We start from the raw sequence: 72,089 nt of genomic DNA, 5'->3' as shown, positions 1-72,089 counted from the left end.
TAATCCTTTATTAGATATGTAATTTGTAAATATCTTTTCCCATTCAGTAGATTGCTTTTTAGTTTTTGGAATCAACAATCCTGAAGTTTGTATGCAGGCACAAAAGACTCCAAATAACAAAACAATCTTGGAAAAGCAGAACAGGAGGCATCACAATTCCAGACTTTAAGCTACAGTACAGAGCTGTACTGATCAAGATAGTGTGGTACTGGCACAAAAATAGACACATAGATCAGTGGAACAGAACAGAATACCCAGAAATAAAACTACAATTATACGGCAAATTAATCTTCAACAAAGAAGGAAAGAATATCCAATAGGAAAAAGACAGTCTCTTCAACAAATGGTGTTGGGAAAACTGGATAGCAACATGCAGAAGAATGAAACTGGACCACTTTCTTACACCAAACCTTAATAAGTCCAAATTAGATGAAAAACCTAAATGTGATACCTGAAACCATAAAAATCCTAGAAGAGAGCACAAGCAATAATGTCTCTGACATCAGCCATAGCAACATTTTTCTATATATGTCTTCTGAGGCTAGGAAAATAAAAGCAAAATTATTGGGACTGTATCAGAATAAAGACTGCACAGTAAAGGAAACAACAAAACTGAAATCTCTGTCCCTTTTAAATTTTGTTGTAAAGGGCAGCACCGGTGGCGCAGCGGTTTAGTGCTGCCTGCAGCCCAGGGTGTGATCCTGGAGACCTGGCATTGAGTCCCATATCAGACTCCTTGCATGAAGCCTGCTTCTCCCTCTGCCTGTGTCTCTGCCTCTGTGTGTGTGTGTGTGTGTGTGTGTCTCATTAATAAATAAATAAAATCTTTTAAAATAAATAAAAAATAAATAAATAAATAAATAAATAAATAAATAAATAAATAAATAAATTTTGTTGTAGATTAGCCTAAGCATAAAACTTCTGGGAAGAAATAAAGTCTTAAGAAAACTATTCAGCTACTGAGGAGGATATTTGATGGGATGAGCACTGGCTGTTATGTTAGCAAATTGAATTTAAATGGGAAACCTTTAATGTAAAAAAAATAAATAAAAATAAATAAAAATTCAGACTTTGGAAAGTGGAAAAAAAAGCTAGGAAAGATAAACACAAAGTTAGCTCTGAGAGTAGAGGTAAGAATTTATTAAGGATGGAGATGTAGGTAGGTTTTAAAACTATCTGTAATATTTTATTAAATTGAATAACATATACAACAGTGAAGCAGCATCTTGTTGGACTTGAGACCCTTATTCTCATGCATTGGATCCTACTTCCTCCAACTTTATCAAGAAATACATCATAAGATATTCTCTTTTTTCTCTTATGTAATCATTTCTCTTATAAATGTCCTTGTTCCATATAGTATGGGATTGTGAAATACAGAAACTAAGTCTTCTACATATTTTAACATTCATAGCACCTATTTTTTTTTAATTTTTATTTATTTATGATAGTCACAGAGAGAGAGAGAGAGAGAGAGAGAGAGAGAGAGGCAGAGGGAGAAGCAGGCTCCATGCACCGGGAGCCCAACGTGGGACTCGATCCCTGGTCTCCAGGATCGCGCCCTGGGCCAAAGGCAGGCGCTAAACCACTGCGCCACCCAGGGATCCCCCATAGCACCTATTTTTAAAATTTTCTGTATTTTATGATTTGACATCTTAAAAAGCTTCCTAGCCAAAGAGAGATAAACCCCTACAAGGGCTATTTCCTAGAGCACAGCTTTCAAATACAAACCAACCCATCCAAATCTACACTCCAATCACCTGGTTATCTAACTCTACACATCAATTTCTAAGTCATCTTTGAACCAAGTACCACCAGCCACAGATCCCTATAGCCCAAAGTTCCCAGGAATTATTTAATCTGAAGCTCTTTACTCAACTTGCCTTGTTTTTTCCCACAGAAACCCCAATAAAAGCTCTGCCCTGGACTTCCTCCTGTTTCTTGTCTTCTGCCACCTGACCCAAGCTTGGCACCTTTTCTGGCCAGGTGGCCCTGAGTGGCATGCACTGACTCTTTTTCTAGGGCCTGTGACTATGATAAACCTCCTCCTTCTAAGCCTAGTTCTCATGTCTTCTATGGCTGCACCAACTATACCTTACCATCCTTAGAACAGATACCATATAAACATTTCCCTCATCTTGCATTTTCTAACAAGTAAATCAAAATTCTTGAAACTTACATGTGTCAATCATAGCTTCTGTAATGTTTCAGTATTTTGCATATTGCGCATGTTATATACAAATGTTTCTTTACCTTGGAATCAAATAAATATTTTTCAAAATAAGTTCAATATTTTAGCCATTTTTTATTATTGATGCTTAAGCTTTTTACACATTTGGACAGATTGTTTAAACCTTCAAAACACAAGGTTATTTGTTACAAATAGCCAGTTTCTGTACATGGTTCAAAGTATCTAAATAAAGAAGTTGGATTTCTCTATGGAAGTTCCTGGGTTTTGTCAAACTTGTTTTGGAAATCAATAAATAGATTGTAAAATCAGCTCAGGAATATTTTCAGTTTGACTAAGAAACAACTTGTTAACCTAGTAGGTCTAAAATCAATGTCATTTCCTAAGAACAAAGGCAATAAAGGTAGAAGGAAGGGGAAAAAAGACTTTTTTCTTAAACCTTTAATTTAAATCAAGTTTTACTAAAATAATGTTGAGGAGGGGTGCCTGGGTGGCTCAGTGGTTGAGCGTCTGCCTTTGACTCAGGGCGTGATCCTGGGGTCCTGTGATCAAGTCCCACATCGGGCCCCCTGCATGGAGCCTGCTTCTCTCTCTGCCTGTCTCTCTCTCTCTCTCATAAATAAATAAAATATTTTTAAAATAAAATAAAATAATGTTGGAATGAATGATGACCTAGTTTATTTAATGAAAATTTGAAGGAATTGTCTAATATAGTTCCTGATCTGATTTGATTGTGTCTGGGAAGCTCTTATCATCCCACATGAAAAATCACATCCAAGTTACCAGAATATCACTGATGACTTATTTGGCAGCAAGCAGTTGTTGTGGCCTCAGACATAAACCAATGAAAGGGCCAACTCATTGAGTCTGCACCAACCTGATATGTGCCTTCTGAACCACTTTGACAATTCGGGTCATTACAGTACATTTTCCATGGGTGGAAAAGTGTTATAGAAAACAATATGACAATATTTGACAATATCAGTGCTATGGGCTTGAATATTGATTCCATATTCTACATTATTACCTAATTACATATGGAAGAGGTCCACACTAAAGTTTTCAAGAGTCAATTACTTGAGTTGTTAGGGAAACATTACTTTCATTTTGATCTATGTGCTATTGAAGCATATTTTATCAAACAAGCACAAAAGCTCAAAGCTGTATCAAGTACTATGTCTCAAAAAAGGGTCAAAAATATGGAGCAAACTAAAGAGCTTACCTGACTTCAACTATGAATAATTTAAAAACAAAAAAATCCAAAAATTTCAGTATGGATAGGCATTGTTTTAAAAGAAAAACAGAATGATGAATTTTGTGAAAGCAGAAAGGAGAAGAATCTACCCCTCTACTTTTCCCCATTCCCAGCCCTTGTTTTTTTTTTTTTTGTTTTGTTTTTGTTTTTTTGGGGTTTTTTTTTTTATCACAAAGTAGTTATACTGAGTCCCAACCACAAACGACCCCTGGCTTTCACCTGCAAAGAGAATTCTATGCCAGGACTCATGGGACAGGAGGAGTGTTAGCCTAAATGCAGCTCAGGTTTATGCATATAAGCCAAATAATTGGTGAGTTTGGCCAATATTCAAGTTCATTTCAAAGTACTAAATCAAAGTACTAAATCATTTCAGAATGCTTATAGTAGTGAATTATAAATCAGTCACCTTCCTTCACCTGTAATCAATCTAATCTAGGTGACAGAAGCAAAGTAGTGCCAGAACCTGGTCTGAATGGCAAAAATAAGCCAAAGAATTAGCACAGTAAATTTCATTGTTAACAGGTCTTCTGAGGAAAGAGGAAGGACTGAAAAGGAAAGGAAGTAATCTAACAAAGGAGACACCTGGAAGAGAAAGGAAAATCATTTCAGTGGAGAATTGGAGAGAAAGAGCAGGAATAGAAAACAGAGGGAAAATATCTTAACACACCCCAAAGTTAGGCTAAATTGTAAGAGACAGTTGGTAGAATGGCCTGAACTTGAAAATAATTTAATGGAAGGAGAGAAAACAGAAAAGACAAGAAGCAAATTGGAGCAAATGTGTGTTTCCCCAAGGATATACTAGAAGCGGAAGCTTCCAGGAAGAGATCTATGAGGAAGGTGGGAGAGGCTGGCTGTGGCAAGAACCAGAAAGGATGTCTGAAAGCTTAAGAGATTAATTCCTTGGTTTCTAAACATTGAAAACAATGATGTTATTAGTTGGAGAAAAAAACTTTTTTGTTAAATAGATAAATTGCTTTTTAATCAACCAGAGATAACATTGATATATATCAAGTGAGAATAAATGCCAGTTATACTTTCCCAATCAAGACCATTTTGATAAACAAAATTACAATTTCTAGCACATCAACTCCTAGAACTTGAGAATATTCAATTAAATCTGATTTTTTTTTTGTAAACAAAAGGCAGATATGAGGAAATTCTTTCTTTTTTTACTTTTTTTAAAATTTAAGTTCAATTTGCCAACATAAAGTATAACACCCAGATGTGATGAAATTCTAATAAGCAAATGCATTATACTTTCTTTTTTCAAAACATAAATTGAGATGTCCTGATTAATAGTGACACCAGCCTCCACTTAGTGTCTGCAAAGGAAGATTCTTTCAGTTTAGAAGGTTTACTAATGCTGCTACATGATGCTAAATAGATTTTGGTCTAAAAGTCAGCGAGAGGTAGCTGGAGGTGGTGATCTTAATGAATGAAAGGGATACAAAAACAGGATTCTAGCAATTCAAGTTTTCCAAATAGATGAATAACAATGCTAAGTGAAAGCAAATTACATGCAAGCATATGATATGCTAAATGTTACTATCTTTAAAATGACATTGTTAAACATTTCACTTTTAGGAGAAAACAAAAATCAGTTCCTTTCCCCTATTCTCCATGTAGAAGTCCCAGTTACTATTAATTAAGGCTAGAATATTTCATCTTTTTATCTGACAGTTTCTTCTACTATGCTATAAAAAAGAACTTAACTCAGGGAACTATACAGCCTTCTCCACAGATTCTAAATAATCATGACTCCATAGATTATCTTCCAGGCTCTGGAAGCTGAAGAACAGAAAGCTTTTCCTAGAATATGGGGGGAGGGGAAATTCCTAAGCAGACTGAAGGCAGTTTTTCCACAGCTCTCATGTGATTTTTAAGGGCCAGCCGGTCTGGAAAATGTTGAATTTGTTTGTAGGAAAGGTAAACACCGCCAGCATCAACAAGTTCCTTCCTTAGGGGGCTGTAGAGAAAATTGGTCTATAGATTAAGACAGTTCAGACAATTTATGGTGGAGTAGAAGTGAACCCCTTTGGCACCCGGGTTTTACCTCTGAACTGTATTAGAAAGCTGATAAATCTCTGTTGGAGGAATTATAAACTGTGTACTCAAGAGGTAAAGGAAATTAAAATTGATATCTTCTATAAATATCTTAGAGAAAGTGATTTTTTTAAAGTTAATAAGTAGGCCAAGAGGTTCAGTGAATTGAATTAAATGGCTCAGCCACATTGGCTAGATTGCTTGTTCTGTGTGACTTAACTGACTGGACCTATATAAAATGGTTTCATGGGTGATTGGTTGCAAGTCAACAAAAATGTTTTGATTAAAACAGAATGGCTAAACATTTTCTGCACGTCCTATAACTGGGCCTACCAAATAAAAATGGAGGACACTGGCTATATTTGAATTTCAGATAAACAACGAATACTTTTTTGTATAAGCATGTCCTAAATATTGCATGCAACATACTTCTATCAAACAGTTATTCGTTGTTTATCTAAATTTCAAATATAACTGTACATTCTCTATTCTTATTTGTTAAACCTGGCAAATTCACTTGTAATACATATAAAATAGAGTATGTGTTTTTTTTATACTCTCACCCCCAAAAGCACACTGAATTTTATTTGAGTCAGTATAGCCAATACCTATGTATAGAACCCCAAAGATTAAGTTCTATTTATGAGAGGAAAATCCAGGCAGTTTTCTAAAAAGTTTGTTATGAGTTACTTTAGGGAATTGAATTGCCTGACTTTTCTTCTAGGTTGCATTTTATAACTATCTGGGGAGTTTTAAAAATCTCTGTGTCCAAGCTGCAGCTCAAACCAATTAAACCAGAATGTCTGGGTGGGGCCCAGGCATCTGTACCTCTTTAAGCTCCTCAGTGATACCGATATGCTGCTATCATTAGAATCACTGCTCTAGACAGTTCCAACCTACCGATCCACCAACCTGTGATCACAGAAACAAAAGATAAAGAGGTGACTAACACTTCTATTTGAGATGTCATTTAGGTGAGCAGAAAATTTGGTTGCTACTGCTCCTTCCAGCTTTGGAATTTATAAGAATATACACTGCTAATGATGATGGGGTGAGAAATAGAAAGATGAGGACCTTTTTTTTTTTTTTTTAAGTCTGAACTAGATCTTCAAATATAGCAGGCTTATGAACTTTGGCTGCGTTTTGTGAACACAGCTGTTAAAGTTGAACAGCCACAAATCTATGCTCCTATCAAGGGATTAAAATTTTATAGAGACATATATATTTATATTTACAGTCCAGGGATAGAAGTCACAATGTACAAGTACATTTCAAGTACATAGTTCTCCATTGTTTTATCATATTTTTTCCAAAAAAAATTAATTAACAATACCAGTCAGAGACCTCTGAAAAATTACAGAAAGACCCAACTTAATTCAATACTTTTTATTCAAATTATGGGTTTCTTTCAATTCCAGTGTGCTCTTAAAATTACTGAATGTTGCAAAGATCACTAAGGTTACTTTTTCCCAGCAAATGTAACTGACAGCTGAGGCAAATGCATTGCCTGAAGATTAATATAGAAAAATTCTTTCTGTATTTGTCCTGGAAGTTGATAAGCCTGCTGCAGTGCTGCATGCTTTCAAGCATTCCTTGTCAGAAAGCCCAAAGAATTGTTATGTTATTAAAACCTCAACCCTAGCACTTACAAGGAGAATTCCAAAGCAAGCTTCTCTATCTTATCATACCCCACTGGCTCCATGCTGCATTTTGATACAGAGTATATTTACTTTCAACACTGACAACATTCTCTTTGCTCTGTTCATGTACCCTAAACTTCCTAGATTTAAAAATTCCATGTATACTTTTCAGTAGGTTGTATTTGTAATTTCAACCCTAAGAAGGATAAAAGAGTTAACTAAATCTTTCATTAGTAATGAAGGACTGATAGTCTCTATATATATGCTGATAAAAACTTTCATTCATCTGGCACAAAAAGAGATAAGGTATAGAAGCCGTAAAATTATTTCATGTCTTATGTCATCCCCAGTCCCTTATGAATACTAAACACTGTCTGTGCTTAAATATAAATGTTTTCTTTTGATGGAATTGTGCCTTAAATTAAGGGGCACATCCTGGATAAGTGGCAAGAGAAGCCATCTGCCACCAGATTCATCCCAAAATGTATATAATCACTATGGTTCTATTCTCCATACTCTTGTCTTCTTCCTTTGTAAGCTCTGAACCAAGTCTTTAAACATCTCCTATGTATGTATTACTTTAAAATATGTATTTCCATCTCTAAATTCTCTTTAAACTTACAATCTGGGGGGTGGGGCAAGATGGTGGAGGAGTAGGGTCCCCAAGTCACCTGTCCCCACCAATGTACCTAGATAATTTTCAAATCATCCTGAAAACCTATGAATTCGACCTGAGATTTAAAAAGAGAACAGCTGGAAAGCTACAGAGAGAAGAGTTTCTGCTTCTAACAAGGACAACTCGTTTTTAGCCACTCTGCACTGAGCAAAATGACTAGAAAGAAGAACTCACCACAAAAGAAAGAATCAGAAACAGTACTCTCTGCCACAGAGTTACAGAATTTAGATTACAATTCGATGTCAGAAAGCCAATTCAGAAGCACAATGATAAAGCCACCGGTGGCTACAGAAAAAAGCATAAAGGATTCAAGAGACTTCATGACTGCGGAATTTAGATCTAATCAGGCCAAAACTAAAAATCAATTAAATGAGATGCAATCCAAACTGGAGGTCCTAACGACGAGGGTTAATGAGGTAGAAGGAGTCAGTGACATAGAAGACAAGTAGATGGCAAGGAAGGAAGCTGAGGAAAAAAGAGTAAAACAATTAAGACCATGAGGAAAGGCTAAGGGAAATAAATTGACAGCCTCAGAAGGAAAAATCTATGTTTAATTGGGGTTTCAGAGGGCGCCAAGAGGGACAGAGGACCAGAAAGTGTATTTGAACAAATCATAGCTGAGAACATCCCTAATATGGGGAGGGACACAGGCATTCAGATCCAGGAGAAAGCCTGCCCCACCCCCAAAAAAATCAATAAAAACCACTCAACACCTCAACAATAGTGAAACTTGTAAATTCCAAAGATAAAGAGAAAATCCTTAAAGCAGCAAGAGACAAGAGATCCCTAGCTTTTATGGGGAGAAATATTAGATTAACAGCAGACCTCTCCACAGAGACCTGGCAGGCCAGAAAGGGCTGGCAGGATATATTCAGGGTCCTAAATGAGAAGAACATGCAGCCAAGAATACTTTACCCAGCAAGGCTCTCATTCAGAATAGAAGGAGAGATAAAGAGCTTCCAAGATAGGCAGTAACTGAAAGAATATGTGACCACCAAACCAGCTCTGCAAGAAATATTAAGGGGGACCCTGTAAAAGAAAGAGGATGCCCAAAGAAATAATCCACAAAAACAGGGACTGAACGGGTATTATGATGACACTTAATTCATATCTTTCCATAGTAACTCTGAATGAATGGGCTTAATGATCACATCAAAAGGCACAGGGTTTCAGACTGGATAAAAAAGCAAGACCCATCTATTTGCTGTCTACAAGAGACTCATTTGAGACATAAGGACACCTACAGCCTGAAAATTAAAGGGTGGAGAACCATTTACCATTCAAATGGCCCTCAAAAGAAAGCAGGGGTAGCTATCATATCAGACAAGTTAAAGTTTATCCCCAAAGACTGTAGTAAGAGATGAAGAGGGACACTATCCAACGAAGGATCTATCCAACAAGAGGACGTAACAATCATGAATATTTATGCCCCAAATGTGGGAGCTGCCAAGTATATCAATAAATTAATAACCAAAGTAAAGACATACTTAGATAATAATACACTAATACTGGGGGACTTCAACACGGTGCTTTCTGCAAATGACAGAGATTCTAAGCACACCATCTCCAAAGAAACAAGAGCTTTATTTTTTTTAAGATTTTATTTATTTATTCATGAGAGACACAGAGAGGGAGAGAGAGAGAGGCAGAGACACAGGCAGAGGGAGAAGCAGCTCCATGCAGGAGCCGATCCTGGGTCTCCAGTATCAGGCCCTGGGCTGAAAGCAGTACTAAACCACTGAGCAACCTGGGATGCCCCAAAACAAGAGCTTTACATGATACACCAGACCAGATGGATTTCACAGATATTTACAGAACTTTACATCCAAACGCAACTGAATACACATTCTTCTCAAGTGCACATGGAACTTTCTCCAGAATAATCCACATACTGGGTCACAAATAAGGTCTTAACCAATACCAAAAGATTGGGATTGTCTCCTGCATATTTTCAGATCATGATGCTTTGAAACTTGAACTCAGTCACAAGAAGAAATTTGGAAGAAATTCAAACACATGGAGGTTAAAGAGCATCCTGCTAAAAGATGAAAGGGTCAACCAGGAAATTAGAAAAAAATTAAAAAGACTCATGGAAACTAATGAAAATGAAGATAGAACAATTCCTAATTTTTTGGGATACAGCAAAAGCAGTCCTGAAAGGGAAATATATCACAAAACAATCATCCCTCAAAAAAATTGGAAAAGACTCAAATACACAAGCTAACCTTGCCCCTAAAGAACTGGAGAAAGAATAGCAAATAAACTTACAATCTTATTTCTCCAATTATGCATATAATATATCTCAATCCCTAGGCTAGAAATTGTGAAGAAATTTTGACACATCAACCTTCACATTATCAGTGAGTTTACTCACCCATTTTTCTTTCATAAGAGTTTCCAATTATGTCCTTTTATATACATTCCTACTTCCAACTCCTTGCATCAGGCTTCATTAGCTCATACCCAAACTATTACTGTGACCTCTCAATGGGGTTCTTTTATCTAACCCACATATATTCCTAATAATGAACTTTCAGGGGAAAAATAATTTTAAAATTTCAGATATTACCATTTTCTACTGACCCAACCACACCACACTAATGATATAGAAATCAGAGTCTGAGAGTGGAAAGGGATCTTAGCAAATACTTTGGGATCTCAGGAGGCACCCCGGAAGTTTACACACTACAATTGTAGGAATAACCAAAGACAGATTTAGCTATCAAAACAAAACACCATAAAAACCTGCATCCTTAAGTAAAGTTCAATTTTTGATCAGATTAATGCCATCCAACCCTACTGTATGGTTCTAGGGTCTAGGATAAACTAGAATAGGATAAACCCCCTTGGACCAAAAGATAATATTCAGAACCCACACAGTGATTGTTGTTGAAAAAAACATTTACCAGGCATACCAAGAACCATAATTAAGAATGACCACCAAAAATAAACTTTCTAATTAAGTTTTTAAAGTTATCAAAGATGGACTTTAAAACAGCTAAATTTAATACTTAAAAAAATAGCAAAATAGAATATTTTGCTACAGCACAAAAATCTATTTAAAAGAATAAAATAAAAATTCTAGAATCGAAAATGAGATAAACTGAAACTTAGACTTTGATAGATGGGCATAACAGCAAATGGATAGAGTGCAAGAAAGAATTACTGAACCTGTGAAGAGAAACTGAAAAAAATATAGGCTGCGTGGGCCTGAGTAGCTCAACTGGTTGTGTCTGACTCTTGTTTCTGGTTCATGTCATGATCTCAGGGTCCTGAGATCGAGCCCCACATTGGGCTCCGTGCTCAGCATGGAGTCTGCTTAAGACTCTCTCTCCCTCTCCCTCTGCCCTTCCCCACTGTGTACTCTCTCTCTCAAGTAAATAAATAAATCTTAAAAAAACATATAGGCTGAAACATAGAGACTTAACCAAAAGAGAGAATAATAAAGAGATCTCTGTGTCTGTCCATATATGAGATGGAAAAATTATAACATGTAACTGGAGGCTCAGAAGAAAGAGAGAGACTAAAGAAGAAACAGTATTTGAAAAGACAACTTTTCAACCAACTGACAAAGAAATCAACATCCAAAAAAAATCAACATACAGATCTTGGAAAAGCTATGACTCTCAAGCACAATAATCACATGTGCACACACACAAAAGTCCCCACAACTAGTCACATCATAGAAAAACTGCTGAAAATCAGAGACAAAATAGAATACTCTAAAAAATCAAAGAAAAATATGCAAGAATTTATTGCCAACAGACTAAAACTAAAAAATAATAATAATAATAAATAAAGCTTTCTTCTTCAAACAGAGAGAAAATGATCCAAGTAGAAACAGAAATACAAGAAAAAGTTTATAGCAACAGAATACATCTGAATCATAGGAATGTAGTATAATGATTGAATTTTATGAACAAATAGAAATAGACTGCTCTTCATTATGTGTGCTCCAGTACAAGTATCCTCAGGTAGTGTTTTATCCATGAGGGCAAGAAAGTTGTCTTATTCTCTATTGTATCAGAGTGACTAATACAGTGACTGCTACTAAGTAAGTACTCAAAAAACACCTGTTAATTGAATGACTAAATGAATACTATCTACAACTTTGTGACTTTAGCAATCAAGATACAGTGTTAAGGATACTATGGACTGAGATGAAAATCCATGTTTATTTTTTGACAATGAAAGTAGGAAGGAAGGGAAGGGACAAAAATTTCACAAAATACTGTGGAGTTAACACAGAGAAAGATAGGGTGAACATTCAACCCTATAGTAACCATCAGTCCTAATACATTGGAAGGAAAAAATTCTAGCTGTGGTACAGAAAATGCAACCAGATTTCCCTCTGGAAATATTTAACCATTTGTCATTTGTGGATGGATACTGTTTCATAGTTCACAGTAACAATTTTAAGAGCAACAGGGTAAGGCTAATAATGCCCACAATGAAAATCACTATCAAGAAAAAGAATGAAGGGTAGTGCATATGTTAGCAGGTTTAAATCAGTGAAACTCACTGCTGTTACCCCATGAAGTTGGAATTTAATGGCTGTTACAGTAAGTGGGTAATGTGACTCCCTGTTACTATCACCTCAGGGTGCAAACAGCATGGCACTGCTATTATCATTCAAGGGTAGTCATGAGCTCATGCTATTTTCTTCTACAAGTTTGAGAAAAGATATGTTGCTGTCACCACAGGGTAATAGTAAACAAGTGTCATGGTATTACACAAGCAGGCAGAAAAAAAGGAAACAGACTTGGATCTCTTAAAAACTAACTACAGTTTCAGAAGTTTCAAAAATAAACAGTTGGTGAGTCAGAGCTTAAATTTTCAGATCTCTCATTTAATTAGGCCTTGCATACCTGTCTTTGTGTTTGGATAAATAAAAAACAATATGTAAATTACAGGCTATGGGATTGTGCAGACAATAAGCTCCAGCAAGAATTGTTCCCTTTCTCCCACTAGTTTTAGGTAGTTAGTGCTTCTTATATTCATCAATTACATGTTATAAAAAGCAAATACCTAACTGCTGCTAATATTTATGAATTAAGTTAGGATTATTTGGGAAAAAAATGTATTAGTTTAGCATTAACTGAGCTCAAGTAGGGATAAATTCCTTTTTAAATTCTATCATCTGCTCCCTATTTTCATAAACAAATTTTGAAAGTCTACACACACCCACCCCCCACATACAATCTTGAATAAAATCTACCTAGGATCTTCTCATTAGTAAATGACATGCTTTTATAATTCTTTCTCAACCAGTGAGTTTAGTAGATTAGTCATTTTAGACTTATTTCTGTCCTTGTTTGTCACATCTACGTCACAGGGTGTTGGAAGGATTAATTAGTTAACATGCAAGATTCTTTGAAGATGAAAAGCACTCTGAAATTGCTAAGCAGTGCTAACATTCCACCATAGTACATATTTTTCCTTTTATATTTGTAAAAATTCATCCATCTCCTGTTAACCTTTTCTGCTAACATTATGTACTCAGATGGCCTTTTAAAAAATTTACTAGCCTTATCTTTTCCTTCATGAGGCTTATATTTATCTACTTATGTCCTCATTTCTTTCTTCTCAGTTATCCCTCTTAACTTTTTCTCTTACTAAGATGTCCTGATATAATTGGTGAAATCTTACTAACTAGTTATCTTTTTCCTATTTACATTTTTTGTGTGCTTATTGGAATTCGAAACTGGAATGCTTGAAGATCACTACAGAGAAAGGGAACACTCACTATTACCAAATCATAGAGGTTTAGGCCATGAGAATCATTAATTCAATTAAATATAACAGTCTAAAGGGCAAGCAAATCTGGGCAATTCACTGAGCAAGAAAGAAGCAATTGCTTTTTTTTCCCTCTAACTTCTAGATTTTTCATAATAAGGAGTTATTTAAAATGTCTGAGGTATATATTCAGAGAAATATTGAGTATTGAATTCCCTCAGGAATTCCAATTTCTGAGCCTGTATGCAGCTGATGGTGTCTGCAGCCCCCAAGCAGTGCTCTGGACACCAAGGGAAGAAGATTCCTTGAGCAGAAACAATCTGCGATTAAAAGGCATATTTCTGGTAACATTCTAAACTGAGAGATATTTATCTAGAGTTACCACAATTATTTTAACTACCGACATCTGTAAAACAGAGGTGATTATCTAGAAGAAGACTCTGGGGTTTTAATAATATCATTATTACTGTAAGTATTATTTTGTCATAAGAACACATAAGTTATACCCTCAGTAAACTTTTAAGTAGATAATACAGTAAGCTTTAACTAAGGCATATGTGCTATACATATCTCTAGGACATATTCACCTTGTATAAATGAAACTTCATGCTCTTTAACTAATACCTCCCCGCAACCTCTAATATGTCTTCATGTTGCAGCTTTGCCTCCTTTCATTTCAGGTGAAGAATTCCCTTTAGCACTTCTAATAAGGCAGAGCTAATAAACTCCCTTAGTTTTGGTTTGCCTTGGGAAGTCTTTATTACTCTTTTATTTTTAAAATATACTTTTACTGAATGTAATATCCTTGCTTGGCACGTTTTTAATTTTCTTTCAGCACTTTGAATATATCACCTCACTTTTTTCTAGGCCTGCAATATTTCAATCAAGGAAATCCACTGATATTCATGAGGGTGTCCTTGCTTGCTGCTTTCAAAATTCTCTCCTTTTTTTTGACTTTTGATAACATAATTATGATATATCTTGGTAGGCTTCTTAAGATTCAATCTAGAATCCTCTGGGGTTTATGAATTTGGATGTCAAATCCCATCACCATTTTGTGGGAAGTTTTCACTCAGTTTACTTGTTCAAAATAAACTTTCTGCCACTTTCTCATTTTTTTCTTCTTTGGGACTCACAACAATGCATATATTTCTTTTCTTCTCTTTCCTTTTTTATTGGAGTTCAATTTGCCAACATATAGCAAAACACCCAGTGCTCATCCCGCCAAGTGCCCCCCTCAGTGCCCATCACCCACTCACCCCAACCACCCCGCCCACCTCCCCTTCCACCACCCCTTGTGCATTTCCCAGACTGCTGTCTCTCATGTTTTGTCACCCTCACTGATATTTTCACTCATTTGCTCTCCTTTCCCTTTATTCCATTTCACTAATTGTTATATTCCCCAAATGAATGAGACCACATAATGTTTGTCCTTTTCCAGTTGACTTACTTCACTCAGCATAATCCCCTCCAGTTCCATCCACGTCGAAGTAAAAGGTGGGTATTTGTCGTTTCTAATGGCTGAGTAATATTCCATTGTGTACATAAACCACATCTTCTTTATCCATCATCTTTCCATGGACACGGGGGCTCCTTCCACAGTTTGGCTATTGTGGACATTGCTGCTAGAAACATCGGGGTGCAGGTGTCCCAGCGTTTCACTGCATCTGTATCTTTGGGGTAAATCCCCAGCAGTGCAATTGCTGGGTCGTAGGGCAGGTCTATTTTTAACCCTTTGAGGAACCTCCACATATTTTTCCAGAGTGGCTGCACCAGTTCACATTCCCACCAACAGTGCAGGAGGGTTCCCCTTTCTCTGCATCCTCTCCAACATTTCGTGTTTCCTGCCTTGTTAATTTTCCCCGTTCTCACTGGTGTGAGGTGGTATCTCATTGTGGTTTGGATTTGTATTTCCCTGATGGCAAGTGATGCAGAGCATTTTCTCATGTGCGTGTTGGCCATGTCTATGTCTTCCTCTGTGAAGTTTCCGTTCATGTCTTTTGCCCATTTTATGATTGGATTGTTTGTTTCCTTGCTGTTGAATTTAATAAGTTCTTTATAGATCTTGGATACTAGCCCTTTACCTGATATATCATTGCAAATATCTTCTCCCATTCTGTAGGTTGTCTTTTAGTTTTTTTTGACTGTATCGTTGCTGTGCAAAAGCTTCTTATCTTGATGAAGTCCCAATAGTTCATTTTTGCTTTTGTTTCTTTGTGGATGTATCTTGTAAAGTTTCATTTTGCAAAGTTTCTTTGCTTTTGTTTCTTCATGGATGTATCTTGCAAGAAGTTACTGTGGCCGAGTTCAAAAAGGTTGTTGCCTGTGTTCTCCTCTAGGATTTTGATGGAATCTTGTCTCACATTTTGATCTTTCATCCATTTTGAGTTTATCTTTGTGTATGGTGTAACGGAGTGGTCTAGTTTCATTCTTCTGCATGTGGATGTCTGATTTTCCCAGCACCATTTATTGAAGAGACTGTCTTTCTTCCAATGGAGTTTTGATTGGGAATGCATGCTGTATTTTGTCAAATGCTTTCTCTGCATCTATTGAGAGGATCATATGGTTCTTGGTTTTTCTCTTGCTGATATGATGAATCACACTGATTGTTTTACGAGCGTTGAACCAGCCTTGTGTCCCGGGAATAAATCCTACTTGGTCATGGTGAATAATTTTCTTAATGTATTGTTGGATCCTATTGGCTAGTACCTTGTTGAGAATTTTTGCATCCATGTTCATCAGGGATATTGGTCTATAATTCTCCTTTTTGGTGGGGTGTTTGTCTGCTTTTAGAATTAAGGTGATGTTGGCCTCTAGAACGAGTTTGGAAGTACTCCATCTCTTTCTATCTTTCCGAACAGCTTTAGTAGAATAGGTATGGTTTCTTCATTAAATGTTTGATAGAATTCCCCGGAGAAGCCATCTGGCCCTGGACTCTTGTGTCTGGGAGGTTTTTGATGACTGCTTCAATTTCCTCCCTGGTTATTGGCCTGTTCAGGTTTTCTGTTTCTTCCTGTTCCAGTTTTGGTAGTTTGTGGTATTCCAGGAATGCGTCCATTTCTTCTAGATTGCCTAATTTATTACTGTAAAGCTGCTCATAATAAGTTTTTAAGATCATTTGTATTTCTGTGGTGTTGGTAGTGATCTCTCCTTTCTCATTCATGATTTTATTAATTTGAGTCTTCTCTCTCTTCTTTTTAATAAGGCTGGCTAATGGTTTATCTATCTTATTAATGCTTTCAAAGAACCAACTCCTGGTTCTGTTGATCTGTTCCACAGTTCTTCTGGTCTCTATTTCGTTGAGTTCTGCTTGAATCTTTATTAACTGTCTTCTTCTGCTGGGCGTAGGGTCCATCTGCTGTTTTTTCTCAAGCTCCTTTATGTGTAAGGTGAGCTTTTGTATTTGAGTTCTTTCCAGTTTTTGAATGGATGCTTGTATTGCGATGTATTTCCCCCTCAGGACTGCTTTTGCTGCATCCCAAAGATTTTGAACAGTTGTATCTTCACTCTCATTAGTTTCCATGAATCTTCTTAATTCTTCCTTAATTTCCTTGTTGATCCTTTCATCTTTTAGCAGGATGGTCCTTAACCTCCACGTGTTTGAGGTCCTTCCAAACTTCTTGTTGTGAATTAGTTCTAATTTCAAGGCATTATGGTGTGAGAATATGCAGGGGATGATGCCAATCTTTTGGTATCGGTTCAGATCCGATTTGTGGCCCAGTATGTGGTCTACTCTGGAGAAAGTTCCATGTGCACTTGAGAAGAATGTGTATTCAGTTGAGTTTGGATGTAAAGTTTTGTAGATATCTGTGAAATCCATCTGGTCTAGTGTATCATTTAGAGCTCTCGTTTCTTTGGAGATGTTGTGCTTAGAAGACCTATCGAGGGTAGAAAAAGCTAGATTGAAGTCACGAAGTATAAGTGTATTATTATCTACATATTTCTTCACTTTGGTTATTAATTGGTTTAAATATTTGGCAGCTCCCACATTCGGGGCATATATATTGAGGATTGTTAAGTCCTCTTGTTGGATAGATACTTTAAGTATGAGATAGTGTCCCTTTTCATCTCACTACAGTCTTCGGGGTAAATTTTAGTTTATCTGATATAAGGATGGCTACCCCTGCTTTCTTTTGAGGACCATTTGAATGGTAAATGGTTCTCCAACCTTTTATTTTCAGGTTGTAGGTGTCCTTCTGTCTAAAATGAGTCTCTTGTAGACAGCAAATAGATGGGTCCTGCTTTTTTATCCAGTCTGAAACCCTGCACCTTAGGATTGGGTCATTAAGCCCATTAGCATTCAGAGTTACTATTGACAGATATGAGTTTAGTGTCATCATGATATCTATTCAGTACCTGTTTTTGTGGATTGTTCCATTGGATTTCTTCTTAAAGGGAAATTTTAAGAGTCCCCCTTAAAATTTCTTGCAGAGCTGGTTTGTAGGTCACATATTCTTTCAGTTCCTGCCTGTCTTGGAAGCTCTTTATCTCTCCTTCCATTTGGAATGAGAGCCTTCCTGGATAAAGTATTCTTGGTTGCATGTTCTTCTCATTTAGGACCCTGAATATATCCTGCCAGCCCTTTCTGGCCTGCCAGGTCTCTGTGGAGAGGTCTGCTGTTACCCTAATATTCCTCCCCATAAAAGTCAGGGATTTCTTGTCTCTTGTTGCTTTAAGGATCTTCCCTTTATCCTTGGAATTTGCAATTTCACTATTAAATGTCGAGGTGTTGAACGGTTTTTATTGATTTTAGGGGGGAATCTCTCTATCTCCTGGATCTGAATGCATGTTTCCCTTCCCATTTTAGGGAAGTTCTCAGCTCTGATTTGATCAAATACACATTCTGGACCTCTGTCCCTCCTGGTGCCCTCTGGAACTCCAATTAAACGTAGATTTTTCCTTCTGAGGCTGTCATTTATTTCCCTTAACCTATCCTCATGATCTTTTAATTGTTTTTCTCTTTTTTCCTCAGTTTCCTTACTTGCCATCAATTTGTCTTCTATGTCACTCACTCTTTCTTCTGCCTCGTTAACCCTCATCGTTAGGACTTCTAGTTTGGATTGCATCTCATTTAATTGATTTTTAATTTCTGCCTGATTAGATCTAAATTCTGCAGTCATGAAGTCTCTTAAGTCCTTTATGCTTTTTTCTAGAGCCACCAGTAGCTGTATAGTTTGGCTTTCTGACATTGAATTGTAATCCAGATTTTGTAACTCTGTGGGAGAGAGGACTGTTTCTGATTCTTTCTTTTGAGGTGAGTTTTTCCTTCTAGTCATTTTGCTCAGTGCAGAGTGGCCAAAAACAAGTTGTACTGGAAAAAAGGAGAAAAAGAGAGAAAAAAAGAAGAAAAGGAGATGGGGGAGAAACAGAAAACAAAAAACAAGGGGGAGTATCCTCTGATTCTATATACTGTAATACCCTCAACTTCCCCTGGAACTTTTCAGTGCTGCTTGGTCAATAACTTGCTTTTCCCCTGTCCTTCTAGTTGTCTTCTGGGGGAGGGGCCTGCTGTCCTGATTCTCAGGTGTGTGCACCTGGGGGAGCTGCCCAGCCCCTTGCCAGGTGCATGGCTCAGTGGGAGTGTTTATCCTGTGAGGCCCCTGCTCAGTCCCAGGTACAAGGTGACACCAGAAGGAACAAGAACAGTGGCGGCGGCCAGCTCTCCAGCCCTAGAGTCAGCTCCCATAGTCACTACCACAGCTCCTAGTCCGCAGGGGCCTGGATGCTCTGGGGGCGGGGGGCACCGGTCTGCACAGCTTGGGGCCACCCGGCAGCAGGAACGTCCTTGCTGTCCTGTGTCCTCCCGGCCTCTGCCTGTCCCGGGTTGGGGGTGGGGAGGAACACCGGATCTTGGGCTGTGTCCCCACAGTACCCTGGGGGACTGGGGCCTGCACCGCTAGAATCGTGCTCCCGGGCCACCCAGCCCCCTCCTCGTGGAGCCCCCGTCTGAGCCACCGCCCGAGCTACTCCCCAGCCCCGCCGGGCATGGGCTCCAGGCCTTTAGGGAGCCTGGCGGCAGTGTGGGAAGCACTCTCCCCGCAGTTGCTCTGTTAGTGCCCCTGGTAGCCTGAGAGCATCACTGCCCCTCCTGGGATCCTGCCCCAGCTCCCTGCAAGCGCCTTTCCCTCCGGGAAGATTGGTAAAGTTCCTGCTTCCCTGGGACTGGGCTCTTCTGTCCTGGGTGTACTCGCCAGCTGGCTCCTCGTGGTGGCCCCTCCCCCTTGGATGCTTTTTTATTTTTCCCGTCTTCCTACCTTGATAGAAGCGCAAACTCTTCTCACTGTAGCATTCCAGCTGTTCTCTCTAAATCTCAGACCAAATTCGTAGGTTTTCAGGATGATTTGAAAGTTATCTAGGTAAGTTGGTGGGGACAGGTGACTTGGGGATCCTACTCTTCTGCCATCCTGCCCTGTCTCCCCTATTTATTTTCTTAAAAAATTCCCACAGGACCTGCATGCTTTCTTTACTCTTATTCTTTTGTTGTTGTTGTTGTTCCTCTGAGTAGGTAATTTCAAGTGACCTATCTTCAAACTCACAATCTTTCCTCTGTTTGATTTTGTCTGTTCTTAAGGTCTGTATTGAACTTTTCATTGAAGTCATTATGCTCTTAAGCTACAGAATTTCTGTTTTGTTCTTTTTTATGGTTTTTATCTCTTTGAACTTCTTGTTTTATTCATGTTTTGTTTTCTTTGATTTAATTTTCATTCTGAGTTCCCTTGTAGCTCACTGAAAATAGCCTAAAATAAAATTTCAATATATTTTAATATACCAAATCACCACTATTTTTCCTCTATCATTATACGTAATTAAATATCAGTATGTTTAAAACTCTCAAAGCTGGATAAATGAGGTACACAAGGGGATCCCTTAGTTCCTCAGTGGTTTAGCGCCTGCCTTCAGCCCAGGGTCTGATCCTGGAGACCTGGGATCGTCCCACAGTCAGGATCCCTGCATGGAGCCTGCTTCTCTCTCTGCCTGTGTCTCTATCTCTCTCTCCCTCTCTGTCTCTCTTTTTTTTCTCTCTTAAATAAATAAATAATATCTTTAAAAAATGAGGTACACAAAATATCCCAAATAGAACTTTTCTTGTCATTTCATTCTTCAATAATATGTCAGCATTCTTATCAGAAAGTCCAATATATTAAATATATTTCCCTTTCTATTGTGGGGGATTGAACTGTTACTAAGTATTCACATTTTCTCTATAGCATAATTTTCTCTCTGTACCTATTCCCATGTCACTTACAGAGATCCCTGTGACATATATCATGGCCAACTAGAAGGTTTCATAATTCATAGATTTGCATAATTCACAAATTGCATACAATTGCATAATTCAAAAATTTGCTATATTGCTAAGGTTTTAAAATGATGGAGAACAAAAACTTCATATAACTACAAGGACAAACATGACAAGGGGAAAAAATGGCAGACGTGATCAGCAAAAACATTTTAAGGGTGGAGAATGCATTGGTAATAGGTTACTTTCTGAATGGAGCAGATAAAGTTGAAACACACGTGTTCAGAAACAAATGCCACAAAGAAGCAATCTGATTCCTACTACACACTCTAGGAAAGTGTGGAAATTGGAGGTAACATAACTTGGAATATTAGAATATACATATATCCCTAGTAAGAGATTAAAGAGCTATTTTCTGTAGAAACTGGTCCCCAAATTTTTAATTGGTTTAAAGAAATCTACTCTGTGTTGGCTGGCTAATGTATAGATTAATGATCAAATTTTCCAATTAGCTGTTTAGTCCTTACTACACCAAATATGAGCAGATACAAAGATATCATCAGACATTGGAGGAAAAGATAAATACAAAAAAAATCCAGAAGATTTGGAGACAAGAAAAAATAATAAAATCTAACATTGTATTCTCTTAGAGCTGAGAATAATAACTATAAAATAAAATAACAGATTTCTATAGAAGGAGCTTTCAATGAAAAAGTAAGATTTCATAGAAATTAAAAGTTTGATGATAGAAATTTTGAAAATAGAAAAATCAGAAGAGGGCAGCCCCAGTGGCGCAGTGGTTTAGCGCCACCTGCAGCCCGGGGTGTGATCCTGGAGACCCAAGATCGAGACCCACATAGGGCTCCCTGCATGGAGCCTCCTTCTCCCTCTTCCTGTGTCTCTGCCCCTCTCTCTGTGTGTCTCTATGAATAAATAAATAAAATCTAAAAAAACAAAAAAACAAAAAATAAATAAATAAATAAATAAATAAATAAAATCTTTAAAAAGAGAAAAAAAAGAAAAAAAGAAAAATCAGAAGATAAGGTTGAAGAAAAGACAACAAAAATGTAGAAGAAAAATACAAAGAAATGGAAAATAGGAGGTAACTTTTTAAAATAACAATCATGCCAAGACTAACATTCAACTAAGAAAATAAAACAAAGGAGGGAAATAATCAGAAAATCATGAAGAAACTATCCAGATTTAACAATGACTTTTCACCAAAATGAATGAAAAAGATATGCACCAGAACACATCACAGTGAAATTGCAATTCATTAGGGGAAAAAAAATGAAAACCTTCAAGAGAAAAATAATCAAGTCACATGAAACATTCAGGAACCAAATGGCAACACATTTCTTAGCTAAAATGCTGGAAGCTAGGAGACTATCTGACAATGTAATCATATTTTGAGAAGAAATGATTATCAATTTAAAACTTGATTCATAGGGGCACCTGGGTGGCTCAGTAGTTGAGGATCTGCCTTTGGCTCAGGGTGTGATCCTGGAGTCTCAAGATTGAATCCCACATCGGGCTCCCCGCAGGAAGCCTGCTTCTCCCTCTGCCTATGTCTCTGCCTATCTCTGTGTCTCTCATGAATAAACAAATAAAATCTTTTTTAAAAAAAGTTTATCAATGGCTTCAGTGGTATTTGCAAAATTTTACTTCTTAAATGTGGTGATACATACATGTATATTTGTTCTATTATGTTCAGTACCTGAAGATATCTGAATGCCTACAATTTTAGAGGAGTGGGAGGCACAGGCTCTCAGTGATGAAATGAATATGTCATGAGGATAAAAGGGACAGCATAGGGAATACTGTCAATGGTATTATAACAGCATTGTGTGGTGACAGATGGTAGCTACACAGATAGTAAGCATCATGTAACATATAGAGTTGTTGAATTACTTTGCTGTAATCTGAAACTAATACAACATTTTGTCATCTATATGTACACATGTATATATATATATATATATATATATATATATGAAATAAAGGAAATAAAACATAATCAATTGGGTTTTTGAAGACATTTTAATTATGAGATGAAAATATAAAGATATAAAATATAATCATAGCATCCAAGCATGGATAAATGCCTTAGCCTTGAACAATATCTATGTAGTCATAATTACAAAAACTGAATAGCGATTTAACCAAAATTTTCAATATGCTTTTATTGGAAGGCTGGAGAATAGACATGTTTTTGCAGCAAAGAGTTTTTGTAGATGACCTAATCACTTTTCCCATAGTGGAAACCTAAAAGAGAATGTCAAAACCCAGGGTTATATTTATTTAGGAATATTAATATACAAAAATAAGTTAATTAATTAATTAGTTAATAAAAGGAATATTAAGATACAAAACATTCAGAAATATAATTGCCTCTGGGAAGCAAGGCTCAGGGATTTGAAAGGGTAGATAAAAGACTGCTATTTGTTTTTTTTTTTTTTTTTTTAAGATTTTATTAAAGCAGGCTCCATGCAGGAAGCCTAACGTGGGACTCGATTCCGAGTCTCCAGGATCACGCCTGGGGCTGTAGGCGGCGCTAAACCGCTGAGCCACCGGGGCTGCCCAAAGACTGCTATTTGAATCATAAGTTCTGAAGGACTGTTTGAGTTATAAACAATATATGTATATTATTTCAATAAAAATGCATTTTAATTTTAAAAAGTTTATAAAGAATCTACTTCATACAGAACAGAGTCTGTAACCTAAAGTGAGGATACACCTAATACTGACCTATAGATGCTCATAGGCATGGTTTGAGTCCCATCCTCTCTGACATATCATCTGCAGTTGTCCAGAGAACTAATATTTTATCTATCAAATGAACTCAACTGTAAAATTCCAAACATCAAAATAAATTTTAAAAAACACTATCATCTTCACTACCTGGGAAATCAAAACCAAACAATAAACATGATATAGAAAAAAATGAAATCCATAACTGTGACTGCTCATGTTACCAGCCTTTTGTGGAAAAGCAGAAAATAGAGATGCAACAGATGATTAGGTAATGTCATCCTACATATGTATTTATTCTCTAGTGGTTTATATAGCCAGGCTTGTTTTGAATGACTCAAGAAAAGGAGTTGCTCAGCCCCACTATCCATAGAAACCTATCCTGTGTTGGCAACACAGCACCTGCAGTGATACCATCATACAGATGTGCCACATGGGCTGAGAAATAGGAACAACTCTGGGGGGGAAAAAGAGAGATGGGGAAACAAGTTTCTGAAAAAGTATCCCCTGACACTAGCATACCACGTAATTTCCCAGGATTAAAAAAAACAAAAACAACAACGACAACAAAAAAAACACTTAGAACCTGTAGAGAAAATGTTTTTCCCATCCTAAATTTTGTACCATTACACCTACATTAAAGGCAGTCATAGTACAATGAAGATTTAAGGAAATGTCAGCAAGACCCCTAAATCCAAAACAACTTATTAGACATGTAGAGAAACATGAGAAAATGATCCGTACTGCAATATCACAGAAAATATTTTTATCCTATTTATCTGCATGTAAATATAGTGAGCTGCAATGCAAAGACAATCTCCTAAATTATTTTTGTCAAATTCTTCTTTCTTCCATTCCAGAATGATCTTTCTTCCAATATTCACTTTCTTATGGTCTTTTTAGCAGCAAAGACATAGTGAATGATGAACTCTGTTTTTTTACTTTCTTTCACCAGTTTGAGAACTTCATTCAGTTTAAACTTTATTGGGTACTGTGCTAGGCTCAGATGATACAAAGAAAAAATAAGATCAAAATAGAGACTACTACTGTTACTACTAATAGCTAACATTTTAAAAATATTTATGTCTTAAGCATTAAACTTAAATTACTTCTTTTAATTCTCACAATGAAATCTTGTACTTCTTGGTTATGTGGCATCATGACTTGGTGCGTCAATTTTCTAATCTATAAAAAATGAGAATGACAATAGTTAGACAACAGTTATAAGTAATTACAAAAATATTTCAGCCAGTATATATAACAGCACATATAACCTATTATTATTATTATAGGTGATATAATCCAGATCCATGGTTTTGAATGCCATCCATATGCTCAAGAGTCCCCAATCTAGGTCACTAGTCCTTATCTCTTCACAGAACTTCAAATTTCCAAATGCCTGATTTCTTCTTCACATGGATGTCTAGTAGCCATGTCAACATTAACATAGCCAGTGACACTTTTGATTTCTTCCCCTTCCCGGAAGAAAAGCCAGCTCTTCAGCCAGTGGACCCAGGAAATGACAGTAAATGAGTTAATGTACCACACATTACACAGCCAAGAGTCAAATTCAAGTCCATCATTTAACTAGTTGTGTGACCTTGGGTAAGCTATTTGCTGTCCTGGTGTCCTAGCTTTCTCATCTATAAGGACTGGATATAACGATAGTAAGTTCCTAGAGCTGTGATGAGGCCTCAGTGAGTTAGTGTGCTTACAATGCTTAAAACCATGCCTGTGGCACACTGTAATCACTGTATGAATGTTATATACTATTATCATGATCATATGAATCATTATCATTTTCCTTATTTACCTAAATGAAATAGCTAGGAGTTACTTTTGATTTTCTTCTTTACCCCTTACACTAAATCCATCAATAAATCCTACTGGCTTTGTTCCAAAATGTATCTCAAATCAGGTGATATATGCACTACTACTATGTTCCCATACTGGTATCAGCCACCAATACTTCATGCTTGATGGTCACAATGGCCTCCCAAGCAGTCTTTCTGCTTCCACTCTTATCTGTCCCCCACTCACAGTCTATCTCCAAACCGCAGTAGTTAACCATCTCAAATGGTACAGCAGATCTAATCGCCTCCTGGTAAAAAATTCCAGCACAACACTCACCCACCTCACATTTAGGAAGGAATCCAAACTCTTCACTAAGTAGAATGTCTGAGGACTGAGAACACAGAGCAAGATCACCACGGTGTGACCTGAGATAAGCAATTATAACATTCTGTGCTTTGGTTTCCTCATATACAATATGAGGATAATGCTAGTAATTAGCTCAGCTCATAAGCTGTACGGAAGATGAAAAGAGTGCATAGATGTGCAATGCTTAGCCTAGTACTTGACACACAATGCACAGGGTATGCATGATTCACATGTATATTCACATTTCCCTCTTCCTCTTTTCCCCCTCAGCTCTTACTCTCCAGCCACTGCTGCCTTTCATCTGTTCTTTGAATGGACCAAGTTCATTCCTGCCTTCAGATTTTTAAAGAGTTCCCCTTTCCACCCATAATGTTCTTCTAGCAGATCCTCAGGTACCTGCCTTCTTGTCCACAAAAATCCCTGACTTTCTGACTAATAAATCACCAAATGTAAAGTAGACACACTGTCACATAATCTGATTATATTCTCTGGATAAACTGTTTACTATCTGACTTTCTTTATGACTTTTTTTTTTTTTAAGAGAGAGAGAGCATGAGTGGGGAAAGAGGGGCAGAGAAAGAGGAAGAGAATCCCCAGCAAGCTCCACCCCCGCACAGAGCCCAATGCAAACTTGATCTTATGACCTTGAGATCATGACCTGAGTGGAAATCAAGAGTCAGACACTTAACCAACTCAGCCACCCAGCTGCCCTTTTATACATATCATTTTACTTATTTGTTTACTAATTTTCTCCCCTGCATACACATAAACACATGAGAAAGAGAGCAGAGATGGAAAGAGAAACTCAAACTCCATGAAAGCCAAGATTATGCTTGTCTTATTTCCTGCTGTATCTTCAAAGTCTAGATTGGTCCCTGTTCTATATGGAGTACTTGATAAATATTTATATTTTTCTGACAGGACACTTTATTTAAGAACATCTCGAATACTAACATCAGCTAAGACTAATAACATTGGTCCTGATGTCTTTGAAAGTTAAAGTAGCAATAACATAGGATGTTTAATGAATATATGGATGGTAAAGGTATTACTATTTTGTGCATATCTGGGGTGAATATATCATAATAGCATAAATGCTAAGATATGCACAATTTTTCTATTTAGATGTTTTAAGCACAAGATTTCATTTAATCCATGAGTTGTATAAAGACTCTCTATAAACATAATGTCAATAGACAAATCAAATATGTAGCATATTGCATTTGCATATCATATCATATGTACATTTCTTGACAAAATCTTGGTTTGCTGAACAGTCTCCAGAGTGGCTGACAAGGGGAATTTGTTAGGATGATATTTAGTGAGGCTAGATTCAGTTGCAAATTGTTTTCTCTCCTTGCAGATGTGAATTAGCTGAGGTGTGAAGTCATCGTCATACTTTGGCACATTACTGGAGGATTTCTAAAAAAAATAAGCAAAGAATTAAACTGTGGGAGAGCTTGCAGTGCAGCTGGAAATAGCAGTCTCTGATGAGTGAGCTGAGCCAACAACCAAAATTAAATAATGCTCTGCAAAGCAATCCTGCCTCAAGCACTCCATTGCACTGCTTCTCTGACGTCCTCTTGCTAAGGTCAGCAGCCAGGACAAATTTAAGTCTGACAAATACTGCCCTTCAAAGACTGACATGGAGCCAGATTTAAAACCAGATGCCTACTTGGAAAAGAAATTAGGAGGCAGCCTGAAACATGTTACATGAGAATATTATTCATTTGATCATGTATTAACTAAAACATCAACCATTTCAGTCTCAAAACTTTGAGTAATCAGGAGTGATGCTGTGAATGTACACGGCGGTAATTAAGTAAAGTGCTGTGTTCATGCAAGACGAATGACTATGCTGCAAATATCTCAAGGAGGCATGTAGAAACCATGACTTAAGAAGCTACTACCCAAAACAGTTTTGTCTATTAATGCTTTGTACATTTTTAGATAGACGCTAATGCTTTATAAATCTAAAAATGGGCCCATACATTTCATAAAGGAATCATTTCCTTATTTTCTATGATGAGCATCTTTCTTCAAACAAGGACTCTTATGGAATTTCTCAGTTCTTGAAAACTTTATTTGGGTGGGGTGTGGGACAATCCATACAAGTATTTACTGATGATTCTTCGTGCTCCAGTCTGTTTCTAGGCATTCAGAACTATAACTAGGCAGTGGGGTATATAGACTCTACGTCACAGCTATCTTCATGGTCATAGACTTGATTGGGACCAGATACTTTTTTTCTCTGGAATTTAAATTTTATTACTTCTGGTATAGCATAACTTTGAATCAAAACATAAATGGAAATAATTGGCAAAATGAGGTGAGTGACAAAATTAAAAGTTCTCAGTAAAGTTCTGCAATCATAATGTATCAGAAATACTAAAATGTGTTTCCAAATGTAAAAATTAGTGTGAAAGCAAGCGTTGAGGACATTGTGGGACATTCTTTAAATCACTAATACTTTTTAAGTTATTGGATTTTGACTAATTTAAATCTAAGGGTTTTTTTTTAAGATTTTATTTATTTATTCATGAGAGACACACAGAGAGAGAGGGAGAGAGGCAGAGACACAAGTAGAGGAATAAGCAGGCTCCATGCAGGGAGCCTGATGTGGGATTGGATCCTGAAACTCCAGGGCCGAAGGCAGGCGCTAAACCACTGAGCCACCCAGGGATCCCTAAATATAAGTTAAAACCTAAAAACTCATTAAATATTTCTAATTATTTTCACACATTATTTGGAATGACTATAAGTTTAAAGCATATTAAAAACAAACTAATAGCATTTTTACTGTCCATAGAAATGTATAGTCTTCTTCTGAAATGAAAAATTCACAATAATTGTTTGTCATAGAACTTACTTCTGGGCTGAAAGTTAGTTAGTACTGGACAGAATGGCTAATTAAAATGACCAAAGATATTGGAGAAGGACTGGGTAAGTAACCAAGTGTGTTTCTGTTGTCCAGAAACACCTGCAAATGTTCTAAAGTGTGTTGGTCCTTGTTCTCAAATGCTGTCTTTTCCTGTTTCTGAATTAAGAATTCTCATGACCTGGTTAAACAAATACTCAGTGGAAGGATAGCCTGTATTTCATGATAAAACACAGGGGAAAATAATATGCACCTTGTCTTTCTATGACTAATACAAAAATCTAATCATTCACTCCATCCCATGGCCCACATTGGGTTTAAACAGCTAGAGCCTGTCTGCCAGGTAAAAAGACTTAATGTCCCTCTTGAGAAGAAATTAACTGCTAAAACAGACTGGAGTGAAATGGAGTTTTGTCTTCTGTCCTCAATACAGCCATTTTTCTCTTTTAATCTTGTTCTTCCATTGAGGCAGAATGAAAACTTGGATCTTTGCCTTGAGATAATTTCACTTCCAAGGCTCAAATTCTGGAACCCTGTTTAATTGCAGAGGTGAGCTACCCTTATAGCAACTCTAAAATCAGTCAAGTCCACTACTCAAGACCAGGAAAAGAATAAAGTGGTGTTCTACTTCTTAAGTCACAGATTCCTTTTGTGCGATCCCTGTGCCTTTTTCCTTATTCAGCACAACCTTGCAAGATTAGTTTATATTTCAAAACTAACATAGCACAGACAATGCAATGGTAGGAAAAACACACATTCAGGAGTTTGACTCAGGCTTCCCCAGCCAGTATGGCTATGGCTTTTTATCCTGGGATATCAGGAAGAAGAATGCTGCAGGGCAAAGAAGTCCTGTTTTAGCCTTTGGCCAATTGACCATAAAGAATTCTTCTGCCAAGAAGACTTATCTCTTAAAAATGATAATTGAGTTCTACAAAGTAGAAATGTAAGTTTACTACATAGGAATGTAAAAGGAAACCTGATATATTGGTAAGAAACAGAATCAGGAGGATAGATGATGATGATGATGATAGATGATAGATAGATGATAGATAGATATGAAGAGATTCATTATAAGAAATTGGCTCACACAATCATGGAGCTGGCAAATCCAATAACCTGAAGAGTGAGTCAAGCAAGTTGGAGAGCCAGAAGAGCCAATGGTATAGTTGCAGTCAAAGGCTGGCAGGCTTGAGAACCCAGGAAGAGTTAATGTCCCAGTTTGAAAACCATGAGGCAGGACGAATTCTCTCTTACACAGGAGATAGTCAGCTTTTTTGTTCTATTTTGGCCTTCAGCTGAGTGGATGAAGTTTACACACATTATGGAAAGCAATCTGATTTACTGTCTATTTAAATGTTTATCTTGTCCAAAACACCCTCACAGAAACACCCAGAACAGTATTTGATTGACAATCTGGACACCTCTCAGCCCAGTCAAGTTGAGACATAAAATTAACATCACAACTGAGGTGTTAGTTCATCTGATTTGCAGGGCACACACCAGCATAGTCAACTGGCTTCAAATCTATACCTTAAAAAAAAAAAAAAAAAAAAAAAAACTATACCTAGTCCACTCTTGGATCCTATTCACAATAAATATAAGAGTGTTTAGATGCTTCCTTTCTTTGTTCTTCTTCAACATGCTATCAGATCAAACCACTTCTATTCCATGGATTTAGTTATAACCTAAAAGTGTGGAGATCCAGATATGACATTGATTTACATCATGTCTTTATAAATATCTCCTTTTCTGTTCCTCCTCACCCTTTTGTGTTTTAATCAATGCTCAGGCACTCTAAATACCTAATAAACTTTCATTATACATTATCAATAAACTTACAATCTATGAAATCAGTTGTTGGTATTTCTTGATATAGCTTCTTAAAAAATGAAGTCACCTGATCTTTGACAAAGAAGTAAAGGAAATTCAATGGAGACAGTAGTCTTTTCCATGAACGGTGCTACGATTGTGGAGGAAAAAACTCAGACACAGATCTTATACCTTTCAGAAAAATTAGCTTAACATGGGAAATAGTGCTAAAAGACCATTAAAAACCAGTAAAAGTTTGAGAAAAAAATAGGATAAAATCCATATGACTTTAGGTTTGGCAATGGTTTTATTGATATAATACCAGAAGTATGACCCATAAAAGAAAAAAAATTGGTAAGTTGGTGTGTATTAAAATGAAAAACTCTTGCTCTGCAAAAGATATTTTAAGAGAATAGAAAAACAAGCCATACACTGGGAGAAAATATTTGCAAAATGTATCTGAAGCCAGGTTGTTCTCCATAGGAGTTGGAGTTTATAAATAAGCTAGGAAAGGAGGTGCTTTTGATCCATGTAGTAATAGACCAGATTTCAAAACATCAGTATGAACTCATATTTAACTTCATATAGTCATACAAATAAATATTTATAAAAATTTGTATATATGCAAGCTAATGAATATCATACTTTCCCTTCCTCTATAAGCTCAGTGGGCCTAAAAGCAATAATATGTAAGAGTAATGGGTACTTCAATCACTCAGACCTTGGTTTCTGAAACCATCGTCCAATAAAGGGAGCCAGGGATATATGGAGAAATTGCTGGTGCTAGGACTGAAACAGTGAGTATATAATATGAGCATCCTGTGGTGCTAGACGGTGAACTGTTTTTAAAAAAGGTAATAGGGTGATGTCAAAGTAGCATAGCAGTCCATCTGAAATTCCCAATTACCAAAGCTGGGACAATGTGAGCAACAAAGTAAAGTAGTATTGGAGTACAGAACTCAAAGCAAAAATATAACATCTTGAGTCCATACTGATATGAATACATCATCAAATAAATGAGGGAGAAGAAATACTTCTCATGCAGAAGAATTAAAGTAATTTATGTAGATATTCTGCTCTTGAGGAGGTAGAGAAGAGGATAACTCCTGAAGTAAGGGCTTCATACAGGGGCTTCCTTCCAGAAAGTATAGTATAAATGGGGAGTCAGGAGAAACCTGACCAACACCACCGCAGCCAGATAACCAAGAATAGCATCAGAGTGATGTTATGTTGATAGTAAGTGCTCTTGAGATGATAGGATGAAAATGACATTTAACTTCTCTGATCTTCCTCCCAAAAACCCATAACTCGAGTCTAATCATGAGAAAAACATCAGACAAACCCTATTTGAGGAACTTTCTACAAAATATCTGAACAAGATGCCTCAAGACCATCATTCATAAGGGAAATCTGAGAAAATGTCACAACCAAGAGAAGCCTAAGGAGACATAGTGACTAAATGTAATACAGCATCCTGGATGAGCTCCTGGAACAAAAAAGGACATGAGGTAAATCTGAGGGAATCAGTATAAAGTATGATTTTTAGATAATAATGTATCAATATTGATTCATTAATCATAACAAATGTACCAAACTAATGTAAGATGTTATTAATAGAAGAAGCTGGGGTATGAGAACTCTCTGTATGATCCTTGCAACTTTTCTCCAAATCTAAAACAGTTCTTTAAAAAAAGATATATGGTGCAGCCGCAGGTGGCTCAGCAGTTTAGCACCACCTTCAGCCCAGGGTGTGATCCTGGAGACCTGGGATGGAGTCCCATGTCGGGCTCCCTGCATGGAGTCCACTTCTACCTCTGCCTATGTCTGTGCCTCTCTCTCTCTCTGTGTCTCTCATGAATAAATAAATAAAATCTTTAAAAAAATAAAATAAAAATAAAAAAGATAAATATATCATCTAGTTATATTTCCTTTAAATTTCATTCCAAGAATTCTATTATTAAGACTATTATCCAAAAATCTATTTTGAAACTTATTTTATAAATATCACTATATTCAAAATAAGTTTATAACATTTGTTTTAAGGAGGCAATGATACTAATTAATTCATCTTTCTCTCAATTTCTTTTAGAAGATTAAAAAAATAATTTCCATTGAAAATCTGAAAATTCCAAGTATCTCAGGTGTTACCCTGAGATACTCCTATAAATTGAAGAGGCTGTTTCAGACCAGCCATATATGATGGATTTTTTTATGGTGTTGGCTGAATTTATTTCCCAGGTTCTAATGCTTTTTAGAGTTATGTTTCATAAATGCAAATGCCAAAAAAAACATAAAATGGAATAAAATAAAATATGAGAAGCCTAAGTAGATCTTTGAATATAGTAAGTTAATTTTTAGATCACTTCTAAAATAGGCAAGTAGATGATACCCTATCTCCCTTTTGTTTAACCTCAAGGAAAAACATTCAGATTGTCTTTCACATATTCAATAATTCCTTTGTTAGGGTCCTTTTTTTGAGTATGAATTCAATCTTTTATGCTTCTGTCTAATACCATTTCTTCCTATTATTTTTTTCAAGTAAAGAGAGAGAACAGTTATTGGCCACTCCCTGCATAGCAGTCATGCATGTGTATATAAAGATTATCATTAAATAACCATTCTATTCTCTTCAGGTTAAATGAGTACAATTCCTTTAATCTTTTCAATTCAAAGCCAATCCTTTTGTTTTCTTGTGGGTTGTTATTATCTGAACACTTTTCTAATTTGCTCATCTTATCTTTAGTCCAGCACCAAAAAATTAAACTTGACATTCCAGATAATATATTTGAAAACCCCTGTGTGATCTTTGAGGAAAAATAATCTCTGAAAAGAATAAAGGTTACCTAATTTCATCATTAAAAATGAATTTTACTGAAAACATTTCCAATTAGAATTTTATCCTTCCTTTTGTACATTTGGATACAAAAGGGAATGTAAAAGCTGATAGAATATAACTTTTTAAAAGAACATCCCTTTCATGTGAATATTAAAATGTAGGCTAATTGTTGGGACACTCATACAATGGATTGGTTGGCAAATTTATTCCACTATATAGTAGCAATAGAAGGAAATACTTGATATTTTGCCATCCCTGGCAGCTCTCATTTCAGGCAGCAAGATTCCTTGAACTGTGAAAAGGCTTTCCTGCTGCTCACAGTATCTGTAGCCACATAGCTTTTGGAACAAAATTTACTGCTTTTGTCAAACAAGCCTAAAGAGACATGACATTGTCCTCTGGGCTCTGCAGGAGATCCTCTCCCATATGGAGGCTTGGTCATTTGGGCCTATATATGAATAGGATTAACTCATCGCTATCACAAAGGAAAATATATGTAAAGCACTTAACATAGGCCTGCCATCTACTAAGGACTCAGAAAAACAGCTAGCTCTTTAAAAAGGAGTTTGCAAATTACAAACTTAAGGCCTTGTAACCACAAAAAGGTTTTGGGTTTGGTTTTTTTTGTTTTGTTTTGTTTTGTTTTGTTTTCATTTTCTAAATGAGAATTTTTTTCTGATCATTTCTCTTTTTGCTTGGTTATTTGGAATTTATCTTAAATAAACAAGACTCATGTCCTCAGAGATTTATCAGAAGTGAAGTTGACACTTGGTCTCAGCTCTAAATGGTGCCACACCCATAACCAGTTTGTAAAACCACATTCTAACTTGGTGGTTAATGTAATAAGTGCTCTGACTTTTGGCCATCCTTTTCTCTTTCATCAGAAGGTACTAGTTTCCTGCAACTCTGACCTCGGAGCTCCTTGCCAATGCCCCTGGCTTCACTCTTCTGTTCCAGTCTCCATTTCCTCCCCTCCCTGCCTCACAAGCCATGGAATAAAGCCTCCTTTCCTCACTCACAGAATCTCAGCAACCTCATCCTTACACTTACCATGGTCACACCTGGTCTATCATATGCCAAGATACTGGCATACCACCAATTCCAGCAGAGTCAGTATTGTGATTATGTGTGTGATTATTAATAACAGAGAAATAAGTATGGATATATGGGCATAACACCATGTCCCCATGAAGGTGTCAAAGACACAGATTGAGGCTATCAACCTCTTCTTGGGCTCTCTTAGGAAGCCCCTGAAGACATAACCAATATCTTTCAAGTACTCAGAGGATCCTCATAAAATATAGCATTACAGCATCTCTAAGGATGATAATTAGTAGGCTAGAGTTTTCAAGACTACCATAATGGTAGTCAAGGGTAGATAAGACATCTAACAGTGCTGGGGACTGGAAAAAATTTCCTAAGAAAAAGCAGTACCCTAAGTCTCTGTTAATCAAGATTGCTCTGTAAACAATGTGAAGTTGAAGTAATGATTTCAGATCAACAAAATACTTCTGGCTAACTTACCCAGGTAAATTGAGATACATGTGGCATTTGTCACATGAGACATCTGGACAACAAAACTTTTCATAGGGACTTATCAAAGAATTTCCTCTTTAGGGATTTTCCTTTTCAAGGATAATGATGTTTTACTTTTTTAGACTTAATCCCTCCCAATTTTTACTCATGTTTGGACATGTTCAAACAAAGATGCACAAGCCCACATCTGTTGCTAAGAAACAATTCTACTTTGACATTATTTTTTAAACATATATGCATATGTTTAAAAAAATAAATTGAGGGTTCAACTTCGGATTTCCAGTGTATTTGAATCTTCTTGATGGAAAGGATATATCACAAATTTGGCTTATTTACACGGTTCTCAATAAAACAGCCCATTGGGGGAGTTATTTGAAAAAAAAGAACAAAATAGCTATAGCACCAGGAGCCCAAATAATCTGTTTGAGGGCTGGAAGATAGCTTTAATCTCATACCTTGAGAAGCTTTGTCAGTGGGAAAAAAAAAAAAAAAAAAACCTGGCATGATATCTTGGTCATGTCGTCTATCAGGAACCATGTTCAGAACCATGGCGTGCATGGCAGGAATCCTCCCGTAGGAATGCAAGTAACTTTTGCTCAAACCAACACATTAGGGGAAATGAATAAACAAACTCAAAATGGTATATGGAGGGTGCTACCCTGAATCAGATTTACATCTTTTTACAAAGAGATTGCATTTTTTTAATTTAATTTTATTTTATTTAAAAGATTTTATTTATTTATTCATGAGAGACACACGGTGGGGGGGGGGGTGGAGAGAGAGGCAGAGACACAGGCAGAGGGAGAAGCAGGCTCCATGTAGGGAGCCCGACGTGGGACTCGATCCCAGGTCTCCAGGATCACACCCTGGGTCAAAGGTGGCGCTAAACCACTGAGCCACCTGGGCTGCCCAAGAGATTGCATTTTTAAAACTGTGCTAAGGGGGCATCTGAGCCACAAGTCTTCTGCTTCTCAGTTGCCTGTCACAGAGGGTCACCTGACTCAAGAAAGAAAACATTTCCATTTTATAAATAGAAAGGGCATTACAAATATATTTTGCCTAAAGAAAAATATTAATGAGATAAATAAACCCAAAATTTGGTAAAGTGTCAGCCAAAATATGTTCATCACTGTCAGTCTGAGTCAATCATGCAGCATTCTGAAGTTCAGAACAGCTGGAGGCCATTGCTAAATTGGGATTATAAAAGATGTCTTCATACTCAGGATCTGAAATTCCAAGAAGAAGCAGGATGACTTTTCCCTACTCTGTATAGAAGAAAGACTGAAAACTACCTGGAGGAAAGCCTCTGTGGGTGTTTTATTTTAGTTACAATCACCTCCCCCTCCTGACTCTAGCACCACTGCTCCAGAGGCCACAAATACAATGGCTACATTGTTTGGAGCCAAATTGCCTGGGTTTAAACCTTGGATCCCCTAGATGATTCTACAGCAGTTAGCAAACCATTTACATTCTCTGAACCTCAGTATCATCATCTATAAAATGCAGATAACAATAAAAACTTCAGCAATTTTGTTAAGGTCAAAATAAAGTTAAGAGTTCTTGGGTGACTGTTCAGCATGCAGATCAATAAATATTAGCTATTATTAATAAAAATGCCCATAGCATTTTCCTTGAGCCTCTTCTATAGAACATACCACTCACAACACTGGATTTCAATCCTACATGTGTATATCTTGCCATTTCAAAATATTGGGAGGATCTGTATTGAAAGACACAGATCCCCACCCCACCCCCTCTTAAAAAACCCGTTTACACTCCCCTGTGCGCGACTTCCCCAGCCCGCCACTTCCCTGCACTCTCCCTCCCCTGCTGGTCGGGGAACCTCACCCGAGAGCAGCATCCCATTAAAAGCCTGTTTCGCCCAACTTTTGCCTGGCCTCTCTATTTCATTACCGATCAGATGAAACCTGACACTTTGTACATGAAACGGTGGCAATACTATTATTTATTCCTCCAGATAAAATGGGAAAATATGCAAAACACTCAGACACACCGAAAAAGAGACACACACAGATGTACCCATATCCACACACACAGAATCACCAAGCACAAGAACAATACTTGCCAGGACCTAAAATAGAAGGTGAGTCGCTGCAGTTTACTGAAATTAAATCAGCCCAGGGTTGCACAGACCCAGCCAAGACCTATTGACAGAGGCTTTAAAGAAACCCTGCTAGATGCATTTCAAGTTATTCTCTAGCCCCAGAAAAGGAGCATTTAAAGATCTATTGGGTTTTAAAAGTATTTTCCTGATGACTTAGTGATGGGTGTTCCAGGGGTCTAAACTGTTTAACAAACCATCCAAACCAAGGTGGCTTAAAACAACAATCATCATTTACTCTCTCTCGGTTTCTGGAAGTCAGAGCTTCAAGAGTGGCTCAGCAGTTCAATTCTGGTTCAGGTGCCCTCAGGACATCTAGTCAGATAGGAGCTTGGGCTGGGAAATCACCAGGATTCTTCTGTCATCTGCCTGCTGCCAGGGCTGGACAGACCCAAACAGCTGGGGCAAGACAGATGGCTTCCTTATCTCCTTTGACTCCTGTGTTTCTCTCCGTGGGATGGTGTTTCTCTCTCCAGCATGGTGTTTCAAGGGAGCAAACTTCTCACGTGTCGGCTCAGGGCTTCCACGTCTGTGTAAGAGAACAGGACAGCAGCAGCCTAGAGGTCACCCAGTACCACTTCCACCATGTTCTAATCATTAGCAGCCAGTCACTAGGTTAGCCCTCATTAGGAGAGAGGAATTATGTTCCTTCTTTTTAAAGGTGTTCAAAGAATTTCCAGATGTATTTTAAAACCACCTCAGTGTTATGCCTAATAATCACTTGTGGATGGGTTTTACCCAACATAATAGCAAAGTACAGATTTTTCTTCCTTAAAAAAATTTTCTTCCTTAAAAAATTTTAAGCTCAAATATATGCCATACTTCTTCATTTTTTATATATACTGAAATAATTCTTAAACAAATCCTTTGCAAAGTGAAGAAAGCTATAAATAAATAGAATAAAACACAAATATCTGAATGAAATGTTCATAAAGGCATAGAAAATGTTATCAGATTTCCTGTGCCACTTTTTTTGCTATTCCACTGTATAATATCTCTCAAAAAAGATAAAGTTTGGTGCTTTAAATAAGTAATATTCACAATTTTAAACATGGGTAGAAATCATGGATGTGGAAATAAACAACCTCTTACCTTCTCTTACAAAATCATCACCCCAAAATCTCCGAGACTGGGAAATTTGACTTGGGAAATAATTCTAGTTGTAAGCTGATGGAAACTAGAGTAATTATTAACTAAACAAAAAAAATAATCTTTGCATTCTTGTTTGTGCCTCATGAAATATTTCTACCATCAATTGATATGCCACCACCTGGATTAACACTAAGATGTTTGTTTAGTATGCGACAGGTGTTAACACTAAGAATCAGAGCCTTTTAATTAGCAAAACTCATTTGTGTAGAGTAAGTTAGGCTTTTATCAATTAAAAAAGTTCTTTTTGAATAACAATGAAGATTTAGCCCAGAACTTGACTGTTGCTATAAAGGTGACATTAGGAAAAAAAAAAATCACTAAACCCAGGAAAGAGAAACATAAGCCAATGTTTATACTCCTTCCACAATTTTCCCAGAAAGAATTCTAATGGATTTCCTGAAGGGGGGTTAAATCTTAGAACTCTAAATAGGGTAGCAAAAACAGATACAAAACATGGAAACCAAGATCAGGCCAAGAGTAAAAGGAGTTTGTAAAAAGCAAAATGCATATGATGAGACTTTTAAAATTTTATTTTCAAGGTTGAACTTGCCACACGATATGGAATCAATGTACTAATGTATTATTTCAGATCATTTCTGTATTTTTCTTTAATAAACCGTGATGAAGAAATTAAAGAGAGAAATTCTCAGTTCTAAATGTGCTTGATATTTCCCAATACTTTTCATACTAAGATAACCAAAATAATTTAAGAACTAAAGAAAGATACTTTTCACAGGAACATGTGTCTTTGTCTACCAACTATAATATAGAAAGTAAGTGTCTATTCTTGTGTAGAATGTTAAGGCTGAGGTCAGAAACTCCAGATAAGAACTGTTTAGTATAAGGTTTTGCCGCTGAAATAAGGACAAGAGAGAAATTACGAAGTCGAATTGCCAAATATACTACATATATAGCATCCTTTTTATTATGGATAATAAAATTAAATTTTAAAACTGAGGTATTTTCTTTAGATGTGTTATTTTCCTAATTCCTATAGCTTAGAGTTAGATTGGCCCTATTGGCCAGCACAGATCCCCACATGAGCTCAATCTCATGACCTGTGCCCAAATCAAGAGTCAGATGCTTAAATGACTGAGCCACCCAGGTGCCCTAATTAAGTGTACTTTTAAAATACAATCAAATTTGAAATTATAGTCTTACATGTGTCTAGTTAAAAGCCTAAAGTGAGGATGACCAGCTCTCAGATTTGTTAGCTTTCATTTCTCATAGAGTACAAAAAGCACCAGAAAAAAAGTGATATATTGAGGTTCTTCATCTTGTGAACACCAGAGAAAGCTGAGACGTGGAACCAGGGCTTACCTTCTTGGGTACTCCATTTCTAAATCTGTATATTTGACTAATTAACTAACATCCCTCCAGCTCTCAACTGTTAGGATTATTTGAAGCCAATTCTATAACCTCTGTAAAAAATCCTAAAACATAAAATGAAGTGCCAAAAAGAGATAACCAAGAGACAACTATTATTTAAATTCCCCTTTGAAGACTCTATTTGGTTATAAAATACCCAGCCCGGTGCATGAAGACTACTCAGTTTCTATTGCTAAGTAGACACATTTACAAGGTCACCACTAATTTATTCATAAAACATTTATTGAGATTCAGCTAAATACAAGACATGGTAGCAGATGCTAAGAAAGAGGTATAAGCCAGTTTCTCCCTGGAGTTGCATGTACAGGAATGTGAGACAAGCATGCTTCAGGAGATAAACATTATATTGTACAGTTAAAAAATAAAACAAGTGATTGTGATATTAGGGCAATCATACACCAAGGGGAAATCTCTAACCATTTTGCTAAATGTAGCAATGGCTGAGAGGGCTGTGGCTTTAGTCTCCTATTAATCTCCTTCAGCATCCTGCAGATAAATAAACATAAAATCTATACAAGAAATGGTGTGCTTGCCATGCAAATACACTTTAAAACAAGTCCCATAGTTTCTATATCCAAACAATTAATCACACTATTGTGCTATTCCTGAATAAAAATGCTAGACCTGCACTTGATTATGGTCACTTTTTAAGGAAACCAGATTTAAGTGTTGAATAACTGCTCAGTTCACAATCTGGGGCTTGCATATACTAGCCTGAGCAAGCATGCATTAAAAACAATGAAAAGGATATTGTGGGCTCCACCTGAAAGTAAAAATGTAGAGTTGTGCCTTTAAAAAGGAAGATTTATGAAACCGGGTCATGAATTTAGAGCAGCACATTATACACAGGAACCTAGTCCAAAGTTCCCCCTTCAGTCACTAAGGTCCCTTTCCATAAAGATGCCCTGTTTCCAAACAGAAACTTTCCAGATTATAGACACTTTCCAAAGTGATCTATCCAGTCAGAAAATAATAGATAAACAGGTAAGATCTACAGCAATATGTGCAAATGGAGGAAGAACATTTTTGTAATGTTCTAATTTTTACTGTGTGTGACCCACCATAGCTTACTTAGTCTTTATCCGAAATGTTCTTTTTTTTACTTTCATTCTGTTTTTCTTCTTCATCCCCCCACGACAGACTTCAAAGAACCCAGATAGAAAGGTCCTGCTATATGACAGAGGAGGAACACAGCTGAGATGAAGAAAACAAGGGGACAATTGGTAACTGAAGAAGCTGAAGAGGACAAGCCTCCCAGACCCGAGTGAGAACTCGAGACTTCATCCTGTGGTCAGTAGATAGCCACTGAATTGTGTCCAGGAGGAGAAAGGTGGTAGGGGACTATCATCAACCAGAGCTTCTAGGCTCTCTCAGCTCAGAATAGAGGCTACACCAGGGCAAGATCTAGAATGGAGATCATCAGGCTGCCATGAGGGCCCAGCACTTTGAACAAGAGAAGACGCTGGCTTGACCTGGGCTGATAACAGAAAAGGAGCAATTCAAGAGGAGCTTTGGATGCAGAATTAACGGATTTGTGAGTAGACTGTATTTGTGGGCTTGCGAGTTTGGGGTTTAGTGTCATTTCACACTATTCCTGACAGATCTTCATGTCTTTGTTTTCTTTACATTGTCCCCTTTCTGGAAGGGAGAGAGTGTGCACCAATTCTAGCATTCAGAGGTGAAGGTGGCATTCCCATTTTTCCACTACCTAGTGCCTTGGAATACCTTTGACCTCCTAAGAACCCAAACTCAAATTGAGTACATTCTTATATATTTTTTTAAAGATTTTATTTATTTATTTATTTATTTATTTATTTATTTATTTATTTATTTATCTATTTATTACAGAGAGAGAGAGAGAGAGAGAGACAGAGAGACAGAGAGACAGAGAGAGACAGAGAAGCACGACACAGGCAGAGGGAGAAGCAGGCTCCATGCAGGGAGCCCAACGTGGGACTCGATCCCAGGTCTCCAGGATCACATCCCGGGCAGAAGGCGGCACTAAACCGCTAAGCCACGGGGGCTGCCCCATTCTTATATTTAAAAGAATATACTTTTTAAAAATTCACAGTAATAAACACTTTGTTTTTATTTGCTTCTACCATGTCTATTACTCAGTAGGATCTGAAACTGAAATTTCAAAATATCCTGAGAAATAAGATGCCTCTTATGCTCCTGACCACATGGAAGCAAAAATAATAAGACAGGCTGAGAGGCATCATGTTTACAGAACAATTCTTAAAATAAAAAATAAGAGATTAAGCATTTGAAGTTCTGAACCCCTTTTCAAACTGAGCCACATTATTTCCATTTTCAAAATCATAAACTTGTGAAGATTTCTGAGTTATTGTTGGCATTACTCAAATGTATGTTTTACAACCAACTCTTTTTGAGGGCTTTATGCCAGCTTGTTTTTCATGGTGCCTAGCCACAATTAAAATAGGTTGGATTTTGAAAAACACTCATTTTTTAGCATAACATCAGTATTAAAAAAGTGTATTATAATCATTGCTCTATGTAGATCAATCTTCTTCCATTGTTACATCCAGAAAGTATTAACTTCCATGAAGAATGTAAACAGTAGTAATAACTGTGAGCAATTTGATGATGGGTTTTTGGTGGAATAGTTCTGGAAAGATGACTAAATCTCCAGGCATAAATTCCTTGAAACTAACAAAGCACAATAGATATAAATTCTTAATGTGACAAAGAATTATCCTCAAATAACACAAAAATATGAAGTAGAAATAGCAAAATGATGAACAAATTCAAATTCCCAAGAACAAAATCTCAAGAAGTCATTTGCTACAGGCTCTTTTCATAAAAAAGATGTGGTTTTAAACAATTTATAAACATACACAAATAAACAAAAGGTATTTTAAAGCAAGATTAAGAAAATAGGCAATATGTAATGCAAGGAACTCAATGGAGAGATTATAATTGTCACTATACCAGTTGTCTCCTTTTGTGCCTGTGGAAGATGCTTTTCTCAGCCCTAGTGCATAATGTACACCAAGGAAATGTGAGGGAAGTGGCATGTGTCACTTCCTAGTAGAGGCAATGAAAATCCTACATGTGATTCTCCAGGGTCTCTCTTCCTTGCTACTTCAGCTGAAAAAGAGGTGTGTTCCTGAGAATAAGGGGTGGAGATTACCTCCACTTGATATTAGGCAAAATATTTGAATGGAACAAAATTCTTGCCAATCTACTCAGGGCTTTTTGTTTATCCCGCTAAGCCATGGATATTTGAGGGGGTTTTGTTACCACATAATCTAGAGTGTCCTGACAAATATTGTTAGTGATTATTTTGAAAAGGAAAATGGATAAAGAAGCTGTGGTTTATGTATACAATGGAATATTACTCAGCAATTAGAAACGACAAATACCCACCATTTGCTTCAACGTGGATGGAACTGGAGGGTATTATGCTGAGTGAAATAAGTCAATCGGAGAAGGACAAACAGTGTATGTTCTCATTCATTTGGGGAATATGAATAATAGTGAAAGGGAATATAAAGGAAGGGAAAAGAAATGTTGGGAAATATCAGGAAGGGAGACAGAACATAAAGACTCCTAACTCGGGGAAACGAACTAGGGGTGGTGGAAGGGGAGGAGGGCGGGTGTTGGAGGGGAATGGGTGACGGGCACTGAGGTGGACACTTAATGGGATGAGCACTGGGTGTTTTTCTGTATGTTGGTAAATTGAACACCAATAAAAATTAATTAAAAAAAAAAAAAAAGGAAAAAGAAAACTGTTCACCAAAAGGCACGGATTGATTAACAATGATATAAAGCATAAACTAAGTAATTATTCACAAAATGTTATTGAATATTAGATTATACTTTTTGTCTAGTTATATCTATTAAATGCTCTACATGCATTGTGTCTCTCAATCCAGACGTGGAAAGTAGAGTTTAAAGAGATTAAGTAATTTACATTATTTCAAAGAAATAGAGCAGGACTACAACTGAATGGATCTGGTCTTTGAGTGGTACTTTCTGACTGTGATCTCAAAGAAGAAGGTTTACACAGGGCGTCACCTGGTAAAATTACCACGACTCAGCAGGAGAAGCTTTTCCTGGTTCTGAGTAGACTGGAACTTGGCCCATGCAATCTTTAAGTAAGGAATATAACAGACAACTTATTTGATAGTAAAAATTAATAAAAAGAACATGGGCTGTAGGGTTTGACAGACTTAGGTTTAGATTCTGGAGTGATCACTCTTTCTGAATGAGATATTTAAGAAAAAATCCAGTGGCACCTGGGTGGCTCAGTTGGTTAAATGGCTGCCTTAAGTTCAGGTCATGATCTCAGGGTCCTGGGACCGAGCCCAGTGGTGAGATCTCTACTCAGTGGAGAGTCTGCTTCTCCCTCTGCCCTTCTCCCTTGCTCATTCTCTCTCTCCCTCTCTCAAATAAGTAAAATCTTTAAAGAAAAACAAAAATCCAAGTGAATGCAGTGTCAGATGGAATCCAGTGCTCCCTAGGACATACTCTCATCTTTTTCTATTTTTCTTTTATTTTTTATTTCAAAGTATAGTTGAAATATTTCAACTAATAGTACCCTGAAGTAATTTTAAACTTAAAGAGTTGAAAAATGACATTCACTGAGATTAAAATTGTTGACATTTTATCCCATTTATGTAGTCTCTCTCACACACAGAGATACTGTTTTGTTATGAAACATTTAAAAGTTGCAGACTGATGTCATCAAAATGTAACGTAAGAGATCCCAACCTCTATCCCCCAACAAATAACAATTAGACAGTTATCCATGAACAAGAACAGTTCTGAAAGAGCTCTGGAGACCACTTAAGAAATTTTAGCAACACAGTGGAACAAAAAATCTGAGGATAATTTCATACTTAATCAATGTTTGCCTCATAGGTATCTGTAATCACTGACACCAGTCACTTGAATTCCTCTCCACCCCCCACTCCGACCTACCCCAGACCTTGTTGGAGCCATGGAACCAGCAACCACTTCAGGCTCTGGTTTCACAAGGGCAAGATGCCAGCCTAGATCCCACAGCTGCCCCTCTCTGCTGTGTATAGACTCAGGGCTAGCCCTTTTGTCTATATAGTTGTGTATGCTGCTGGCCTGATCCCCATTCCCCACTTCTACTGCATTATACATACCCATGGTGAAATTGTGCAGCACCAAAAAGGAAAGCCTATAGTCAGGGCCTCCAAAGATGCTTGAGAATCCAGACCAGCCTATACCACCATGCTCACCTATAGCTGGTCCCTCCAGCTACTGACTTGTGTGTTCATAGCCTGACTCTCATCACTAGAATCCACTGCAGTGCACATGCTTATGAGAGAGATTGTGAAGCCATGGGAGAACATGTCAACAGCTGGGGCCCCTGCAGCTGCCAGTGAGCCGGCAGTTGGTCCTAGACCATGCTGTCTGCCCTTATCTCCAGCACTAGATGCATGTCTGCAACTGGCTCCTGCCACTAAATAAGCAAATACACTTGGCGCCTGCAACCAAGTGTGTTAATCACCAGCTCCAGCTCCCACCACTGCTTGCCCTCATCCCTTGTTGCTAGCCCTGAGGTGCCACTGAGTGCCTCAACAGATTTTAAAGCAACTATAGACCCCACACAGTATTTGCCAAGGACCAACAATTGTCAATGCTATGGACCCCAGTGGCCTGAGCCAAAGGGACATCATGCCCCCACAGATGTGATGATACCACACACATCCATACCTGGCACCCTTCATCACTAAACACGGACAGGGTCATAACACACTCCAGCATGCCCCAACTCATAGGTGAAAGTCTTCCCTGGCCAAAGCAAGTCCATAAAATCTGGAAGAGTTTACTGTTCCTTTGAATGTTTAGACACCTACACAAGGCTACAGGTATCATGAAGAATCAAGGAAACATGACTCGACTGAAGAAATGTACTAACCCTCCTATAACGGACCCCCAAAAGAGGAGATCCAGGAGTTTCTCAACAAATAGTTCAAAAGAATTAGAAAGTTACAAGAGAACAGAGAAAAACAACTTAACAATATCAGGAAAATAATACAAGAACAAAATGAGAAGTTCCACAAAGAGGCAGACATCATGAAAAAGAACCAAACAGAAATTTTGGTAATGATGGAACTGAAGAATTCCACAGAGTTTCAACAGCAAAGCTGGCCAACCAGAAGAAAGAATCAATGAGCTAGAGATCAATTGAAAGTATCTAATCTGAGGAACAAAAGAAAAATGAATGAAAAGGAATAAAGAAAGCATATAGGATTTACAGGATACTATTAAGACAAATAATGTATTTATCACTGAAGTCCCGGAGGAGAAGAGAAGGAGAAAGAGGCAGACTGTTTATTTAAAGAAATAATGGCTGAAAATTTCCCAAACCTGGGGAGAGATTTGGACAACTAAGTTTGTGAAGCTTATAGGTAATCCCCAAATTTCAATCCAAAAAAACCTCCTCTCAGACACATTGAAATAAAACTGCCTGTCAAAGAAACAGGATTTTAAAGACAGCAAGAAAAAAAACTTTCTCTCCAATAAGGAAACCCCCATAAAGCTCTCAGCAGACTTCTTAGCAGAAGCCTTGCAAGCCAGAGAGAATAGGATGATATATTCGAAGTGCTGAAAGAAAGAACTAGCAACCAAGAATACTTCATGCTGCAAAGTTGTCCTTCAGAAATAAAGGCAAGATAAAGACTCCCTAATAAATAAAAGCTGCGGGAATCCATACCAGTAAACACCCCTTACAAAAACTGCTGAAAGGAGTTCTTTAAGCTGTTAATCAGTGACATGAAAACATATGGAAATATACAACCCACTGGTAAAAGTAAGCATATAGTCAGATTTTGAATACACTATCACTATAATATGATGATGTATTAACTATTTAACTAGCATAAAGATTATCGGACAAAAATAATAAAAATAGTTATAACTATAATATTTTTAACGAATATGCAATACAAAAGCATAAATTATGACATTAAAAACATAAAAGAGGGTATTAAAAGGGTAGGGCTCCATACATGATTGAAGCTATCAGCTTAAATGTCAGCATATAGGATATATATATATCATATATATATATTTTAGATAAGTTTTATAGTAATACAAAGCAAAATGCTGCAAAAGATTCACAAAAGAGCATAAAGAGAAAGGAATCAAAGCATACCAATACAGAAAATCATGAATTCAGAAAGGAAGGCAGCAAAAGAGAAAGAAAGAACAAAGTCAACTATAAAACAGTTAGAAAATAATTAATAAGATGCCATTAGAAGGGTATAACCTATCAATGATTACTTTAAATGTAAATGGATTGAATTCTTCAACCAAAAGACAAAGTTACTGAACAGATCAGAAAACAATAACTAACTGCTGTCTACAAAAGACTCACTTCAGCTTTAAGGACACACATAAATTCAAAGTGAAAGTATGGAAAAATATATCCCACGCAAGTAAAAACTAAAAGAGGGCAGGGGTAGCTATATTTATATCAGACAAAGTACATTTCAGCCAAAAAGGGTAACAAGAGACAAAGAAGGCCATTATATAATTATAAGGGGGTGAATAATCATAAATACGTTATAAATTATATATGGATATGTGAAATTTATAACACTGCACCAGTGTTATAGCACTTCAGTATATTAAGCAAATACTAATAGATCTAAAGGGAAAGTAGAAATATAATAGTAGGATACTTCATACCTTGCTTTCAATAATGGGTAATCTAGACAGAAAATCACAGAAGAAATGTTGGATTTGCACCATACTTAGGCCAAATCGACCTAACAGATATATACAGAATATTTCATCCAACAGCAACAAAGTACATATACTTCTCAAGCACCCACAGAACATTCTCCATGATAAATCACAGGATAGGTCAATGATAACAAAAAAAATCTTTGAAAATTTAAGAAGATTGAAATTATACCAAGTATCTTTTCTAACCACAATGGTATGAAACTAGAAATCAATAACAGGAGGAAAACTGGAAAATTCACCATTATGTGGAAATAACCAACACATTCCTGAACAACCAAGAGTTCAAAAAAAAAAAAAAGAGTCAACAAAACAAAAAAAGTAATAGAATTATATCCAACTAAAAAGCTTCTGTCCAGTAAAAAAGTCAACAAAATGAAAAAATTTATGAAAGGGGAAAAATTGCAAATTATGTATCTGATAATGGGCTAATATCTGAAATATATAAAGAACTCATACAACTCAAAAGCAAAAGAAAAAAATTAATTAAAAAATAGGTTGAGGTACTGAATAGGCATTTTTCCAAAAAGACATGCAAATGGCCAACAGAAACATGAAAAGGTACTGGACAGGGCAGCCCGGGTGGCTCAGCAGTTTAGAGCCACTTTCAGCCCAGGACCTGATCCTGGAGACCCAGGATCAAGTCCCACATCGGGCTCCCTGCATGGAGCCTGCTTCTCCCTCTGCCTGTGTCTCTGCCTCTGTGTGTGTGTGTGTGTGTGTGTGTGTATGTGTGTTTGTGTCTCATGAATAAATACATAAAATCTTTTTCTTTTTATTTAAAAAAGGTACTGGACATCACTATTCATCAAGGAAATGCAAATCAAAATTATAGTGGGATATCACCTCACACCTAATGGCTATCATCAAAAAGACAGATAACAAATACAGGCAAAGATACAGAGACTGTGCACAGTATGGAAGGTCATCAAACAATTAAAAATGGAACAACCATAAATCCAGCAATCCTACTTTTAGTTATAATTAAAGGAAATGAAAACAGGATATTAAATAGATATTGGCACTCCCATGCTCACTGCAGCATTATTTACAATAACTAAGATATGGAAACAATCTAAGTGTTCATCAACTGATGAATTGATAAAAATGTGACTTAAATATATACAATGGAACATTATTCCACCATGAGAAAAAAGTAAAATGCCCTCAAAGTTCATCTATGGTATCACAAATTGCAGGATTTCCTAAGTGTGATCAGTCAGACAGAAAAAGCCAAATACTGCCTGATCCCACTTATATGTGGACTCTAAGACACTCAGAAAATAGAGCGGTGATTACCAAGGGTTGAATGTGTGAGAAGTAAGGATATGGTCAAAGTAATTCGTTAAAAAAATTCTGGAAATTTGTTTAATTTATTTAATCCCAATGAACCTAAGTGAGTTAGTTGCAGACCTCATGTCTAGATGTATACTTCATAAATACAAAGATCTATTGTTATGTAACTAAACTATAATTATAATATTCAGGAAATTAAACATTGATCTAATATATATTCAAATTTTGCCAGTTGCCCTAAGAATGTTCCTTAATCTGAAACACTTCATCATTCTTTATGTTTTCATGATTTTGACATGTTTTCAGAATAGAGATATCATTTTGAGACATGTTCTTCACTTCAAATTTCTCAGATATTTCCTCTGTTTAGATCCAGATTATGCATTTTTAAATAGAATGTCACATAGTGTTGTGTTCATATTCACTTGCTTATCTGTTTGTTGTCTTTCCCATTTCTGCTGCCTATATGACACGACCTATGTGGTCCCAATGCCATTATATAAAAGCCATAAAGGACTTTACTTCCAAATACATAACAATTAGTAAAAATCATGAGTAGCATAAACATAAATGTCAGATTTTTTAAATGTAAAAGTCACAGTTTTAAAGGAATGAATTTAAAATGAATGTCTTCTATTTTTAGAGGAGAAAAAAAATCATTGTCTTAACTGCACTGCATAAAATGCATTACAAAAAAAATTGCCCATATGTGAACTAGTAAGAAAATTGAATAAAATTAAGCATCTCACCCAATTATTTTGAAGTATCTCAGGTGAAACTTCATGCTTGATGTAAATTATTATTCATCGCTTATTTATTTTTCTGCTCCATTTAAGTGAATATAGAGTCCAGAAAACCTACCTCTGACCAAAGTGTAGATCCAAAATATTGGCCCTATCACCCCAACAGCGAGAGGCCAATCACTGCTCACAATACACAACTTACAGAAGGCTTCCTGATGACCCTGAGGCCCAGATGTGGAGAAATGTGTACTTCGTGTGACTGAGGATCTGCTTCCACAGCTTAGAATGCATATGAAGGTTTCTATAAGAGCATCCCAGCAGGTTGAGTAAAGTCACATATAAAATAGTCTAAAAATGCTACTGATGTTCTTGACACTCATTGTCCAAATTGTTTTTTTTAAATATTTTTCTTTATTTATTCATGAAAGACACAGAGAGACAGAGGCAGAGACGTAGGCAGAGAGAGAAGCCCTAATAATGATGCAGGGAGCCCATGCAGAGAGCCCGATGTGGGCCTCGATCCTGGGACTCCAGAATCATGCCCTGGGCTGAAGGCAGATGCTCAACCTTCACTGTCCTCATTGTCCAAATTCTTAAAGGAGATACACAAAGAAGAGTTTACAGTTGGGCAGCCTCAGAAAACTATCACTCATTTTCCCTGTCTGGCCTTTTGTGTTTTGTTTTGTTGTTGTTTTGCATTGTTTTTTGGGTTTTTCAGATAGGTAAAAGAAATAGCAAGGGGTTATGAAAATCCCTCATTAGTAGGGGAAACAGAAACATAGGAATTTGCCTAAGATTTATCTTAAGAATGAGGTAGATGCAGTATATGATAATTAACCTTCAACCATGACCATACAGTAAGATACAGATCTAACTAAAAAAGGCTTTGCATCAAATAAGAATAGTTTTCATGTTGTAGTCTACAGATATTTAAAGTATTACAGCAATGAACCATGTCCTTAAACTGCAAGAAAAGTGTACATGTTTTTGGAGAAGCTCCATAGCATTAATTAAACTTGCAAAATGCTCAAGTTGGACTAAAAACAACTTGAGTGATGTGGAGTGGTTGGTGTACTGTGATCACAGGGGTCCTGACCCACTTCCCTCATTAAAAATGACTGGTCTATTTTTGCTTCTCTGAGAGCTGATTTCTTATATCTAGAAGGCTCTTTATCTCTGACCACCCCTCCACCATGTTCCCAACCCTGGGTATTGTTTACTCTTCTCCGTGCTTTGTCTTTGTCTATATTCTGGACCCTGGAAGTTGCTCCGTCCTCCGTGATCTTGTACACTATTTTCTGCCCATCCATCCCTATGTCAGACTGGCAAAAATCCTACCTTACTGCAAGAAGATTCCTGTTCTGTAAGTCGTTGAAAACATTTATGATAGCCTTTTGCAATACGCATCATTAAGGTCAATCGAAACATTAGGAGTAACTTATATAAAGCCTTCAAGTCGATTTAAGCAAAATATAAAGGTTCTAACTTCTTATTAAATCTTCAAACACACATACATTATAAAATACAGTGAATGCACTCTGTTATTCAACTGGGCAATTTTGAAATGAATATGCCCTTGGATAGTTTCCATAATTGACCGGGTCATATATCTATATACTTTTTACATAATGGAGAAATTATCATTGTTTACATATGAAATATGGATACAAAGGTCAAGTACTGGCTTGGTGAAGGACAAAGCAATGACAATTATTTTGTTCTTCTTTAATTCCTTTGCAACGATTAATGTTTCATTAAGTTAAAATGCCAAGCTACAGAGAAGTGGAAATTCAAGGATTCAGCCGAAGAAATGATGGTATTTTCCATGGAAGATCAAAAATTATATAAAATAATTAGAACATTTTATTAAGGGGAAGGCACATGTTCTAAGAACTGGCCTAGAATCACAATTATGACTGTAGGCTTCAGTCGCACTAACATTTGACTGGTTCAGTAACTGTTTTTGCTGGGGGCACAATAAAAAAATCTTAATTTAATTTTTTCACTATTTTCAGGGTCAGATATCCCCAGCAGGCACTAAAGCATTTGCCCACTGACCTGCACTTTTCAGAGGAATGTGAAGGAGCAGTGATAACTAGAAATCTACTGAGCTTTGACTTCTGACCCTCCATACTCCCCCTGGCAATGCATTTAAGTCCCAAGCATAAAAAACTGAACCTCTACTCATGGATTGACATCATGAGAATTCTGCCAGCCTGAAGAAAAACTTAATCAATTCTGAAAGAGGAAAGACAGAGTGAAAATGTCATGTGTAAGGTAGTCGGGGTGAGAACATCTTGCATTTGTGTGCACTTGTTTATAAAGTATTTTACATAGATTATTTGATACCCCCATCCATTTTGTGAGGTACAGCCAAGTATTGTTAGCTTTTTTGACAAATTATAATCATTTTTCCTTATTTAGCATATGAAGAGGAAACATTGGGGGTTATGGTGTTACATACAGCCCTGTATAGAATGGGGTGAGCTCCCCAAACAATCCTTCAGGCACCATTTCTACATCTTCCCACCACTGCTAATGTGAGCCAGGAGTTGAGTCATGTTACTGAGATGGCCTTTTGCTAGTTCTGAGCACTCAAAAGTGCAAGATGGCCTTCCTGATTCCTGGCCTCACAATTCAGAGAAGTTGCCACATATTTAGTGCTCTACTTTCTTTTATTCAGCAGCTTCTTTCTAAAGCTTATCAACTGGGGAGGCATTTGCTTTCCAGTGAGTAATATGGATGCACCTCTCCACTGTCATTCCACGCCTGTACTCCCAGCTTGGCAGAAGAGCCAGAGGAAATGAGAACAAGAGCAATTTATATAGGCTGTTCATGTTTCCCTTTCTGGGATTTGGTTTCCTTGTATTTAAAATGAAGGACTAGGACAAAATAAATCTCTGAGATCCAAGCCAATTCAAACATGAAAGGTTTGCAGTTTGTTAAAAAATATTTTTAAGTCAATCTTTCTTATAAAACTTATCTGTAAGGCCATGGAAAGTCTTTCTCGAGGTTCCATTAATTTATACTTTCACTGCCAATGAACATTTTGATCCAAACTCATATCTAAACAATCCCACAGCTATTATCACAGCCTTGTAAAGAGCATCTGAAATGCTAGTAGAGACAACTCTTACCTATAAATGACTCAGGAATATAAACAGCATGTGCAAATGCCCCTTCCTCCCTTTGTCTCCTCACCTCTGGAACCCCTGGTGCTCCTGCCAAAAAGCCATTCTGGGCAAGCAAAAAGCTTTAGAGAAATTGGAGGTTCAGAAGTAAAGAAAGGAAAGATACTGTGAAAAAGGAAATGCAGCATGGAGCTGACCAGGGACAGGTACGCAGAATGAGCTGACCTTCACTAGCCCAAAAATATCTTTCCCCTACTGTGCCTGAAGTTTTGACTTCACTTTGGCATGCTGACTGAAATCGCATCACTGAGACATGCTTTCTGGATAATAAGCAGTTTTTTTTTAATGCAACTAACTTGAGGAGATTTCAGACTGTCAAGCCCTTCATGCATTTGTGTGAGTTCGTTGTTTTCCTCCTAACAACCCAGTTGAGATCAACAGTCCTGAGTTAATCAGAGTTTTGAACAAATGGAAAGGAAAGGCAGGTAACTTTGGCGAAAGATAATTTGAGAAAAGGTGCTAATTTTGGCTAATGTTGATGGAGAAGTTTAGAGGTCTGTAAATTAGGGCACTAGAAAGTAGAGGAGTTGCAGAAAGTTCCTACCCAAGAAAGCAGGTATTGGCCACTTTGCCAGATGCTTCATGCTTCTGAGAGTTAGATAATATTATTTCTTTTACAGACAAGGAAACTGAGGCTCACACAGATAAATGAACTTGCCCAGGTCAGGGTTAGATCAGGTTGCTGCCAGCATTTTCTGCCTCATGCTTACTCTCTTTCTTACCGTCCTCCTTTCTGTTTTCTTACCATCTTCTTCTTCACTTAAATGAAGAGGAAAACATCATTCAGCTGCAATTTCTCTGATCCAACCTGGAAAAAAGTATGTTTTGGGTTCCAAGTAGGCTATTTATAAGTGAGCTGTAATTGAGATACAATTGTTCTTATGTTGAGTAATTCATTCACTTTCGATTTTTTCCATCTACATAGTTGATGAAAATTGTTCAGATAATTCCTTACTTGTAATCTTGTCTAATTATTACACAGTACCATAGTCATTGTAAAGTACAAACTCTTCTAGTAGGGACTTTCCTGTACTAGTCATACTAGGAATGCAGTAAATGAATGAATATATAAATTGTGAATGAATAAAATCTAATCAAAATGGCCTACTCAATAATATAGTTGCATGCAGTTAATTTTCAGACTAGACACCACAGAAAACCATGGGGTACCTCTGGCTCTGGCTGCCAACAAATGACTGGTCACAAGCAACTATTGGTGGCATCGTTCATGTGGTTTAGAATGAACAGTCTGGGCATGAATACCTTTAATATCTTCTGGGATTTATACTCCCCTTTTTGGGGGGTCACTTTTTATTCTTTATTTTTAAATCCAAGAGTTTCTTTTGAGCAGAGGGTTGATAAGAATGGAATAATTCTGGGACCCAAAATAAAGGGTTAAACTTGAAATTTTCAGAGCATTGGCAATTTCAGGGTCAGAATAATGTGTAGAGGGTACATTGTATCACAAATCATGACTTCAAAAAACCATAATCACATGGAGTTTAGTAACTGAAGTATTAATGGAATAATACCATTCTGGTGCATTTTAGGAGCAAAATCTTGAATCTCCCTTTATTTCCATGACCAATCTTTGGTTCAATCTAAGGGAAAAGATTGACCAGTAGATAATGATAGATCTTTTGTAAATTGAGCTATCTGAAGCAGCACCTCAAAAAAATTACTTAATAAGGCAATATATCTGTAGTGACATCACTATTTCTAGGGCATGATATAACTGTGGGAAAATATGACAAATTTTATTTGAGCCATGATTCCTTTGTCTCAAGGAAGGAGCAGAGGTGCTCTAATGGACAACAGGAACTGGATATAAGGGAAAGGATGCAGTTAGTCAGGAGCTAGGCAATAAAACTTCTTTCGTTCAAACCCCAAACCCACCACATCCTACCTTGCAGGCTGGGCAAGTTATCTAAGCTTCCATTATTTCAAAGTAGGGACTGATATAGCACACACTGTAGGAAGGAATCCCGAGACCTAAATTAGTTAGTATGTGTAAAAGTACTTAGAAAAGTACTTGGTATAGAGTAAGCCCTCAATCAACGCTAGCTGTTTACTCCATGCCTCAGTATGTGTGAGACCTTAGTGAAGTCCCTGCTTCTGGGGATCTCACTTGCCCCATCAAGATAATACAGTGAGACAGCACTGAGCTTAGGCCATGTTCTCCAAGCAGAATTAGTGACCCTCTAGGGGAGTAAGTATTCTTCTTTGTACCCCTCAAAACCATAGCATAGAATAAAAGTGGGGGAGATCATGAAGCTCACTGCAAGTGTTTCCCTGTCAACAAAGGAGACTTCTGAACTGCTGCTTCAGTTAAATTACAAGAAATCTACTACCAAGTGGTTAGTCCGCCCTCTTAGCTTGGATAGGTGAAGTCTAGGCCAAACATTGCCCACAGAACTGGAAATTAAAGCTTTTGCTCCCAAAAAGCTCCCGAAAAGGTAACAGTTAATCAATGCCTCAGCCTACTCTACTGTGATGACTGACGTGTGGTGGTATTTTTTTAATTCATGATTTATGATTCAATGCACCTGCTACAAGTTATTCTGATCTTGAAATTTTCTATGCTCTTAAAATTCCAAATTTAACTTCCCTTCTTTGCTCCAGTAATGTCCTTCCCTGAAAACATTCCTTTACATACCCATGAATTTCACCTCCAGTCACAACTCATTGCCCTAACAGTCACTCCTGAGGCTGAGTCTGTCATAACCTCTTTAGGGTAGAACTCTCCTATCAGCATTTCAGCCCAGAAAATTCCAGGCACAATTGCCTTCTGGGGATCTAAATCAGGTTATGGTAATGTGACAGCTCATTCAATATCCTACAACTCCCCAGTCTCTTGCCATCAACTCTCATTCACAAATTCATATTTTATAGAAAAACTTTAAATGAGAGCTTAAATTAGGCGAAGATTGTAGTTTGTTCCAGATACCTGCTGGGATTTACATGCTCCATGGAGGAACCTGACTAATCTAAACAGCAATTAAACACATTCAATCTTGCTTAAAAGTTTGGGTTTCTCAGAGAAGGCAGGCTGATTGCATGCAAAGGACAGAAGTCTGGAACTTGAATGAGGCATCCATAGGTTTCAAGTTTCAAACTTACTTTGAACACCATGGCTACGCCACAGCTCTTTTGCTTTAGGGAGAAAATGTCTACGTGGAGACCATGTTCAGGTAGCTTATACTTTTGAGAATCTTGGAATATTTGACTATGGAAAGAGTATAGTACATGGCCCGACAGCTGAGTGGAAGTCAGAAGCCTAAATCAATGAGCTTTGCTGCTAAACCACTAAAATGGATATAGGTTCTTGGAGAAGTCACAACTCTAATAGCAATCATTGTTCTCATCTATGAAGTGAGGATAGGGTAGGATGACTCCTAGATCTCAATCCATGATTTTAAAACCCAAAGGCTTTTCCATGTACATTCAGCAGCCAAACCCAACTGGAAGTCCTAAAGAGCCAGAGTCTAAATGTAATTCTCCTAGTAAAACTGGCAAGTTCTATACTTGTGCACTCTCTTTGGAAGTATAATTACAAGATCTTTTCCTAACTTTAAAGTGATATAAATTGAATTTGTCCTTTCATAGGAGTAATGAGATAGATTTTCCGTTTTGAAAACGTATCTGTAGGTCATATCTTAATGTGAACTTACTAGTTGTATCAAGAACAAAGATTGCTTTTGCCCAAGACAGTAGAGCTTGTCCTAAACTTTTTTTTTCACAATTCTCACTTATGAAATTACAGTTTCACATAGCAAGACACTAACTAAGGAGCACATGTTAACTCTAAAAAATCTAATCCCAGTTCTACATCTCAAATAAGTGGTCTTATTTAGCTTCCTAAGAGTAAATAGAAAAGTAGAAGTGGTCTTTAACATACATTCCTGCTATAAAATTCTGTGATTCAGGAAAATAAACTCTCCTCATTTCAACTTAAATTCTTGTGGGAAAAAAATCTCATATGGGGAAAATGAGTATCAGACAGAAAGGTATCTATAAATACTTGTTTAATATAAAACAAGTGAAGCAGAGGTACCCATTAAATTCTACTGCACTCAAATTTATTATGAGCATGAGGAAGAATAGAACATTTCAAAAGATGAATATAAACATATGACATTGTCTTTTCTGACAACTCCTTAACTATTCACTTATAAATTCACATTAGGAGTGTATACCTCCCACAACAAACTCATGTAGCTTGTATGACATGTTTGCAGCTAAACAGAATACTTTAAAAATAATATCATGGGATCCCTGGGTGGTGCAGCGGTTTGGCGCCTGCCTTTGGCCCAGGGCGCGATCCTGGAGACCCGGGATCGAATCCCATATCAGGCTCCCGGTGCATGGAGCCTGCTTCTCCCTCCGCCTGTGTCTCTGCCTCTCTCTCTCTCTCTGTGACTATCATAAATAAAAAAAAAAATAAAAATTTAAAAAAATAATAAAATAAAAAAATAAAAAAATAAAAATAAAAATAATATCATGTTTTTTGCACTTTCACAATATGAGTCGTGTAGCTATATCCTTTGAGATTTTCAGTTGCCACAAATGTACATGCATAGCTAAAAGATTCCAGAAAGCTTATTGTTATGTTTGGGATTGTTCAAGAAAAGACAGGCATCAAAGAAGCTGTCCAAATCAGGACTGTAGCCAGAGAAATCTCAGGTATTTCAGAACTAATGTGTTTTACAATCTGGTTAAAAAGCAATCTCCCAAGTTACTAAAAGCGGTCGTGTGTTCTGGGGAGAGACATTAACAGTTGTGTGACCTTGAGGAAGTCGTTTAGTTTCCTATTTATAAAATCAGGAACCTAAACACATATCTTTTCCAGCTCTAAAATTCTTTATCTCCAAGAATCTATGCTTTCTTGCAGATGAAGTTAATCCTGACACAGATGATACAGTGTAGTTCAGATATAACCCAAACAAAATCACATCTCCCCCAGCACAAAAACGTCAAAAGCAAGCAGGATTTACATGGGAATTAGATCTAGCCTCAGATTTCAACATTATGGGTTCTCACCAGAGTGCCCTGAATTGTCCTCCACACTATTCAACTGCACAGTAAATTTCAGGATGTGAGATCAGTGCTAGCTCAGATAAATAAATGAATCAATGTTAAGCAAATGTAGTAAATCATCAGTTTCCCTCACCTCAGTCTCCCTTCCCTGCCAAATTCCTATGGAAACAAACAAACAAAAAAGTCAGCAGAGAAAGGAAAGCAGAAAATATTTTTGGCCCACGACATGATTTGTGTGACCAAGATTGCCCTACATTTTATCAGCATGGCCTCCACCTGCCCTCCCACCTAGCAGAACTATTTTCAGCACATAGGCCAATGCTTATTTTTGTAGATGTATTAAGCCATATCTCCTGTTATGCAGTTTTTGTTAAGGAAGTCATTCCTTAAGTCCATCCAGCTGTTTTCTCAATTGTACCTTTAGGAATAAGGGGACAGGAAGCCTGAGAAGACATAGATAATTCAGCCCTACCCCCTCACAGCTACAACCCAAGAAAAATATCTCACAGGAACTTACCTTGTTAATAGCAGATCAGCAACGCATCCTTGTATGAAGGACAGTCATTTCAGTTTCTTTACTTGGACATTGTTAAGTCCTGGATAATTACTTTTTCATTCTAATTTAATTTACATTAAGCCCAGTGTGTTTAGTTTTTGAGACCTAACGCTCAAATCTGGCAGACGTTGGCCTGTGGTTAGGAATGCAAGACTCCTGGGAAAACATCTGGTCTCATTCTGAATAAATGCCTGAATCCACTACAGTCTCATCTGAGAACTCTGAAAGTACTTCCTAATGAAGTATATGCTGTACATACATTATTTTTTAAATAAAAATAGATTAACAAATGACTACTAAAAGAACGATGAATAGGAGAATGTTTGATACTTTACTTTGAATTAATCATTAAAATGATTCATAAAATTATCTTATTTTTTTAAAGAGCCACATGCCAACCCAAGGCATTGCATTTGACAAATAATTTTGAATGGATTGCAGGCATTTTTAGCTTTCTCCTTTATCCTCACATTGTCATAGTGCAAAGTATAAAGTGCTGAATAATCTTTTTATATAAGTACCTATCATGTGGTTTCTAAGGAATGCAAAACATCTTAAAAAAGACTACAGAGGTACTGAGCTATAAATTAACTAATAAGCCTTTAATAGATACTGTTAGATTTTCACTAACATACAAACACGCACACATACCAACACACATATATATGTGTTTGTATGCATATGCATAAAAGTACATGTGTGTGTGTATACACTGGGCAATAAACTGGAGTGTTTCTATTTCAATTTATTGGCTATATATGAGAAAAAACGATTTTTCCAAACTAATATTGATACATCTCTAGCCAAAGTCTTAAGAATACCTTCGTTATTATAAACAGAACCTCAAAGAAAACACTAACTTAATTCTACTTATCTTTAACTGCCAGAAAACTACGAGACTGTGCACACTTAAGTTGATAAAATGTTGTTGAAGCATCCAATGTAAATGGATATAGAATTCAGTTGAATTTAATGAGAGTAGTAAGAATGATACAATCTTTATGTTTTTGCATTTTCCCTTCAAAAGTTTTGACTCCCAAATGGCACTTGACACTTGTGGTATGAGAAAACACAAATGGCCCAAAGCAATGTGTGTCAAACTCAAGGCCTAACCCCTCTGTCTTAATTCAATAATTCTCAAGAGTTATAATTGGTTTTATTCTAATCTGGCATGGACAATTAACTGGTATTTTATTTTCTTAATAAATAAATACAGTAATATTGTTTCACCCTATTTTTTTTATTAATTGTCCACAGCAAGTAGTTCCATGGAATAATCTCCTTTTCCAGCTCTACTGAAAATATTTAAAATTTGCAAAAAGTTACATTAAAAGATCTTATTAACAGGAGAACCAAGTTGCTACGACATTCTAGTATTTAATTTGAACTGCAAAGAATCACTGAGAATTATTGAATTACGTAAACTAATAAAAGTCATATCACCTCACCATATAGGACCCCTGGATTGTGTGATACTGTTGATACATGATAGCTTCTTTATTTTCTGAGACTTACCTGAATTCCCTGAAATTGATCCTCTTCCCAAGGTTCTCTGAACACCTTACTGGTATACATGTCTCAATCTTTCCCTTCCCTCACCCAAGCCCCACCAATGCGTAGAAGTTGCTAAAAATATCTTCTCTGTGGAAAATATTTGTAGCAATTTTGACCTGGTGGTTCCACTGCAGGCATTTCAATACCAGGGACTCTTTGACCTTCAACATTGTGATGCAATCTAAAAGAATAAAATATTATAAGATAAGCTTTTATACTAGTAACTTACATACAAAACCATTCTCTCCTTGAGCTTTACCATTGCAGACCTGCAGCCTGTAAGGTGGGCGTCAGCAAAAAGATGTGGGTGAAGAATGCAGAGTCAGAGATGGGCAGAGGTTGGTCAGACCAACTAGAGTACTGAGAGCCATGGTCAATGATAATGTTTTACCTCCAAAACAACCAGCCACTCCGAGCAAACTCTCTGCCTTTTCTCCAAGAAGTCTATATTTTGAAAGTTCTACATCACAACTTCCTAGATTTCTTCTTTATATTCAACAATACATAATTGGAAATATTGCTATAAAAGCAAAAAAGTCATTCATAGTTGTACAAGAAATCTGCAATTACATTTCTCTTAATATAGTTCATATATAGAACATCTTTGACTATGAAGAATGGACCGATAGCTCATTCAGAGGCAAATCCACTTTAAAAATGAGATTTCGGGGGAGGGGCAAGATGGCGGAGGAGTAGGGTCTCCAGGTCACCTGTCCTCAGCAAATTACCTAGAAAACCATCCAATCATCCTGAAAACCTACGAATTCGGCCTGAGATTTAAAGAGAGACCAGCTGGAACGCTACAGTGAGAAGAGTTCGCGCTTCTATCAAGGTAGGAAGACGGGGAAAAAGAAATAAAGAAACAAAAGGCCTCCAAGGGGGAGGGGCCCCGCGAGGAGCCGGGCTGAGGCCGGGGCGAGTGTCCCCAGGACAGGAGAGCCCCGTCCCGGAGGAGCAGGAGCTGCACCAACCTTCCCCGCGGAAAGGGGCTCCCCGGGAATTGGAGCAGGATCCCCAGAAAGGCGGGGACGCCCTCGGGCTCCCTGGGACAGTAACAGAGGAACTGCGCCCCGGGAGAGTGCGCCGAGCTCCCTAAGGGCTGCAGCGCTCGGCGGGACCCGGAGCAGCTCGGAGGGGCTCGGGCGGCGGCTCCGCGGAGGGGGCTGCGCGGCTCCGGGAACAGCTCAGCGGCGGCGGCTCGGGCGGAGGAAGAAGCTCCGCGCGGAGGGGGCTGCGCGGCTCCGGGAACAGCTCGGAGGGGCTCGGGCGGCGGCTCCGCGGAGGGGGCTGCGCGGCTCCGGGAACAGCTCAGCGGCGGCGGCTCGCGCAGAGGAAGAAGCTCCGCGCGGAGGGGGCTGCGCGGCTCCGGGAGCAGCTCGGAGGGGCTCGGGCGGCGGCTCCGCGGAGGGGGCTGCACCGCCGGGAGCGCGAATCCAACAGCGCAGGCCCCGGAGCACAGGGCGCCGGGACACAGCCCAGGATCCGGCCTCCCCCGGGACAGGCAGAGGCCGGGAGGGCCCAGGACAGCGAGGACGCTCCTGCCTGGAACTGAGCAGATCAGCGGCCCCGCCCCGGAGCCCCCAGGCCCTGCAGAAGGAGAGCCCCGGAGCTACTGCGGGGGCTGACTCGAGGGTCCCAGAGCTGCCCCCGCCACTGTGGCTTCCTCCCGGGGCCTCACGGGGTGAACAACCCCCACCGAGCCCTGCACCAGACAGGGGCAGAGCAGCTCCCCCAAGTGCTAACACCTGAGAATCAGCACAGCAGGCCCCTCCCCCAGAAGACCAGCGAGACGGACCAGTTCCAAGGGAAATCAAGGGACTTAAACTACACAGAATCGGAAGATACTCCCCCGTGGTTTTTTTTGTTTTTTGTTTTTTTGTTTTTGTTTTTGTTTTTTTGTTTGTTTGTTTGTTTTGTTTTGTGCTTTTTTTTTCTCTCTCTCTTTCTTCTTGATTTCTGATTGCTTCCCCCACCCCCCCTTTTTCTTTTTTCTCCTTTCTTTCTTTTTCTTTCTTTTTCTTCTCTTTTTCCCCTATTTTTTTCTTCTTTCTCTTTTTTCTTTTTCTCTTTTCTTTCCTTCTCTCTCTTTTTCTCCTTTTCCCAATACAACTTGTTTTTGGCCACTCTGCACTGAGCAAAATGACTAGAAGGAAAACCCCTCAAAAAAAAGAATCAGAAACAGCCCACTCTCCCACAGAGTTACAAAATATGGATTACAATTCAATGTCAGAAAGCCAATTCAGAAGCACTATTTTACAGCTACTGGTGGCTCTAGAAAAAACCATAAAGGACTCAAGAGACTTCATGACTGCAGAATTTAGATCTAATCAGGCAGAAATTAAAAATCAATTGAATGAGATGCAATCCAAGCTAGAAGTCCTAACGACGAGGCTTGACGAGGTGGAAGAACGAGTGAGTGACATAGAAGACAAGTTGATGGCAAAGAGGGAAACTGAGGAAAAAAGAGGCAATTAAAAGACCATGAGGATAGATTAAGGGAAATAAATGATAGCCTGAGGAAGAAAAACCTACGTTTAATTGGGGTTCCCGAGGGCGCGGAAAGGGACAGAGGGCCAGAATATGTATTTGAACAAATCCTAGCTGAAAACTTTCCGAATCTGGGAAGGGAAACAGGCATTCAGATCCAGGAAATAGAGAGATCCCCCCCTAAAATCAACAAAAACCGTTCAACACCTCGACATTTAATAGTGAAGCTTGCAAATTCCAAAGATAAGGAGAAGATCCTTAAAGCAGCAAGAGAAAAAAAGTCCCTGACTTTTATGGGGAGGAATATTAGGGTAACAGCAGACCTCTCCACAGAGACGTGGCAGGCCAGAAAGGGCTGGCAGGATATATTCAGGGTCCTAAATGAAAAGAACATGCAACCAAGAATACTTTACCCCGCAAGGCTTTCATTCAAAATGGAAGGAGAGATAAAGAGCTTCCAAGACAGGCAGGAACTGAAAGAATATGTAACCTCCAAACCAGCTCTGCAAGAAATTTTAAGGGGGACTCTTAAAATTCCCCTTTAAGAAGAAGTTCAGTGGAACAATCCACAGAAACAAGGACTGAATAGATATGATGACACTAAACTCATATCTATCAATAGTAACTCTGAATGTGAACGGGCTTAATGACCCCATCAAAAGGCGCAGGGTTTCAGACTGGATAAAAAAGCAGGACCCATCTATTTGCTGTCTACAAGAGACTCATTTTAGACAGAAGGACACCTACAACCTGAAAATAAAAGGTTGGAGAACCATTTACCATTCAAATGGTCCTCAAAAGAAAGCAGGGGTTGCCATCCTTATATCAGATAAATTAAAATTTACCCCGAAGACTATAGTGAGAGATGAAGAGGGACACTATCTCATACTCAAAGGATCTATCCAACAAGAGGACTTAACACTCCTCAATATATATGCCCCGAATGTGGGAGCTGCCAAATATTTAAACCAATTAATAACCAAACTCAAGAAATACCTTGATAATAATACACTTATACTTGGTGACTTCAATCTAGCTCTTTCTACCCTGGATAGGTCTTCTAAGCACAACATCTCCAAAGAAACGAGAGCTTTAAATGATACACTGGACCAGATGGATTTCACAGATATCTACAGAACTTTACATCCAAACTCAACTGAATACACATTCTTCTCAAGTGCACATGGAACTTTCTCCAGAATAGACCACATACTGGGTCACAAATCGGGTCTGAACCGATACCAAAAGGTCGGGATAGTCCCCTGTATATTCTCAGACCATAATGCCTTGAAATTAGAACTTAATCACAACAAGAAATATGGAAGGACCACAAACACGTGGAGGTTAAGGACCATCCTGCTAAAAGATGAAAAGGTCAACCAGGAAATTAAGGAAGAATTAAAAAGATTCATGGAAACTAATGAAAATGAAGATACAACCGTTCAAAATCTTTGGGATGCAGCAAAAGCAGTCCTGAGGGGGAATACATCGCAATACAAGCATACATTCAAAAACTGGAAAGATCTCAAATTCAAAAGCTCACCTTACACATAAAGGAACTAGAGAAAAAGCAACAAATAGACCCCACCCCCAGCAGAAGAAGAGAGTTAATTAAAATTCGAGCAGAACTCAATGATATCGAGACCAAAAGAACTGTGGAACAGATCAACAGAACCAGGAGTTGGTTCTTTGAAAGAATTAATAAGATAGATAAACCATTAGCCAACCTTATTAAAAAGAAGAGAGAGAAGACTCAAATTAATAAAATCATGAATGAGAAAGGGGACATCACTACCAACACCAAGGAAATACAAACGATTTTAAAAACATATTATGAACAGCTGTACGCCAATAAATTAGGAAATCTAGAAGAAATGGACGCATTCCTGGAAAGCCACAAACTACCAAAACTGGAGCAGGAAGAAATAGAAAACCTGAACAGGCCAATAACCAGGGAGGAAATTGAAGCAGTCATCAAAAACCTCCCAAGACACAAGAGTCCAGGGCCAGATGGCTTCCCAGGGGAATTCTATCAAACGTTTAAAGAAGAAATCATACCTATTCTACTAAAGCTGTTTGGAAAGATAGAAAGAGATGGAGTACTTCCAAATTCGTTCTATGAGGCCAGCATCACCTTAATTCCGAAACCAGACAAAGACCCCACCAAAAAGGAGAATTACAGACCAATATCCCTGATGAACATGGATGCAAAAATTCTCAACAAGATACTAGCCAATAGGATCCAACAACACATTAAGAAAATTATTCACCATGACCAAGTAGGATTTATCCCTGGGACACAAGGCTGGTTCAACACTCGTAAAACCATCAATGTGATTCATCATATCAGCAAGAGAAAAACCAAGAACCATATGATACTCTCATTAGATGCAGAGAAAGCATTTGACAAAATACAGCATCCATTCCTGATCAAAACCCTTCAGAGTGTTGGGATAGAGGGAACTTTCCTCGACATCTTAAAAGCCATCTACGAAAAGCCCACAGCAAATATCATTCTCAATGGGGAAGCACTGGGAGCCTTTCCCCTAAGATCAGGAACAAGACAGGGATGTCCACTCTCACCACTGCTGTTCAACATAGTTCTGGAAGTCCTCGCCTCAGCAATCAGACAACAAAAAGACATTAAAGGCATTCAAATTGGCAAAGAAGAAGTCAAACTCTCCCTCTTCGCCGATGACATGATACTCTACATAGAAAACCCAAAAGCCTCCACCCCCAGATTGCTAGAACTCATACAGCAATTTGGTAGCGTGGCAGGATACAAAATCAATGCCCAGAAATCAATGGCATTTCTATGAGACTGAAGAAAGAGAAATTAAGGAGTCAATCCCATTTACAATTGCACCCAAAAGCATAAGATACCTAGGAATAAACCTAACCAAAGAGGTAAAAGATCTATACCCTAAAAACTATAGAACACTTCTGAAAGAAATTGAGGAAGACACAAAGAGATGGAAAAATATTCCATGCTCATGGATTGGCAGAATTAATATTGTAAAAATGTCAATGTTACCCAGGGAAATTTATACGTTTAATGCAATCCCTATCAAAATACCATGGGCTTTCTTCAGAGAGTTAGAACAAATTATTTTAAGATTTGTGTGGAATCAGAAAAGACCCCGAATAGCCAGGGGAATTTTAAAAAAGAAAACCTTAGCTGGGGGCATCACAATGCCAGATTTCAGGTTGTATTACAAAGCTGTGGTCATCAAGACAGTGTGGTACTGGCACAAAAACAGACACATAGATCAATGGAACAGAATAGAGAACCCAGAAGTGGACCCTGAAATGTACGGTCATCTAATATTCGATAAAGGAGGAAAGACTATCCATTGGAAGAAAGACAGTCTCTTCAATAAATGGTGCTGGGAAAATTGGACATCCACATGCAGAAGAATGAAACTGGACCACTCTCTTTCACCATACACAAAGATAAACTCAAAATGGATGAGAGATCTAAATGTGAGACAAGATTCCATCAAAATCCTAGAGGAGAACACAGGCAACACCCTTTTTGAACTTGGCCACAGTAACTTCTTGCAAGATACATCCACGAAGGCAAAAGAAACAAAAGCAAAAATGAACTATTGGGACTTCATCAAGATAAGAAGCTTTTGCACAGCAAAGGATACAGTCAACAAAACTAAAAGACAACCTACAGAATGGGAGAAGATATTTGCAAATGACATATCAGATAAAGGGCTAGTTTCCAAAATCTATAAAGAACTTATTAAACTCAACCCCAAAGAAACAAACAATCCAATCATGAAATGGGCAAAAGACATGAAGAGAAACCTCACAGAGGAAGACATGGACATGGCCAACAAGCACATGAGAAAATGCTCTGCATCACTTGCCATCAGGGAAATACAAATCAAAACCACAATGAGATACCACCTCACACCAGTGAGAATGGGGAAAATTAACAAGGCAGGAAACAACAAATGTTGGAGAGGATGCGGAGAAAAGGGAACCCTCTTACACTGTTGGTGGGAATGTGAACTGGTGCAGCCACTCTGGAAAACTGTGTGGAGGTTCCTCAAAGAGTTAAAAATAGACCTGCCCTACGACCCAGCAATTGCACTGTTGGGGATTTACCCCAAAGATTCAGATGCAATGAAACGTCGGGACACCTGCACCCCGATGTTTCTATCAGCAATGGCCACAATAGCCAAACTGTGGAAGGAGCCTCGGTGTCCATCGAAAGATGAATGGATAAAGAAGATGTGGTTTATGTATACAATGGAATATTACTCAGCAATTAGAAACGACAAATACCCACCATTTGCTTCAACGTGGATGGAACTGGAGGGTATTATGCTGAGTGAAATAAGTCAATCGGAGAAGGACAAACAGTGTATGTTCTCATTCATTTGGGGAATATGAATAATAGTGAAAGGGAATATAAAGGAAGGGAAAAGAAATGTTGGGAAATATCAGGAAGGGAGACAGAACATAAAGACTCCTAACTCGGGGAAACGAACTAGGGGTGGTGGAAGGGGAGGAGGGCGGGTGTTGGAGGGGAATGGGTGACGGGCACTGAGGTGGACACTTGACGGGATGAGCACTGGGTGTTTTTCTGTATGTTGGTAAATTAAACACCAATAAAAGTTAATAAAAAAAAATAAATAAATAAAAATAAAAATAAAAATGAGATTTCACTCTGGCATGACAGATTGAGACTCACTCCCCAGAAAAATTTATCAGAATTATTAAATATATATTAAATTATTAAAACCATTAAAGTATAAAAATATATTAATAATTTATATATAATTTAGATAAAATCTATACAAATTTGTTGAAAGAAAAAACCTACAAAAAACACTAAAGAAAATTTTTCAGGATAAAAGCAAGTGATAAATATACTTATAACAGGGGCACCTGGGTGGCTCAGTGGGTGAGTGTCTGACTTTGGCTCAGGTCGTGATCCCAGGGTCCTGGGATCAAGTCCTACATCGTGCTCCCTTGCAAGGAGACTGCTTTGCCCTCTGCCTATGTCTCTGCCTCTCTCTGTGTCTCTAATAAATAAATAAATAAATAAATAAATAAATAAATAAATAAATAAATAAAATCTTAAAAAAAAAAAAAGACATAATAACAAACTTAACCTGAGAGACATCTATAAACACACTACCAAACAGCAGCAGAGCTTTGCCCCTAAGTGCACATGGAAATACACTTTTCCAGAATAGGCCATATGCTAGGCCATAAAACACATCTCAAAACATTTTATTTTAAAAAATGTTTTATTTAAATTAAATTTAATTAACATATATTGTATTATTAGTTTCAGAGGTAGAATTTAGTGATTCATCAGTTGCATAGAACACCCACAAGTGTCCTCCTTAAAGCCCATCACTCAAAAAATAAAATAAAATAAAAGCCCATCACTGTTACCTCATCTCCTTACCCACTTCCCCTCCAGCAACCTTCAGTTTGTTTCCCAGAGTTAAGATGGTAATACTTATCAACTCATTCTATGAAGCCAGTATTACTGTGATACCAAAACCAAAGACATCACAAAGAAAACACACTACATACAATATCCCTTATATATATAGAAACAAAAATCCTTCATAAAACATTAGCAAATAAAATCCAGCAACATATAAAAGGAATTATACCTCATAATCAAATCGGATTTATCAAAAAATGCAAGATTGGGTTTTTTTTTTTGCAAGATTGGTTTAACATCTGAAAATTCATAATGGGAAAGCATCATACCAATGAATTAATAAAACCAAAATCACATAATTATATCAATAGTTGCAGAAAATACATTTGACAATATCCAACACCCGTTTCTGATTTTATATATATACAGACTCAAGAAAGTAGGAATACAAGTGAAATTTCTCAATGTAATAAGGGGCATCTACGAAAAACTAACATATTTACTGATGAAAGGCTAAATTTTTCTTAAGATCAGGAACAATACTAAGTGCCTGCTCTCACCACTTCTATTCAACATTGTACTGAAAATTCTTATCAGAACAATTAGGAATGAAAAAATAAATAAAATGCATTTAGGTCAGAAGGAAAGAAGCAAAACATTCTATTTGTGTATGACATGATCTAGATATTGACAATTCTAAGGAATCTACCAAAAACTGTTAGAACTAATAAAAGAGTTCAGCAAGGTTGCAGGATACAAAATCATCATAAAAGTCAATTGCAAAAAAAAAAAAAAAAAAAGTCAATTGCATTTCTATACATTAGCAATGAAGAATCTGAAAATGAAATGAGAGCACAATTCCATTTACAACAGCATTTAAAAAAATAAAATACTTAAGGAGTATATTTAACCAAGGAGATACAAATCTTATACTCTAAAAACTATAAAACTATTGAAAGAAACTTTAAAAGATCTAAATAAATGATAATTATTCATATTCATAGATTGAAAGATTTAATTTAAGATGGCAAAATTCCCCGAATTGGTTTATAATTCAATGCAATCTCTATCTGAATCCCAGTTTTTGAAAATTGGCAAGCTAATTCTAAAATTCATGTGGAATTACAAGTGACCTAAAATAGGCAAAACTATCTTGAAAATAAAGGATAAAGTTGGAAGACTCACATATCTTAATTTTGAACTTACTACAGAAGAACAGTAATCAAGAGAGTGTGGTACTGATGTAAAGGTAGATCTTTAGTTAGTCAAATAAAATTGAGAGTTCAGACATACAACTGATTTTGAGAAGGGTAAAAGATTGCTCAATGAGGAAAGAATAGACTTTTCAACAAATGATGATGGAGAACTTGATAGTCTTATGAAAAGTATAAACTTACATGCTTTATTTCACATCACATACAGAAACTAATTCAAAGTGGATCAGAAACCTAAATGTAAAAGCTAAAACTTTAAACTCATCAAAAAACAGAGGTAAATCTTTATGACCATAGATTTGGCTATAGTTTCTTTGGTATGACACCAAAAAACACAAACAACAAAAGAAAATATTAGACAAAAAAAAAAAAAAAAAGAAAATATTAGACAAATTCTACTTTGTCAAAATGAAAAGTTTTGTGCCTTATTTTTTAAAGATTTTATTTATTTGAGAGAGAGAGAGAGAGTGCGTGTGAGCACAAATGGGGGGAGGAGCAGAGGGAGAAGCAGGCTCTAGCTGAGCAGGGAGCCCAACAGGGCCTTGATCCCAGACCTGAGCCAAAGGCAGACACTAAACCAACTGAGCTACTCAAGTGCCCCCCCCCAAAAAAAAAACTTTTGTGCTTTTAAGGATGCTATCAATAAAGTGATTTTGTGCTTCAAAGAACACTACCAAGAAAGTGAAAACACAATCTTCAGAATAGGAAAAAATGTTTGCAAATTATATATCTGAAAAGGTATTTGCATCCAGAATATATAAAGAACCTTAACAACTCAATAATAAAAAGATAAGTGGCTCGGATAAAAATGGGTAAAGTTTCTGAACACACATTTCTCCAAAGAAGATATAAAATGACCAATAAACATATTAAAGGATGTTTGACCTAATTTCCTAACTGGGAAATGCAAATCAAAACAATACTATATGATTTCATCTATACTAGGATAGCTGTAATCAAAATGTTGAATAATAACAAAAGTTGAAAATAATGCAGAGAATTCCCTCAAACACTGCTGAAAGGAATGTAAAATAGTGGAGACACTTTGTAAAACAGTCTCTTGAAAATTCCTCAAATGGCTAAACTTAGAGTTACCACATGACCTAGAATACCACTACTAGATATTTACCCAAGAGAAATGAAAACATGTCCACACAAACACTTGTACACAAATGTTTAATAGTATTATTCATGCTAGCCCACAGGTGGAAACAATCCAAATGTCCATCAACCGGTGGATGGATACACAAATGTGGTACTGCCATATAATGGTGTATTTTTGGACAGTAAAAAGCAATGAAGTATTAATACATGCTATACCATGGATGACCCTTGCAAACATTATTCTAACTGAAAAAAGCCAGTTGCAAAATATCACATAGCATATGATTCCATTCATATGAAATTTCTAGAACTGAAATACAGAGCAAAAGTAAATTTGTGGTTGCTTAGGGCTTAGAAGAATGAGGAATGGAAGAAGAATAACTAAAGGATAAGGAGTTTCTTTTTGCAGTAGTGAAAATTTTCTAAAGCGGACTATGGTAACAGTTGCACATATCTGTAATACACTACAAATCACTGAATTGTACCCCTTAAAAGAGTGAATTTTATGGTATGTGAATTGTATCTCAATAAGATTGTTAAAAATTCACAAACTAAAAATATCTTTGTTTTTTTTTAATTGTAAAAATTACATATCTCAGTACTGGTAGTAATAAAAATAGTTTTAAAATCTTCAAAATAAAATGTAGCTAAACTAAAAGAAACAATAGCCGCTTATAAAAATGTAAACAACACAAAAATGAATAAAAGAGACTCATAGACGTGGTGCATGGGGGTAGAGCAGGAGGCAGGGATATAACTTTAAAACATGTCTTTATTCTTTGATAAAGAATAAAGAATGATAGGGTCATTTTTGTGCAGTTCTGTTAAACCTCATTATTTAAAATTGCTTTGTCAAAATGCCCCACATTGCTGTGGAATTGCCCTCCTTGCTACAATCAATTCATCTTCCAAATTTTTTGATCTGCTAACAGCTTTGTTGCCACCTTGCAAGAATCTGTAGTCCATTCTTTCATTTCAGCCCATTAAATTAGGTTTTTTTTTTTTAATCCAAGGTTTACTACCATTAAGCTTCTACTGATTTAATTGAGAAAAGAGAGTAAGTTAGTTGCTTACCCTAAAACTTAATCGTTCTCTGCTCTCTCTATTCTTTGCTTTTGCTGGCCAAAGACTCACATCCTATTTTGAGATTTGGCTTTTTTTTTTGTTTTTTTCTTTTCTTTCTCAGTCAGCCCTTCGAGACACTCTGCCCATATTTTTCCAATTCTGCTTACAACACTATTGTAAATGTTTATATATGCCTTTAAAATAAAATATTAAAATTTTAATATCTTTATCAAATAATTGTATACAATTATTGTTACCATATAACAATTTATGTAAAATTGTTATATAATTCTATTCAGTAATGACAATGTAGTTTTAAAAAATGTGTTATATTAATATGAAACTTAGACTAAAGGGAAAGCCTAGACTAAAAGATAGAAAAAAAAATTAGAGCATACATCCAAAGGGTTACATAGTTTGTCTTTTTATAAACCAGGAAAAGAGCTAATTTTTATTCAGCTTGTAAAACTACGTGCAGCACCGTTGTTTACAAAGTAAAGTTCTCTACTCTTTGGACATTTACAAAGATTTTTCAACCCATGACTGCTAAGTGTGTTCTCAGCTACTAAGAAGGTTGCTTTGGGATTATTCTTGACTTTATTTGTTGTTGTTGTTGTTGTTGTTTTTCTAATTACAAAAAATACATCCATTGCTCAATTTTTATGCATAAATGCTACTAAGCTTGCTTCTGCTCTAATAGCATTATTCTCAAAATGATATGATAAGCATTATTGCAACTAAAATTGCAACAGTAAAGCCAATGGCCTATTATTTCAGAGCTAACACTAGTAAAATAATACAAATTCAAGAAAGAGTAAAGAACACAAAGAAATCCAATGCAGATGTTTCAAATAAAAGTACTTCAACAAGGGAGTTATAAGAGAGTTGTAGAAAATGTTAAGGTATCTTAGCAAGGAATATCGAGACACCCAGACTTGGAACAGTGAAAAACTGTGAACACCAGGAGAGCCGAAAAGGCAGGGAGATGAAAATGTGCTGTCAAAGCCCTGTGAGAGCATCAGGAGGGCAGAGACACCCAGCAGGAACTTCTGTCACTGAGGAACACGAGCACAGGCACAGACACGGGAGAGGAGGGAAGATCATCCCAGATCTATCTCTTTCCTCTGGGTCTTTGATTTTCAGCCAGTGTCTGCCATTAGCCAAATCTAAAAGAAAACTGCCAGTCATGGAGCCCAGGAAATGAAGCCTATAGGAATATCTCCCTTACACATAAGGGAGAAAAGGCCAGGACAGAGAATTTAT

At 37.2% G+C, this 72,089-nt stretch overlaps 1 long non-coding RNA gene across 1 annotated transcript; it reads right to left on the bottom strand.

Moving 5' to 3' along the window:
- Positions 1-22,888: 22,888 nt before the first annotated feature.
- LOC121496712 lies at positions 22,889-52,525 on the bottom strand. The gene is made up of 3 exons (XR_005989319.1): positions 52,401-52,525; positions 24,655-24,714; positions 22,889-23,043 (listed from the first exon to the last, which is right to left on the bottom strand). It is a non-coding gene; the product is annotated as an uncharacterized LOC121496712 (long non-coding RNA).
- Between the last annotated feature and the right edge of the window lie 19,564 nt (positions 52,526-72,089).

The sequence above is a fragment of the Vulpes lagopus genome, chromosome 8 (genome assembly GCF_018345385.1).
Source record: "Vulpes lagopus strain Blue_001 chromosome 8, ASM1834538v1, whole genome shotgun sequence".
NCBI classification, from domain to species: Eukaryota; Metazoa; Chordata; class Mammalia; order Carnivora; family Canidae; genus Vulpes; species Vulpes lagopus.
This window is presented reverse-complemented; position numbering and strand designations above follow the sequence as displayed.